This window comes from Zea mays, chromosome 1 (genome assembly GCF_902167145.1).
Source record: "Zea mays cultivar B73 chromosome 1, Zm-B73-REFERENCE-NAM-5.0, whole genome shotgun sequence".
Classification (NCBI taxonomy): Eukaryota; Viridiplantae; Streptophyta; class Magnoliopsida; order Poales; family Poaceae; genus Zea; species Zea mays.
This window is the reverse complement of record NC_050096.1, coordinates 59593585-59665673: the sequence shown is the minus strand read 5'-3', so window position 1 is coordinate 59665673 and position 72089 is coordinate 59593585. Positions and strand designations below refer to the sequence as shown.

Here is a 72089-nt window from a genome sequence, read left to right as displayed (position 1 = left end):
TCTTTTCTTTCTCATTCTTTCTTGTGATCAAACTCAATTGTAACCAAGGCAAGAGACACCAATTGTGTGGTGATCCTTGCGGGAACTTTGTGTTTCGTTTGATTGAGAAGAGAAGCTCACTCGGTCTAAGTGACCGTTTGAGAGAGGGAAAGGGTTGAAAGAGACCCGGTCTTTGTGACCACCTCAACGGGGAGTAGGTTTGCAAGAACCGAACCTCGGTAAAACAAATCATCCTGTCTCACTCTTTATTTGCCCGCGATTTGTTTTCACCCCCTTTCTCGGACTCGTTCATATTTCTAACGCTAACCCGGCTTGTAGTTGTGATTAAGTTTGTGAATTTCAGATTCGCCCTATTCACCCCCCCTCTAGGCGACTTTCACTCTTGGACTCGTTTATATTTCTAACGCTAACCCAGCTTGTAGTTGTGCTTAAGTTTATAAATTTTAGATTCGCCCTATTCACCCCCCTCTAGGCGACTTTCAATTGGTATCAGAACCCGGTGCTTCATTAGAGCTTAACCGCTCGAAGTGATGTCGGGAGATCACGCCAAGAAGATGGTGATCGACAGTGAGAAGACCGCTACAAGCCACGGGAAGGCTCCATCGAGGGAGTCCGCCAACAACAAGAAGGATGGATCCCCTTCACGCATTCGATCGCACAAGAGTGGCGAGAAGAAGAAGAAAGTGAAGAAAGTGGTCTACTACGAGACCGACTCTTCCTCGCCCTCTACACCTGGATCCGACGTCGCGTCCGTCACTTCTAAGCGCCAAGAGCGCAAGAAGTATAGTAAGATCCCCTTACGCTATCCTCGCATTCCTAAGCATACTCCATTACTTTCCGTCCCATTAGGCAAACCACCGACGTTTGACGGTGAAGATTATTCTAGGTGGAGTGATATGATGAGATATCACCTAACCTCACTCCACAAAAGCATATGGGATGTAGTTGAGTTTAGTGTACAGGTACCATCCGTAGGGGATGAAGATTATGATGAGGACGAGGTGGCCCAAATCGTGCACTTCAACTCCCAAGCCACCACTATACTCCTCACCTCTCTAAGTTGAGAGGAGTATAACAAGGTGCAAGGATTGAAGAACGCCAAGGAGATTTGGGACGTACTCAAGACCGCGCACGAAGGAGACAAGGTGACAAAAATCACCAAGCGGGAGACGATCGAGGGGGAGCTCGGTCGCTTCCGGCTTCGTCAAGGGGAGGAGCCTCAAGAGATGTACAACCGTCTCAAGACCTTGGTGAACCAAGTGCGCAACCTCGGGAGCACCAAATGGGATGACCATGAAATGGTCAAGGTTATTCTTAGATCACTCGTTTTTCTTAACCCTACGCAAGTTCAATTAATACGTGGTGATCCTAGATACACACTAATGTCTCCCGAGGAAGTACTAGGAAAATTTGTGAGCTTTGAATTGATGATCAAAGGCTCAAAGAAAATCATCGAGCAAGATGCCTCCTCCACGCCCGAAGCACAACCGGTCGCATTCAAGGCGACAGAGGAGAAGAAGGAAGAGTCTACATCAAGTAGACTCCCCATTGACGCCTCCAAGCTCGACAACGAGGAGATGGCGCTCATCATCAAAAGCTTCCGCCAAATCCTCAAGCAAAGGAGGGGGAAGGACTACAAATCCCGCTCCAAGAAAGTGTGCTACAAGTGTGGTAAGCCCGGTCATTTTATTGCAAAGTGTCCATTATCAAGTGATAGTGACAGGAGCGACGACAAGAAGGGAAATAGGAGGGAAAAGAAGAGGTACTACAAGAAGAAGGGCGGCGATGCCCATGTGTGCCGCGAGTGGAACTCCGATGAGAGCTCCTCCGACTCCTCCTCTGACGAGGACGCCGCCAACATCGCCGTCACCAAAGGGCTCCTCTTCCCCAATATCAGCCACAAGTGCCTCATGGCAAAGGACGGCAAAAGGAAGAAGGTAAAATCAAAATCCTTCACTAAATATGCATCCTCTAGTGATGAAGATCATTCTAGTGATGAGGAAGATAATTTGCATACTATTTTTGCCAATCTTAACATGGAACAAAAGGAAAAATTAAATGAACTAATTAGTGCTATTCATGATAAGGATGAACTCTTGGACTCTCAAGAGGATTTCCTAATTAAAGAAAACAAGAAGCATGTTAAGGTTAAGAATGCTTGTGCTCTAGAAGTAGAAAAATGTGAAAAATTATCTATTGAGCTAAGCACATGTCATGATATTATTGCCAACCTTAGAAATGGAAATGCTAAATTAATTGCTAAGGTTGATTCTAATGTTAGTGATGTTTCAATTCCCAATCTTAGAGATGATAATGTTAGTTTACTTGCTAAGATTAAAGAATTGAATATCTCTCTTGCTAGCCTTAGAAATGATAATGAAAAATTAATTGCTAAGGCTAAAGACTTAGATGTTTGCAATGTTACAATTTCCAATCTTAGAAGTGAAAATGACATTTTACATGCTAAGATTGTTGAACTAAAATCTTGCAAACCCTCTACATCTACTGTTGAGCATGTTTCCATTTGCACTAGATGTAGAGACAATAATGTTGATGCTATTCATGATCACCTAGCTTTAATTAAGAAACAAAATGATCACATAGCCCAACTTAATGCCAAAATTAATGAGCATGACATAGAAAATGAAAAATTTAAATTTGCTAGAAGCATGCTCTATAGTGGGAGACGCCCTGACATCAAGGATGGCATTGGATTCCAAAAGGGAGACAATGTCAAACTTAATGCCCCTCCTAAAAGATTGTCTAACTTTGTTAAGGGCAAGGCTCCCATGCCTCAGGATAACGAGGGTTACATTTTGTACCCTGCCTGTTATCCCGAGCATAAAATTAGGAGAATTCATTCTAGGAAGTCTCACTCTGGCCCTAATCATGCTTTTATGTATAAGGGTGAGACATCTAGCTCTAGGCAATCAACCCGTGCAAAATTGCCTAAGAAGTAAACTCCTATTGCATCAAATGATTCTAACATTTCATTTAAGACTTTTGATGCATCTTATGTTTTAACTAACAAATCCGGCAAAGTAGTTGCCAAATATGTTGGGGGCAAGCACAAGGGGTCAAAGACTTGTGTTTGGGTACCCAAAGTTCTTGTATCTAATATCAAAGGACCCAAAACCGTTTGGGTACCTAAAATCAAGAACTAAATTTGTTTTGTAGGTTTATGCATCTGGGGGCTCAAGTTGGATCATCGACAGCGGGTGCACAAACCATATGATAGGGGAGAAAAAGATGTTCTCCTCCTACGAGAAAAACCAAGATCCCCAACGAGCTATCACATTCGGGGATGGAAACCAAGGTTTGGTCAAAGGATTGGGTAAAATTGCTATATCTCCTGACCATTCCATTTCCAATGTTTTTCTTGTAGATTCTTTAGATTACAACTTGCTTTCAGTTTCGCAATTATGTAAAATGGGTTACAACTGTCTTTTTACGGATATAGGTGTTATTGTCTTTAGAAGAAGTGATGATTCAGTAGCATTTAAGGGAGTGTTAGAGGGTCAGCTATACTTAGTAGATTTTGATAGAGCTGAACTCAACACTTGCTTAATTGCTAAGACTAACATGGGCTGGCTCTGGCATCGCCGACTAGCACATGTTGGAATGAAGAATCTTCACAAGCTTCTAAAGGGAGAACACATTTTGGGACTAACAAATGTTCATTTTGAGAAAGACTGGATTTGTAGCGCATGTCAGGCAGGGAAGCAAGTTGGTGTTCATCATCCGCACAAAAACATTATGACGACTTATAGGCCACTCGAGCTCCTACACATGGACCTATTCGGCCCGATAGCTTACATAAGCATCGACGGGAGTAAGTACTGTCTAGTTATTATGGATGATTACTCTCGCTTCACTTAGGTGTTCTTTTTGCAGGAAAAATCTCATACCCAAGAAACCTTAAAGGGATTCTTGAGACGAGCTCAAAATGAGTTCGGCTTAGGGATCAAAAAGAATAGAAGCGATAACAGGACGGAGTTCAAGAACTCACAAATCAAAGGCTTTCTTGAGGAGGAGGGCATCAAGCATGAGTTCTCCTCTCCCTACACTCCACAACAAAATGGTGTAGTGGAGAGGAAGAATAGAACTCTATTGGACATGGCAAGGACCATGCTTGATGAGTACAAGACTTCGGATCAGTTTTGGGCGGAGGTGGTCAACACCGCGTGCTACGCCATCAACCGATTGTATCTACACCGAATCCTCAAGAAGACATCATATGGACTCCTAACCGGTAAAAAGCCCAATGTTTCATATTTTAGAGTCTTTGGTAGCAAGTGCTTTATTCTTGTTAAAAGAGGTAGAAAATCCAAATTTGCTCCTAAGGCTGTAGAAGGCTTTTTACTAGGATATGATTCAAACACAAGGGCATATAGAGTCTTTAACAAGTCCTCTGGGCTAGTTGAAGTTTCTTGTGACATTGTGTTTGATGAGACTAACGGCTCTAAAGTAGAGCAAGTTGATCTTGATGAGCTAGATAATGAGGAGGCCCCGTGCGTCGCGCTAAGGAACATGTCCATTGGGGATGTGTGTCTTAAGGAATCCGAAGAGCCTCCACAAGCACAAGATCAACCATCTTCCTCCATGCAAGCATCTCCACCAACTCAAGATGAGGATGAGGCTCAAAATGATGAAGGAGAAGATCAAGAAGATGAGCCACCTCAAGAGGAGAGCAGTGATCAAGGGGGAGATGCCCATGATCAAGATGAGGAAGATGATCAAGTTCCAAGACCGCCACACCCAAGAGTCCACCAAGCAATCCAACGAGATCACCCCGTGAACACCATCCTCGGCGATATTCAAAAGGGGGTAACTACTCGATCTTGTGTTGCTCATTTTTGTGAAAATTACTCTTTTGTTTCCTCTATTGAGCCACACAGGATAGAGGAAGCACTTCAAGATTCGGATTGGGTGGTGGCGATGCAAGAGGAGCTCAACAACTTCACTAGGAATGAGGTATGGCATTTAGTTCCACGTCCTAACCAAAATGTTGTAGGAACCAAGTGGGTCTTCTGCAACAAACAAGATGAGCATGGTGTGGTGACAAGGAACAAAGCCTGACTTGTGGCCAAGGGATATTCACAAGTCGAAGGTTTGGATTTCGATGAAACCTATGCACCCGTAGCTAGGCTAGAATCAATTCGCATTTTACTTGCCTATGCTACTTACCATGGCTTCAAGCTTTATCAAATGGACGTGAAAAGTGCCTTCCTCAACGGACCAATCAAGGAAGAGGTCTAAGTTGAGCAACCTCCCGGCTTTGAAGATAGTGAGTATCCTAATCACGTATATAAACTCTCTAAGGCGCTTTATGGGCTCAAGCAAGCCCCAAGAGCATGGTATGAATGCCTAAGAGATTTTCTTATCATTAATGGCTTCAAAGTCGGAAAGGTCGATCCTACTTTATTTACTAAAATACTTGCAAATGATTTGTTTGTATGCCAAATTTATGTTGATGATATTATATTTGGGTCTACTAACGAATCTACATGTGAGGAATTTAGTAGGATCATGACACAAAAATTCGAGATGTCTATGATGGGGGAGTTGAAGTACTTCTTGGGATTTCAAGTGAAGCAACTCCAAGAGGGCACCTTCATTAGCCAAACGAAGTATATTCAAGACATTCTAAACAAGTTTGGGATGAAGGATGCCAAGCCCATCAAGACACCCATGGGAACCAATGGGCATCTCGACCTCGACACGAGAGGTAAATCCGTAGATCAAAAGGTATACCGGTCGATGATAGGTTCTTTACTCTATTTATGTGCTTCACGACCGGATATAATGCTTTCCGTATGCATGTGTGCAAGATTCCAAGCCGACCCTAAGGAAGCTCACCTTACGGCCGTAAAACGAATCTTGAGATATTTAGTTTATACTCCTAAGTTTGGGCTTTGGTACCCTCGAGGATCCACATTTGATTTAATTGGTTATTCGGATGCCGATTGGGCGGGTTGTAAAATTAATAGAAAGAGCACATCGGGGACTTGCCAGTTCTTGGGAAGGTCTCTGGTGTCTTGGGCTTCAAAGAAGCAAAATTCTGTAGCTCTTTCTACCGCCGAAGCCGAGTATATTGCCGCAGGCCATTGTTGCGCGTAATTACTTTGGATGAGGCAAACCCTTAGGGACTATGGTTACAAATTAACCAAAGTTCCTCTTCTATGTGATAATGAGAGTGCAATCCGCATGGAAGATAATCCCGTTGAACATAGCCGCACTAAACACATAGCCATCCGGTATCATTTCTTAAGGGATCACCAACAAAAGGGGGATATCGAGATTGCATATATTAACACCAAAGAACAATTAGTCGATATCTTTACCAAGCCACTAGATGAACAAACATTTAACAAACTTAGGCATGAGCTAAATATTCTTGATTCTCGGAACTTCTTTTGATATTTTGCACACATAGCTCATAAATATACCTTTGATCATATCTCTTTTATATACTATGACTAATGTGTTTTCAAGTGTATTTCAAACCAAGTCATAGATTGAAAGGGAATTGGAGTCTTCGGCGAAGACAAATGCTTCCACTCCACTCCATTGAATCACTCATCCCTCGCTGTCGCTCCGCGTCACTCTCCATCTTTGGTATAATCTTCACTCATATTTTGTTCGCCAAAGGGGGAGAAATTAGTTCAAAGGGCTTATATTTCACTCAAGTATCCGTTTTTGGCGATTCATGCCAAAGGGGGAGAAAGTATTAGCCCAAAGCAAAAGGACTGCACCAGGACTGCACCACCACCAATTTCAAAATTTTGAGTTAAGAAGAGATTTTTTTCAAATGATGATTTTTCGATCGGTATCTTATCTAGAATTTCAAATTGGTACAACCTCTTCAAAACTAATATCTAAAAACCCTCTTGAACACTAAGAGGAGGATTTAATTGAGGGGGAGTTTTGTTTAGTCAAAGGAAAAGCATTTGAAACAGGGGAGAAAATTTCAAAACTTGAAAATGCTTCTCAAAATCTTATTCATTTACCTTTGACTATTTGCAAAAGGACTTTGAAAAGAATTTACAAAAGAATTTGCAAAAACAAAACATGTGGTGCAAGCGTGGTCCAAAATGTTAAAAATAAAGAAACAATCCATGCATATCTTAAGAGAATATTTATTGGTTCAATTCTAAGTAACCTTTGCACTTACATTTTGCAAACTAGTTCAATTATGCACTTCTATATTTGCTTTGGTTTGTGTTGGCATCAATCACCAAAAAGGGGGAGATTGAAAGGGAATTAGGCTTACACCTTTTTCCTAATTGATTTTGGTGGTTGAAATGCCCAACACAAATAATTGGACTAACTAGTTTGCTCTAGATTATGAGTTCTACAGGTGCCATAGTTCACAACAAACCAATAAAAAGACCGAGAAAGGATTCAAATATAGAGAGCAAAGTCAGCCAAAGTGTCCCCTGGTCTGGCGCACCGGACTGTCCGGTGCACCACCGGACAGTGTCCGGTGCACCAGGGACTCCAACTCTGAACTGGTCACCTTCGGAAATTCTGGAGGCCGCTCAGCTATAATTCACCGGACTGTCCGGTGTAGCACCGGACAGTGTCCGGTGGCGCACCGGACTGTCCGGTGTGCCAGTGGAGCAACGGCTACTTCGCGCCAACGGTCGTCTGCAGAAGGCATTAAATGCGCTACAGTGCGCGCCAGAGTCAGAGCAGAGACGGGTGGCGCATCAGACACTGAACAGTGCCTGTCCGGTGCACCACCGGACTGTCCGGTGCCCCAGAAGACAGAAGCTCCAACAGTCAGAATCCAACGGCCAGGTGACGTGGTAGGTACACCGGACAGTGTCCGGTGGCGCACCGGACTGTCCAGTGCGCCATGCGACAGACAGCCTCCCAACGACCACTTTTGGTGGTTGGGGCTATAAATACCTCAACCACCCCACCATTCATTGCATCCAAGTTTTTCCACTTTCAACACATTACAAGAGCTATAGCATTCAATTCTAGACACAACCAAAGAGACCAAATCCTCTCCTAAGTCCGGAATCACTACAAATCAAATAGTGACTAGAGAGAGCGACATTTGTGTTCATTTGAGCTCTTGCGCTTGGATTGCTTCTTTTCTTTCTCATACTTTCTTGTGATAAACTCAATTGTAACCGAGGCAAGAGACACCAATTGTGTGGTGGTCCTTGCGGGGACTTTGTGTCCCGTTTTGATTGAGAAGAGAAGCTCACTCGGTCTAAGTGACCGTTTGAGAGAGGGAAAGGGTTGAAAGAGGCCCGGTCTTTGTGACCACCTCAACGGGGAGTAGGTTTGCAAGAACCGAACCTCGGTAAAACAAATCATCGTGTCTCACTCTTTATTTGCTCACGATTTGTTTTCCACCCTCTCTCTTGGACTATTTCTAACGCTAACCCAGCTTGTAGTTGTGCTTAAGTTTATAAATTTCAGATTCGCCATATTCACCCCCCCTCTAGGCGACTTTCAAAAGGGGATGGTGGTCAACGACAAGGAAAAGGAGTCCGTCTTCAACGAGCCAAGAGATGACAAGCCTACCGACTCAGGCTCGAGTCACAAGAAAAGAGACGGGAAGAAGAAGAGGCGCATCAAGAAGATCATCTACTACGACAGCGATGCCTCGTCTTCTTCACCACACGACGACGACTCCTCGTCAAAGAAGAAAACGGTTAATCAAAACTATTCATTTGATTATTCCCGTATTCCGTACAATTCTAATGCTCATTTGTTATCAATTCCACTTGGGAAACCCCCCACTTTGATGGAGAAGACTATTATTTCTGGAGTCATAAAATGCGTAGTCATTTATTTTCTCTCCATCCTAGCATCTGGGAAATTGTTGAAAACGGAATGCACTTTGATAGTATTGACAATGCCGTTTTTATAAATGAGCAAATTCATAAGAATGCCCAAGCTACTACTATGTTGCTAGCATCTCTTTGCAGGGATGAGTACAATAAGGTGAGTGCCTTGGACAATGCCAAGCAAATCTAGGACACCCTCAAGATATCTCATGAGGGAAACGACGCCACCATGATCACTAAAATGGAGTTGGTGGAAGGCGAGCTGGGAAGATTCACGATGATCAGGGGAGAGGAGCCAACACAAACCTATAACATGCTCAAGACCCTGGTCAACAAGATTCGAAGCTATGGAAGCACAAGATGGACGGACCATGACGTCGTCCGACTCATGCTAAGGTCATTTACTGTAATTGACCCCCATCTTGTAAATCTTATTCGTGAAAATCCCAGGTACACCAAAATGACGCCCGAAGAGATCCTCGGAAAATTCGTGAGCGGGCGCATGATGGTAAAGGAGGCTCTATACGTGGATGATGCTCTCAATGGTCCACTACCCGTCTATGAGCCGCAGCCCGTTGCTCTCAAAGCAACCAACAGCAGGGAGGCACTACCAAGCAAGGTGGTACAAGTAGAAGCTGCCGGGCTAAATGAAGATGAAATGGCGCTTATCATCAAATGTTTCAAGACCGCACTTAAAGGACGCAAGGAGTACCCCAACAAGAACAAAACAAGGGGAAAGCGCTCCTGCTTCAAATGCGGTAATACTGGTCATTTTATAGATCAATGCCCTAATAATGATAATGACCAGGAACAAGAAAAGTATGGGAAGAAAGAGAAGAAGAAGAATTACAGGAAGGCGAAGGGCGAGGCGCATCTTGGAAAGGAATGGAATTCTGACTGCTCTTCATCCGACTCCGACGATGAAGGATTGGTTGCCTCGGCCTTCGACAAATCTTCGCTCTTCCCCAATGAACGCCATACTTTCCTTATGGCTAAGGAGAAGAAGGTATGTATCCGGGACACACCCAAGTACACGTCATCTAGTGATGAAGAATCCTCTGGTGATAAAATAGACTACTCTAGTTTATTTAAAGGTTTAGATAGAGCCAAAGTAGAGAAAATTAATGAATTAATTGATGCTTTAAATGAAAAGGATAGATTGCTAGAGAAGCAATAAGATATTTTGTTAGGGATGCCTATACTATTGGTAGACACCCCTCAATTAAGGATGGACTTGGTTTTCGAAAGAAAACCAAGAACTTAACAAGCCAAAAGGATCCCATTCTCAACAAGGAGAAGGGAAGGCTCCTATGGCTAGTAGCCCTCAAAGGAATCATGCTTTTATTTATGACAGGAAAATTGCTAGTCATAATAAGAATTATGTTCATACTACTTACAATGATTCACATGCTATGTTTGCCTCTAGCTCTACATTTGTGCATGGTAGCAGTAGGCCTAGGAAAAATCATGTTGTGGATCATGTGCCTAGGAAAATGTGTAATAAACCTACTACTTTTTTTCATGCTTGCAACAATTCATTTGTACTTTCATGTAAGAATGAAAAAGTAGTTGCTAGGAAGTTGGGATCCAAATGCAAGGGAGACAAGACTTGTATTTGGGTTCCAAAAATTATTGTGACTAACCTTGTAGGACCCAACAAGAGTTGGGTACCTAAAACCCAAGCTTAAATTCCTTGCAGGTTTATGCATCCGAGGGCTTAAGCTAGATTATCGACAGCGGATGCACAAACCACATGACAGGGGAGAAGAAGATGTTCACCTCCTACGTCAAGAGCAAGGATTCCCAGGATACGATTATCTTTGGAGATGGGAATCAAGGAAAGATCAAGGGTTTGGGAAAGATAGCCATCACCAACGAGCACTCCATATCAAATGTATTTCTAGTAGAGTCGCTTGGTTACAACCTTCTGTTTGTAAGTCAATTGTGTCACATGGGTTACAATTGTCTTTTTACAAATGTTGATGTATCTGTCTTTAGAAGGAGTGATGGTTCATTAGCTTTTAAGGGTGTATTAGATGGCAAACTCTACTTAGTTGATTTTCGAAAGAGGAGGCCGATCTAGATGCATGCTTAATAGCTAAGACTAGTATGGGCTGGCTGTGGCATCGCCGTCTAGCACATGTTGGGATGAAGAACCTTCATAAACTTCTAAAGGGAGAACATGTGTTAGGACTAACCAATGTTTGTTTCAAGAAAGATAGACCTTGTGCAGCTTGTCAGGCAGGGAAACAGGTGGGAAGCACTCATCACAGCAAGAATGTGATGACAACATCAAGACCACTGGAGCTTCTTCACATGGACCTCTTCAGACCCGTTGCCTACCTTAGCATCGGGGGAAGTAAGTATGGTCTTGTAATTGTTGATGATTTTTCCCGCTTCACTTGGGTGTTCTTTTTGCAGGATAAATCAGAAACCCAAGGGACCCTAAAGCGCTTTCTAAGGAGGGCTCAAAACGAATTTGAGCTCAAGGTGAAAAGGATAAGAAGCGAGAACGGGTCCGAGTTCAAGAATCTGCAAGTGGAGGAGTATCTTGAGGAAGAAGGCGTCAAGCACGAGTTCTCCGCTCCCTACACACCACAGCAAAATAGTGTGGTAGAGAGGAAGAACAGGACATCGACATGGTGAGAACGATGCTTGGAGAATTCAAGACGCCCGAGCGGTTTTGGTCGAAAACTATGAACACAGCTTGCCACACCATAAACCGGCTCTACCTACATCGCCTTCTCAAGAAGACCTCGTATGAACTCCTTATCGGTAACAAACCCAACGTCTCTTACTTTCGTGTATTTGGGAGTGAAAGGATCACGATGCCCAAGAGGGGGGGTGAATTGGGCTTTTCTAAAAATCAACACTAATTAAAACCTAAGCAAGAGCTAAACAAGAGCCCAACTTCACCCCAACAACTAGCACTAAGATAATAATACTAGAAATACAATAGTGCTAAGACAATACTTCAAATACTTGCTAAACAAATACACAATGTAAAGTACTTGAATTAAGTGCGGAATGTAAAGCAAGGTTTAGAAGACTCCTCCAATTTTTCCCGAGGTATCGAAGAGTCGGCACTCTCCACTAGTCCTCGTTGGAGCACCCACACAAGGGTATCGCAACCCCTTAGTCCTCACAAGAACCAAGTGCTCACTACGAGATGATCCTTTGCCACTCCAGCGCGGTGGATCCCTCGAGACCGCTTACAAACTTGAGTCGGGTCACCAACAAGATCTTCACGGTGATCACCGAGCTCCCAACGCCACCAAGCCTTCTAGGTGATGCCGATCACCAAGAGTAACAAGCCATAGACTTTCGCTTGACCAAGAGAAGCCTAATGCAAATGGTGTGTGCTCTAGGTGGCTCTCGCTAGCGCTAATGAGGAACAAATGCGGGATTAAGATTCTCTAATCTCCTCACTAGGCTTTTGGTGCTTGCAATGCTCTAGCAATGTGCTGGAATAAATGTGGGGTGCAAGACATTGAATATGGTGGGTGGAGGGGGTATAAATAGCCCTCACCCACCAACTAGCCGTTACAGGCATTTCACTGCGCACGGGCGCACTGGACAGTCCGGTGCGCCACCGGTGCGCCAACGGTCGTTTCCAACGGCTAGTTCTGACAGTTAGCCGTTGGACTCATGGCACACCGGACAGTGAACAGTCACTGTCCGGTGCACACCGGACAGTCCGGTGCACTGTCCGGTGCGCCACTATAATTCATTTATGAAACAGTCGCGCTCGGGTTTTGCTGCCCGGGGAGGCCTTCCCCTGGGCCAGCCTGGCCCACCTGGCAGATGGTGCACCGGACAGTCTGGTGCACACCGGACAGTCCGGTGCCCCAGGGCCAGAAACCCTACCTCTTGTTTTTTCAGCTGATTTTCAAATTGGTTTTCGTTCTAACTTGTGAGTGAGTTCTAGAGTGACACCTAGCACTGTATGTGAGTGTGATTGTGCACCAACACTACAATAGAACTCTCTTGGTCAAACTACTCATCGACAACCCCTCTTTATAGTACGGCTAAAAGAGAATAAAAGACCTAACTAAATCACGAGTGTCCACATCTCCTTGACACTCGGACTCCGTAGTCCTTCACCTTTTGTTTCGTCGTTTTAGCCGTCGCTTCGAGTTCTTATCTCCGGGATTGTTTTCACCGTTGTAGTACTTCTACCTGTAATGCGACCTAACTTACCATTTGTCTCTGCAAAACACACGTTAGTCACATATAACATTACGTTGTCATTAATCACTAAAACCAACTAGGGGCCTAGATGCTTTCAATCTCCCCCTTTTTGGTGATTGATGACAACCCTACAAGTTTTGTGAGAGTAGTTTGTTTTGAAGTTTCTGTCAATAGAAAGGATGGTTAGTTATACTCAGTAATCTTTGTCAGAAAGAATGTGTACCATAATAATAAGAATCAGCGCATACACATCGTAAGATTCTTGTTCATATAAAAGTGAAATTAAATCAATGAATCAAGAACTAGAAGACTGGTGATAAAATATAAGGTGAAAACATAATACACACAGTCAATCATAAGCATCGAGAGTATATATAGAGTTTGTGAGCCAAAAGCACCAAGCTAGTACAGAGAGTAACAAGCACATATATTACATCAAAATGACTCTCTACTAACTCTCTAACTCCCCCTAGCTCTCACAACTCATATCTCTCCCCCTTTGGCGTCAAACACCAAAAGGGTACTGAAAGGGAAATAGGCTCAAACCTTTTCCTAAATAATTTTGGTGGTTGAATTGCCCAACACAAATAATTGAACTAACTAGTTTGCTCTAGATTATATGCTCTACAGGTGCCAAAGGTTCATCTACAACTATACTAATTCGACTGTCCGGAATACCGTAGATTATTCCGGACAGGAGAAGTTTTTTGGAAAAACAGGCCAAGCGCGGACCGTCCGGGCCCTTGCGGCGGACCGTCCGCGACACGAGGATGTCACTCGGCCAGAACCAATGCAAAAATCCAAGTCTGTGCTGCGGACCGTCCGATGGAAGAGCAAGCACCGTCTGAGACCACACGCGGACCGTCCGGGCCCTTGCGGCGGACCGTCCGCGACACCGAGTTGACTTCGACCAGGAACTACAAATCAGGGACAGTCCGACTAAACCGCGGACCGTCCAGCTACAACGTGCGGACCGTCCGGCTATAATTCGCGGACAGTCCGCATGTGAAGACCTGGTTCAGCCCGAAGGTGACAAGTTGAGCAAAAGGAATTATAGAGCTGGCGCGGACCGTCCGGGACCAAGGGCGGACCGTCCGCGTGGTGTCACCGAGGCAGATAGCCGTTGATCTAGCCGTTGATCTGTCAGAAGTATCCGTTGAAGATGTCAGAATCGACCGTTGGAGGGTCGCAGACCGTCCGGGCCCTAGCCGCGGACCGTCCGCCAGTGCAATTCCTGGCAGATGCGTCCCAACGGCTATATGGATGGTTGAGGGCTATAAATTCCACCCCAACCGGCCACTTCAAGGTGAGGGAGCCCAAGCAACATTCCAAGTCATCTAGTTGACATACTCAAGCCCTCCCATCCACATATATTCATTGATCAATCCTATACACAAGATTTAGTCCGCTACAACCAACACAAGTGCCACAAAAGAGAGAGCAAGCAATTGAGAGCTACTCAATTGAGTTTAGCCCTAGCGCCTTGTGAGATTCATAGAGAGATAGTGTGTGCTACATCTTTGTGTTCATTTGCGCGTGGAGTTTTGACTCCCATTCGATCTTCCTCCAAAGTTTTGGAGGCTTGTAAAAGCTAGCAAGAGACACCAAAGATTGTGGTGGTCCTTGTGGGATCGAGAGTGATCCTTGAGAAGAAGAAGAGCTCGCCGATCCTTGTGTGATCGGGAGAGAGGGAAAGGGTTGAAAAAGACCCGTCCTTAAGTGGACTCCTCAACGGGGACTAGGCCTTCGAGGGCCGAACCTCGGTAAAACAAATCACCCGTGTTCATTGTGCTTTTGCTTGTGATTTGTTTGCTTTCCCTTACTCTAAGTTCTCTTGCACTATTCTTTGCTCATATCATTTGGTGTTGCTTCAAGTTAAACTCTCATTTAAGTGAAGCAACACTCCGCAAGAAAGAACTTGAGTTAGTGCTCTTTTCATCTAAGCTTTCTTGCTTTATTATCATAGACTTATTAGTTGTATTGGTTTATCACTTCCGCATTATTTGAAAGCTATACTCTTTACTAGCAAGAACTTAGTTTTTATACTCCGATAATTGTTCATCTTGTTCTAACCACTAATTGTCACACCCGGTTTTAGAAGGCAAACCGAATGCGAACCATGTACGTGCCAGGATCAGTTATTCACGTACACAGCAGCTACATAATATGGACATCATCACACAGTGCTCAAAATAGTATTAAAAAGGGATAATAGTCGATTACATCATACGTCTGAGACGTCCATATAGCTCTTACAATAAATCAAAGTGCGGAAAAGAAACGTAGATAACGCGGCCTTCACAGGCAGCCGACTGGGGGTTGCCGCTAACCCACACCTAGAACTCGTCGTAGTCTTGGAACTCCTGGAAGTCTCCTTCCACAGCTTCATCTTCGCCTGAGCAGTGGTTGCAATGCTGACAACCTGGGGGGGGGTTTGGTGTGTAGAGCAAGGGTGAGTACACATCAACATACTCAGCAAGCATCCCGTTTGGCTGTAGTGGACTAGCTTTATGTGGGGATAAGTCAAGCAGTTGCTTTTAGTTGGTCAGATTATTATTTACTAGTAGAAAGCCAAGTTTTAGCATTACCCAAGTTATTAACCCGATGTACCCTTTCCAAACGGAAAGAATACCACTTACCAGCACCATAGTCATAACCAAAACCATCAATCTCATAACCACCTGTACCACAATGTCTCTGATCAAGTACCACTAATCACTGGAGCTCCCTTGGCCGCTCATAACCGCGAGCACGGCTGATATATCAGTTTCATAACACTCTGCAGAGGTTGTGCACTTTACCCACAAGCCGTGATTCCCTCTTGCCTCGGGCCGATCAAACCCTTAAACACTACCAAGGTGAATAGGCAGGGTTTCACTACGTAGCCTTTACAAAGATTCCCCGGGGCTGTAGCCACCCGTTAGGTTTCCTAAATGCACCGCACTCCTCCCCAAGGGGCGAACCCAAACTTGGCAGAGCGAGCCGCATACACCGAGCCCCATTGACGGCACGACGGCTAAGTGAACTACACCCCGGATCCTCTAATTATTCAGCTAAGGGCACCCCATTCCACCCTCATGGTTGCACTGTTTTCCCGGGCGGTCATCCATAGAACAGGTCCTTACGGAGAGGCACTCGAGAAACCGCTCGAGCCCCCTTGAAAACCACAAGTATAATCATAAAGAAGAACGGGAAAACAGCGTATCATAGATAATCACATCATGTTCATTGATTAGAGTTGAGCAATAGCATCAGACTAAGTAGTAATAATCCGACCCAAATAGGTAAACAAGGACATGGATAACAAAAGCTAGTCAATCCTTAGGTATAAATGTGTAATGCGGGAGGTGAATTAAAGAATGAATAGGACATAGATAGGTCAAAGGACACTTGCCTCCACCAAACGACTGCTGCTCAGGGGCTTCTCCTGCGAGTTCCTCGGGCTCTTCGACCGGATCGTTCTCTATGCGATTGCAAGCATACATACATTCATCCATTCAAATTGGGAAACAAACAGTACATCATACAAGATAACAAATAAAGCGAATATGCATCAAGTATGACATTCGATAACGCATTTGTTATGGTTAGAAAGAAACGGGAAAGGTCTCGCAGGGGGGTTAAATCTTATGCACTAATGACACAATTGTTTTTTAACAAAATAATTCTGTTATATATATTTATATATACTGATGGAAACCTAATCACTTTTAGTTGATCAACATTGCACAGGGTAAACAATTAACTACGTGAATCAATAACATAACGGAATTTTAAATTAAACTTCCTATTTTCCCATAGCATGAACAGTGATTAGCCTACTTAAAATACAGTAATTATGATCACAGAAAGTAAATAAAATAAAATAAAAAAAAAATAAAAAAACAGAAAGGGGGGGGGGGGCGGTTGAACCGGCCCTAGGGCGGTTGAACCGGCCCTAGGCGGGGCGCGGGCGCGGGCGCGGCCGGGGCTGGCCGGGCGGCTGAGCCGCTGAGCCGGCCGGTTGAACCGGCGGCCAGGCGGGCGCGGGGGGGGGGGGGGGTCGGGCTGGGCGGCCGAGCGGGCGGCCACAGGCTGGCCGGGGGGCCAGGCGCGCGGGCTGGGGGGCGGCCGGGAGCCGGCTGGGCGCGGCCGAGGGCCGGCCAGCGGCCACGGCGGGGCGGGGGGACGGCCGGCGCGGACAGGGGGCGGCCGGGCCTTGGCCGGGCAGGGAGGGGGAGGGGAGGGGAGAGAGGGAGGAGGGAGAGAGGGAGGAGGGGGGGCTCACCGGTGTCGGGGATCGACGGCGAGGGGCGGCCGGCGGCAGGGGGCGGCGCGGCGACCTAGGGCAGGGGGCGGGTAGGGGGTAGGGGCGGCGGCTTAGGTGGGGAGGGAGAAAATGAGGGGGGGAGAGGGAGAGGGTTAGGGAATAAGGGAAAGAGGGGGGGGGCGGCTGGGCCAATTGGGCCCAAGGGGGGGCGCCAGGGGGCGGCTGGGCCTTCCAGGCCCAAGAGGGGGGGCGCGCAGGGGCCTGGACCGGCCGGGGTCGGCCCACGGCGCGGGAGAGAGAGAAAAAGAGGAGAGAAAAAGAGAGGGAGAAAAAAGAAAGAAAAGATCTTCTCCACATTTTCGAAATCCGATCTTTCTACATGAATGCAATTGCGCTTTCAAAGCAATCAAAAGAAATGCAAGGTTCGGCATGGTGCATCAAACAGCATAAAGTATTTAGGGTTTTTCCTACACGGGAGATCCAAACCGAATCCCGCTTAGAACTTTGGAAAAGGTCAAGGTTTAGCGAAGGGAAAAAGAAAAGGAAAAGGTAACGCCCGAATTTTGGCGAGTAAAGAAAAGAAAAAAATTCAACTGCAAAATTCGGGGCGTTACAAACCTATCCCCCTTAAAAGAATCTCGCCCTCGAGATTCAGGGCTGGCTAGCAAAGAGCTCCGGGTACTTGGCCATCAGATCATCTTCACGCTCCCAGGTTGCTTCTTCTTCAGAGTGGTGACTCCATCTGACTTTGCACATTCTGACGGTCTTCCTTCGGGTGACTCTATCTGCAACCTCAAGGATCTGAGCTGGCTTCTCAACATAGGTCAAGTCCTCCTGGACTTCCAGACCTTCCACTGGCAACTGCTCTTCCGGCACACGCAAGCACTTCTTCAACTGAGACACATGAAAGACATTATGCACAACAGACAAATTCTCTGGCAAACTGAGCTGATAAGCCACTTCTCCTCGTCTTGCAAGAACCTGATACGGACCAATGTAGCGGGGTGCTAGCTTGCCTTTCACTCCGAACCTTCTGACTCCTCTGATCGGTGACACTTTCAGATAAACAAAGTCTCCGACTTCGAAACTCAGCTCTCTTCTTCTTGTGTCTGCATAGCTTCGCTGCCTTGATTGCGCTATCTTCAGATTCTCTCGGACCATCTTGATGTTCTCTTCGGCTTCAAGCAAAATATCTGGCCCAAACACCTGCTTCTCTCCAGGCTGATCCCATTGCAACGGAGTTCTGCAACTCCTTCCATACAGCGCTTGAAACGGTGACATCTTCAAACTGGCCTGATAACTGTTGTTATAGGAAAACTCTGCATAAGGCAATCGCTTGTCCCATCCGGACTGATCTTGCAACGCACAGGCTCTCAACATATCTTCAAGAATTTGATTGGTTCTTTCAGTCTGACCATCTGTCTGCGGGTGATAAGCTGAACTGAAATTCAGATGCGTGCCCAAGGCTTCATGCAACTGCTGCCAGAAATGAGAGGTGAACTGCGTTCCTCTGTCTGACACTATCTTCTTTGGCACACCATGAAGACAGACGATCCGAGACATATACAATTCTGCCAATACTGCACTGTTGTAGTTGGTCTTGACAGGTATGAAGTGGGCTGACTTGGTCAAGCGGTCCACTACTACCCAAATGGAATCGTAGCCGGCTCGAGTGCGAGGCAATCCGACTATGAAATCCATACCAATTTCATCCCATTTCCACTGAGGGATCTGCAACGGTTGCAACAATCCAGCTGGTCTCTGGTGTTCTGCCTTAATTCTTCGACAACTATCGCACATAGCCACATGCTCTGCGATTTCTCTTTTCATTCCGTACCACCAGAATTTCTTCTTCAGATCCTGATACATCTTCTCACTGCCAGGGTGAATCGAATAAGCTGTCTCATGAGCTTCCTTAAGAATCAACTCCCGAATAGACTGGACATTGGGAACACACAAGCGGTCTTTGAACCATACCACACCTTCTGCATCTTCTCGAAAATCTTTGCCTCTGCCATCTAGAATCAATCGCCGAATCTCACTGATCTTTTCATCATTCTTCTGCGCTTCTTTGATTTCGCGCTCCAAGGTAGGTTCCAACTCAACTGTAATTCCTCGCGAATTGTTCAGAAATCCGAGACTCAACCTGTCAAACTCCTTGGCCAACTCATAAGGCATCGGGCGAGCAACCATCAGATTGACTTGACTCTTTCTGCTCAAAGCATCTGCCACTACGTTCGCTTTTCCTGGATGGTAATGAATCTCCAACTCATAGTCTTTGATCAACTCTAACCATCTTCGCTGCCTCATGTTCAACTCTGACTGAGTGAATATGTACTTCAGACTCTTGTGGTCTGTGTAAACATCGCATTTCTGTCCATACAGATAGTGCCTCCATGTCTTCAGTGCGTGAACCACTGCTGCCAACTCTAGATCATGGATTGGGTAGTTCTTCTCATGAACCTTCAACTGTCGGGACGAGTAAGCCACAACTCTTCCCTCTTGCATCAACACACATCCCAAACCTGTGTAACAAGCATCGCAATACACCGAGAAGGGCTTGTGCACATCAGGCAAGACTAGGACAGGCGCTGTTGTCAACTTCTCTTTCAGCGCTTCAAAGGCCTCTTGGCATTTCTGGGTCCACTTGAACTCAACCTTGTTGCCTAGCAACGCTGTCATTGGCTTCGCAATTTTCGAAAACCCTTCAATGAATCGCCGATAATATCCGGCCATTCCAATGAAGCTCTTGATTCCTCTAGCATCTGTTGGCGCTTTCCAGTTCAAAATGTCTGCCACTTTCTTCGGATCCACAGCCAATCCTTCCTTGTTGATTATATGACCCAAGAACAGGACTTCGCTGATCCAGAACTCACACTTGCTCAACTTTGCGTACAACTGGTGCTCTCGCAATCTCTGCAATACCATCCTCAAATGATCTGCATGCTCTTCTTCGCTTTGAGAATAAACCAGAATATCATCAATGAATACCACCACAAACTTATCAAGGTAATCCATGAATACACTGTTCATCAAGTTCATGAAGAATGCTGGCGCATTGGTCAAACCAAAAGACATCACTGTGAACTCGTACAACCCATACTTGGAAATGAATGCCGTCTTCGGAATGTCCGAAGGTCGGATCCTGAGCTGATGATAACCTGACCTCAGATCAATCTTGGAGAACACACTGGCTCCTCTCAACTGGTCGAACAGATCTTCTATTCTGGGCAAGGGATACTTGTTCTTGATCGTGACCTCATTCAAAGCTCGGTAATCGATACACATCCTCTTGGTGCCATCTTTCTTCTCCACAAACAAGGCAGGGGCGGCCCAAGGCGAGGTGCTTGGCCGGATGTAACCTTTCTCTGACAGCTCATCAATCTGCTTCTTAAGCTCAACCAACTCTGGTCCAGATATTCTGTAAGCTCTCTTAGAGATGGGGGCGGTTCCAGGAAGAAGCTCTATAGCAAATTCAACTTTCCGCTCTGGTGGCATACCCGGTAAATCCTTTGGAAACACATCTGGGAATTCAGACACAACCTTGATACTCTCAATTGGGTCTGCTTCACTGCTATCGACAGCCATCTGATAACAACTTCCTTTCTTTGGCTCAGGCGGGACTAACCCGGTCACCACTTCCTCTCCTAGTGGGGACACCAACTTGATTGTCCTTTTATCACAACTGATAACTGCCTGATACTTATCTAACCAATTCATCCCTAGGATGACATCTATTCCCTGAGTACCCATTACTATAAGGTTGGCGGGAAACGCTATCCCCCTTATTTCCACACTTACATTTAAACAAATGCTATCAGCTCGAATTCTACCACCGGCTGAGTCAATTTGAATGGGGGTTAACATGGTAGTAGTTGGAAGATTATGTGCTTCTACCCATGATGCAGTAATGAAAGAATGTGTTGCTCCAGTATCAAATAACACTTCTGCAATATGGGAATCGACTGGGAACATACCTACTGTCATGTCGGGGGTCTCCTGAACTGCTTCAGCCTCCAAGTGATTCAATCTTCCATGATTATAGCGCTGCTGAGAGCGATTGCCTGCTCCAGGCTGAGACACATTCTGCTTTGCTGGGGCATTGGGGCCTGACTGCTGCTGGGCTGCCTTCTTCGGACATTGCATCACCCAATGGCCTTGCTCTCCACAGTGGAAACATGCCCTGTTTCCAACCTGAGCTGGTGCTGCCTGACCGTTCTGCTGATTTGCTGGGGCAGGAAGACGAGGTGCTTGCTGATTCTGCTTCTGAAACTGACCTCCTGACTGATTGCTCTGACGGTTCTGGTACTGATGCTGAGGATACTGCCTTTGGAACTGCTGATACTGCTGACGCTGCTGATGCTGCTGAGGTGGACGCTGGTTCTGCCTGAACTGCTGAGGTTGATTGCCTGAGAAACGGGGACGGCTGCTGCTTCTAGGCTGGGGTCCACTGATCTTGCGCTTACGATCTTCCATCTCCTTACGCTTCCTTTCTGTCATGATTGCTCTGTCAATCAGGTGCTGGAATGTCGGGAAGGTGTGGTTCATCAGCTGATACTGCAGAGGGTCAACCAAGCCTCTCAGGAAACGGTACTGTCGCTTGGCGTCGGTGTTGACATCTTCAGGAGCATAGCGAGACAATTGCAGAAACCTGTCTCGATACTCACTGACAGACGATGACCCTTGCTTAAGGGCCAGGAACTCCTCCTTCTTCACTGTCATCAGACCTGCAGGGACATGGTACTGACGAAAGCTACCTCTGAATTCTTCCCAGGTGATGGTGTCGGGGTTGGCATGGGTGGCGAGGTAAGACTCCCACCATGACTGGGCTGCTCCTCTCAACAGACGGGGACCATACAGAACTTTCTCCCTGTCATCGCACTGAGCGGTATGCAACTCCCGCTCCACAGTGCGCAGCCAATCTTCAGCATCCATGGGGTCGGAAGAATGAGTGAACGTTGGTGGATGACCTCTCATGAATTCAGCACGCTTATCTCTAGGCATCTGAGGCATCTGAGGCTGGGGTGGTGCTTGCTGCTGTTGCTGCTGCTGCTGCTGCTGAATGGCGGCCAGAGTCTGACCGATGGCTTGAACTGCCTGAGTCTGCATCAGAAACATCTGCTCGATCGACATCGGGGGCGGGGGCGGCAGGTGCTGCTGCTGGGGCACCTCATCCTGCGGAGCGGCTCGCTCCTGCTGAGCACGCCTTCCTCCTCTACGCCTGTTCTCTGACATCTGCAGAACGCAACCACACATCAGAACTGATCTGGCAAAGCTTGCAGCATAAGAAAAGAGTAGAGGATTCTTCAACAGCACTGAACAGATGAGCATCTTCACTGATCTCCAACACAGACCACACAGCTTCTCAGATAAAGAGGAAAGGAGAATAATGGGTTTCCCAACTATATAACTAACTTTATTGACATAGTATGTAAACCAAAATGCAGGGGATACCCACACTCTGGTGACAATCATTACAAAGATCCAAACCAAACATAGTTCATCATGACAAACATAAATGCACAGGATATAGCAAACTGCCCTGTCTAACTAAAACTAACTAAGACCGAGACTAACGCTAAGACTGAAGCTTCCATGTATATATTTATTTCGTATTAATTACAAGATCCAACTCTAACGATCTATGGTTCTAGGTTTATCTTGGTCTTGCAGGCGGGATTGCCATAAGACTGGTGTCCACGCTGAGGTGAGCGGTACGGGTGCTGAGTCCCAACGGGAGCGGGGGAACCACCGTCCAGATAACGACGTTCCGCGCGCTCAGCCCGCAGCAGGGCGATCTCAGCACGAGCCCTACTCAGCTCGTCTAATGCATGGTCCAGCTCCGTGTTTAGCACGGCGGCTAGGTTGACTGTGCTGCTCAACCTAGGATTGCCCTCACCGACAGGTGAGACAATCACGCCTCCTGTGCTGCCAGATGAACGGCGGGGGTAATACTTCAGGTCAAGACCGTCAGCTGCCCCACCGAAAACCGAGCAGTAGTGCGAAAGCGCACGCCGTGCAGCATCTTGCATGGCTGCCTCAGCTGAGTCCCGCTCAGAGATAGAATAGTGCTCTGAACAGGCCTCTGCACCCTGGAGACTGTCCTCCGGGCAGCGCACCAAGCAAGTCGCCTCCCAGCGGTCCGGGTAGACCCCGCGACTATGCTGGTAGACCACACAGCGATACTCGACGGACCAAGTATGCCGGTCAAATGCCCGACGTAGCAGGGTGTCGAGCGCATCATGGAAGTGACACCCGCGAGCAGCGTCGCGAGTGATGGGTCGAGCAACCCATCCTTCCGGCTCAGGGTTAGCAGAGAAGTCGGTGTCGTGGCTCGAGCTGTCGTCGCCTCCTCCGTCGTCTGGGTCTCCTCCAGCAGCTACTCCAGAGGCTGGGGCGCCCAGTGGTGGTGCAGGGGGCGGCTCCAGAGGAAGCACAGGGGAGCAGCTCCTCACAGACTCTATCTCCTGGTGGAGCGAGAGGGAAGAGCTCTGCTGCTCCTGTCGTCGACGCTCCTGCTCCTCACGCAGGCGGTGGTGTAGTCTCTCCAAGTGGCTGGACTGTCCGGCCACGGGACGGCGAAGCGGACGCTCAGCAAGGCGGGAGGGTAAGAAGGGGATGACTGACTTTCGTGCAGTGTGTCTAAGTCGAGCCATCTACAAAAGACATCGCAAGCAAAAGGGTGAGAACAGAATTAATATGACCAGCAAGTAATGAATCATAAGTAAATGAAGGATCAGAATAAAACATAATTTTCAGCAAGGTATAATATGTAGTAGAACATAGGTTTGGTCAGTAGGACCAACTTTTGAAGGGATATCAAAGTCAAGGAAGAGACAGAGGTCTATAATCCTTAGAACGACCATTCTACTCTAGGTTAGCGGTCCTACAGTCAGCACGGCTTTGATACCACTTATGTCACACCCGGTTTTAGAAGGCAAACCGAATGCGAACCATGTACGTGCCAGGATCAGTTATTCACGTACACAGCAGCTACATAATATGGACATCATCACACAGTGCTCAAAATAGTATTAAAAAGGGATAATAGTCGATTACATCATACGTCTGAGACGTCCATATAGCTCTTACAATAAATCAAAGTGCGGAAAAGAAACGTAGATAACGCGGCCTTCACAGGCAGCCGACTGGGGGTTGCCGCTAACCCACACCTAGAACTCGTCGTAGTCTTGGAACTCCTGGAAGTCTCCTTCCACAGCTTCATCTTCGCCTGAGCAGTGGTTGCAATGCTGACAACCTGGGGGGGGTTTGGTGTGTAGAGCAAGGGTGAGTACACATCAACATACTCAGCAAGCATCCCGTTTGGCTGTAGTGGACTAGCTTTATGTGGGGATAAGTCAAGCAGTTGCTTTTAGTTGGTCAGATTATTATTTACTAGTAGAAAGCCAAGTTTTAGCATTACCCAAGTTATTAACCCGATGTACCCTTTCCAAACGGAAAGAATACCACTTACCAGCACCATAGTCATAACCAAAACCATCAATCTCATAACCACCTGTACCACAATGTCTCTGATCAAGTACCACTAATCACTGGAGCTCCCTTGGCCGCTCATAACCGCGAGCACGGCTGATATATCAGTTTCATAACACTCTGCAGAGGTTGTGCACTTTACCCACAAGCCGTGATTCCCTCTTGCCTCGGGCCGATCAAACCCTTAAACACTACCAAGGTGAATAGGCAGGGTTTCACTACGTAGCCTTTACAAAGATTCCCCGGGGCTGTAGCCACCCGTTAGGTTTCCTAAATGCACCGCACTCCTCCCCAAGGGGCGAACCCAAACTTGGCAGAGCGAGCCGCATACACCGAGCCCCATTGACGGCACGACGGCTAAGTGAACTACACCCCGGATCCTCTAATTATTCAGCTAAGGGCACCCCATTCCACCCTCATGGTTGCACTGTTTTCCCGGGCGGTCATCCATAGAACAGGTCCTTACGGAGAGGCACTCGAGAAACCGCTCGAGCCCCCTTGAAAACCACAAGTATAATCATAAAGAAGAACGGGAAAACAGCGTATCATAGATAATCACATCATGTTCATTGATTAGAGTTGAGCAATAGCATCAGACTAAGTAGTAATAATCCGACCCAAATAGGTAAACAAGGACATGGATAACAAAAGCTAGTCAATCCTTAGGTATAAATGTGTAATGCGGGAGGTGAATTAAAGAATGAATAGGACATAGATAGGTCAAAGGACACTTGCCTCCACCAAACGACTGCTGCTCAGGGGCTTCTCCTGCGAGTTCCTCGGGCTCTTCGACCGGATCGTTCTCTATGCGATTGCAAGCATACATACATTCATCCATTCAAATTGGGAAACAAACAGTACATCATACAAGATAACAAATAAAGCGAATATGCATCAAGTATGACATTCGATAACGCATTTGTTATGGTTAGAAAGAAACGGGAAAGGTCTCGCAGGGGGGTTAAATCTTATGCACTAATGACACAATTGTTTTTTAACAAAATAATTCTGTTATATATATTTATATATACTGATGGAAACCTAATCACTTTTAGTTGATCAACATTGCACAGGGTAAACAATTAACTACGTGAATCAATAACATAACGGAATTTTAAATTAAACTTCCTATTTTCCCATAGCATGAACAGTGATTAGCCTACTTAAAATACAGTAATTATGATCACAGAAAGTAAATAAAATAAAATAAAAAAAAATAAAAAAACAGAAAGGGGGGGGGGGGGCGGTTGAACCGGCCCTAGGGCGGTTGAACCGGCCCTAGGCGGGGCGCGGGCGCGGGCGCGGCCGGGGCTGGCCGGGCGGCTGAGCCGCTGAGCCGGCCGGTTGAACCGGCGGCCAGGCGGGCGCGGGGGGGGGGGTCGGGCTGGGCGGCCGAGCGGGCGGCCACAGGCTGGCCGGGGGGCCAGGCGCGCGGGCTGGGGGGCGGCCGGGAGCCGGCTGGGCGCGGCCGAGGGCCGGCCAGCGGCCACGGCGGGGCGGGGGGACGGCCGGCGCGGACAGGGGGCGGCCGGGCCTTGGCCGGGCAGGGAGGGGGAGGGGAGGGGAGAGAGGGAGGAGGGAGAGAGGGAGGAGGGGGGGCTCACCGGTGTCGGGGATCGACGGCGAGGGGCGGCCGGCGGCAGGGGGCGGCGCGGCGACCTAGGGCAGGGGGCGGGTAGGGGGTAGGGGCGGCGGCTTAGGTGGGGAGGGAGAAAATGAGGGGGGGAGAGGGAGAGGGTTAGGGAATAAGGGAAAGAGGGGGGGGGCGGCTGGGCCAATTGGGCCCAAGGGGGGGCGCCAGGGGGCGGCTGGGCCTTCCAGGCCCAAGAGGGGGGGGCGCGCAGGGGCCTGGACCGGCCGGGGTCGGCCCACGGCGCGGGAGAGAGAGAAAAAGAGGAGAGAAAAAGAGAGGGAGAAAAAAGAAAGAAAAGATCTTCTCCACATTTTCGAAATCCGATCTTTCTACATGAATGCAATTGCGCTTTCAAAGCAATCAAAAGAAATGCAAGGTTCGGCATGGTGCATCAAACAGCATAAAGTATTTAGGGTTTTTCCTACACGGGAGATCCAAACCGAATCCCGCTTAGAACTTTGGAAAAGGTCAAGGTTTAGCGAAGGGAAAAAGAAAAGGAAAAGGTAACGCCCGAATTTTGGCGAGTAAAGAAAAGAAAAAAAATTCAACTGCAAAATTCGGGGCGTTACACTAATCAAAGGATCTAGTTGGGGGATAAAGTTTTAATTTTCAGGTTTCGCCTATCCACCCCCCCTCTAGGCGACTTTCAATTGGTATCAGAGCTAGGCACTTCATCTTGAGTCTAACAACTCGAAGTGATGGCTCGTAGAAGATCCCAAAAGAACAAGAAGACTCCTCCAACGAACGCAACTCAAAAGGAGGTAACTCTTGAGATATTATGTGATGATTGTTCTAATTACGATTCATGGTCTACTAGTGTGATAAATGCCTTTAGAACCATACATCCTCAATTAGAACAAATTATTGACAAGAGTATTTTTCCCTCTAGTTTTAATGGAAAAATTAATTCCGAGGAGGATCAAAGATGTTATCGCTTAAACTACCTAGCTTTTGACATCTTAAACAATTCTCTTAGCAAAGAAGATTATCGTGCCTTCATATCAAACTATGACGAATCCATTCCCGATGCGCATGATATTTGGACTAGAATTAAAATCAAGTTTGATGAGTCCAAACATAATAGTTCATTTGATGCCTCTACTTCCTTTAGTTTTTGTGATACTAACCCTTGCAAGGAAGAAGGAGAAAATGAACGATGGAGACCAAACGATGAATCCACCTCTCCAAAAGGTTTGTCCTCCCATTTCGATTCCCACATGTGTTGTGTGGCTAATGAAAATGATAGCGGAAGCACAAATGAGGATGAGGAGGAAGAAAGAAGCTTTGTGCATCTCTACGCTCGCCTAAGCCAAGAAGATAAGGCGGTCATGCTCAAACTTCTAGAAAGAGCGAGAGAGCAAAGCGAAGCTCGTCAAAGGCTAGAAGATATTCTCTTCATAAAGATGCAACACTTTGACGAGATGACTAAAGAACATGAGGAGCTAAAGTGCTCTCATGTTGATTTGGTCCAAAGGTATGAAACTATTTCAATTGAGCAAGATAACGCTTCACATTGTATCGCTCAATTAGTAAATAGGAATACCTTGCTTAAGGACCAAGTAGAAAAGCTAAAAATAGAAAATCTAGTTTTTCAAGAAAAATATGATATGCTCCTATGCTCTCATGAAAATCTTAGAGATGATCATATCATATTAAACATTGCTCATGAGGTTGTGATAGAAAATTTAAAATCCCAACAACCTCACTCATGCACATGTATTCAAATTGATACTATATTACCATGTGCTAATGCTTGTTGTGTGTCAACAAGCAAATCTTCCTTTGAGCTAGAATTTGCAGGAACAAATGATGATTCATATCAAAAGCTCAAAGAAGAAAATGAGAGGCTAAAGAAGAGCTTGACACAACTTAAAGGGAAATGCATTGCCCAACCTTCTCAAGATAACCGTGATCACATGGTGAAGAAGCTTGAGACGGAAACAACCGTGGCATGCACTACATCCCTTGAAGAAAATGTCAAGGATTTGAGGATTGCCAAGAGGAATAAACAAAAGAAGAAATTCAACACCTCCTCCAAAAGCCTCAACCACGCCTCCACAAAAGGTAACATCCAAGGTAATGATCAAGCCACACTTCACATTAAGAGGTGTAGTGAATGCTTTGAAGAGGGGCACTTGATTAGGTCATGTCCCTATATTAATGGCTTGATTATTAACAAGGATGATAGACTTTGTTTTAAATGCTCCAAGAAGGGACACTTACTTAGATCTTGTCCCCATTTAAAACAAAGAGGCATAGGGTTAGAAAAGGAAATTTTTACTAACCATGTAGCAAGCAACAAACAAGGAAAGAAGAAATCTTCAAAACTTGGAAAACGCCTATGCTACACATGCCGAAAGAAGGGACATCAATGCAAAGATTGTCCCATTGGTAAAATTCCCACTCCTAACTTGTCATTGGATTCATATATAACTAGGCAACCCAAGATTGCAACTTGTGCTAGAAAGGTAACAAGTTTACCAAGCGCTAGCACAAAGGACACTTGGGTTCCTAGATCTTTGTTCACTAACCTTAACGGACCCATCAAGCGATGGGTACCAAAATGTGCTTGACAAGCTTTGTAGGAGAAGGAGATGGTATGAACCTTTGGGGTGCTTGAGGGAGTTAATTCAATTCTTATCAACTCAAGCTATCAATCTTCAAATGATCTACATATTCAAGATTGACCCAAGGTTACTTCAATTTATTGTATTCAAAACTCATATCATCTCGGGAAGATATTAATGTTGTAGGAAATAAAGAATCATCATGTGCGGAATATCAAAGCCTACAACATGAGGGAAAATCAAAGGATGGTAACATTTATATTCTTAAGTGCAATTATCTTAAATTGTCGTGTGTCTTGTGTAGTCACATAGAAATAGAAAGCACTTAAGCATGTTTTAAAATTATGTCATCATTCTTTGAAGAAATTCCTCTCATATGGTAGATTGTGTATTTATCAATTCTATATTATGACAATCTACATGCTTTAAATTGTTGCAAGTTCCCATGGCATATCTTACTTTAATTATTCTATTATTGCCATGTTCTAGATATAGAGAGTTATTTCATGTTCTTAAAAGAATAAGGTGTCATGTAAGAAATTCAAATACTTAGGACACTTATAAAAGGAAAAATCCTCTCTATAGCTAGAAAAGTGAGACCAATGTTTGTATCTAAGTAATTTAAGTAGTCTCACTTGTAGAGATAAATTTCTCTTTGAAAATGCGTAATCCATCATGACAAAGAAAATCAATCCAATAATTTATGTTGTATGTTTTATTGCTTAAATTGGATATGATTCTTCTACATTTATCGCTCTCCATGTTACAAATTAGATTTATTCCCTTAAGTCTCAAGAATTTAACCATGCTTGTTTTATGAGTTAAAACTAGGCATACTTCATGGAATAATCTAGTTCATATTAAAAAGTTTCCATGCTTTAGTAATTCACCTTTTTCATTCCCTATCAAAATGATTACTAAATGGAAACTAGTGCTTGTATTACTAACAAAGCATCTCTTGAGCTTACTTTTGAATATCTACAAAAGAAAGTGCACAAGCCTCATGGGTTGCTCTTCACCCAAAGGAAGAAAGGTAAAAAGCAAAGGTATGGGAACTCATCTCTTTAATATAGTTCCCATCAATACTTGTTTACTCTAAATTATGTCTTTGTGAAGAAATAGATTCTTTATTAAATTTAAATTGGCTAAGTTGTGCATTCAATCTCATTCTCATTAATGCACTTATCCATTAGAATCTATTCATACCTTTGCAATAAATGTTCTCATATTGAATTGTTTCATGTAATAATTATTAAAGTTCAATATGAAGAATTAAATTCCTATGATTGATCAAATTGTTAAATAGTGCATGTTCCTCTTTTCAAGTAAAAGTGCACTAATGTTAAGGATTTTACTTCATGTCTGTGTGACTTATGGATGATGAACTGTGTTATTTCCTATCTAAAAGAAATCATCCTTCATTATATACTCCCTTGTGTTACTAACATCCTTCTTGAGTATTTTCAATAAGTTTGAAAGAAAAAAAAAACACTGCAAAGGGAGGACTCTCAAATGAAAGAGGAGAACATCAAGAACAACACCACCTACTTCTACGAAACAATCAATGGTGTGGTTGTGAGTATTCTAAATCCTTTCATAATGAGAATACTAGGCTCAAGTTGTTTATTGCAAATTTAATGAGCCTTGATCGAGATAAATAGTGCTTCTCCCCATTTGCCTTTAAAAGTGAGTGCATCCACCCATTTCCTTCATTCTTGATGCATATTTCTAGGGGGAGCCTATTTCTATATCTTGATTATTTTGAGACTAGCACGTTATCTTAGTAATCTCATATAGTCTTTTGTATGAGAACAAGTTTCTCATAAGGCATGCTACTTTATTTCGATCCAACTTGGTAATATAATGTCACCTTTATCAATGATTGTAGCTTTCAATGTTAAAGTAGCATATTTATTGGATTCTCCTATTTTTGAGCTTAATTGAAAATCTAATGCCTATGTGGTTCTTTTGATCGCATCTATTGTTTGATCATTGAATAACTTCAATTATCACTTATGCTTCTTAGTGCATCATAAATTTCAATTTGATTTCAATCAATTTCAATTTGTTTTCAATTGATATGCACTAAGTTAAAAGGAGAATTCATGATACATTTATGCAATTTGTGATCCATCTTGATAAATGCTAAACAATGACTTAGAAAAGGATCACTAGTTGTAGAACTCTCTCTTGTGCAAAGTATTTCCACATATTGTCATTAAGTACAGGTCTTAAGCAACCAAGACTAAAGACGAAGCACAATGAAGAGAGCGTCTCTATGTGAAGGTACAAAAGGGTAAAACCACTTCCTTTCATTCAAACTTGTACCTAAATCTTCCTCTTATAAGCATTCTTTGCATATCTTATACATAAGGAAGAGAAAGCATGTCCTTTGCATTTAACCCTGCTTCATACCTAGTTTAACTTCTCAAACATTCATTTTTACATCTTTGTTTAAACTGGGTGAAGTATTTTTATTGTCAAGGAGCTTAAAGCTTAACCTTGTAACGAGGATAAGCTACCTGTTGTTTCAAAGGTGGATGGTCCTTAAGTCTCCTTGAAATCCTTAAGGGTAAATGCTTGGGATATTTATAACATGCTTTCATAAGTGCATATAATGTCATGAGCATCTCACTTATACTATGACACAATGCACTTTCCACTCTTTATGATATAGACATGGTCTCATTAACCTAATTATGTGCACTTGGCTTTTTAGAACAAAAATTTGTTTTCCTCTCTATGCACATAATTAGGGGGAGCAATCTATATTGTATAGAATTGATTAAGATTAATTGACATATCTTTTTAAATCATGTCTCTTTCCTTTGGTACATTTGCATATTTCTTATCTTTCATTGTGTGCCAAGGCTAAGACTAATATGTTTTCATGAGCATCTCATGTATTAAGTCTTAGATTGAAAGGGAAATGGAGTATTCGGCAAAGACATCGCTTCCACTCAACTCCATTGGTATTATCCACTCTTTGCCGGTATCCCGCCATCTCTCCGTCTTTGGTATAATCTTCACTCATGTTTTATTTGCCAAAGGGGAGAAAGTAGTTGGTCGAGGGCCTACATTTCACTCTGAGTATCCGTTTTTGGCGATTCATGCCAAAGGGGGAGAAAGTATTAGGCCCAAAGCAAAATGACCGCACCACCACCTCCTAATTTCAAATTGGTAAAACTAATGATTTTCAATTGGTAAATTTCAAATTGGTATCTTATTATGTTCAAAAGGGGGAGAAAGTAGTATTTTCAAAATTGATATCTTAAAACCCTCTTGAACACTAAGAGGAGGATTTCATTGAGGGGGAGTTTTGTTTAGTCAAAGGAAAAGCATTTGAAACAGGGGGAGAAAATTTCAAATCTTGAAAATGCTTCTCAAAATCTTATTTATTTATCCTTTGACTATTTTGCAAAACATTTTGAAAAGAATTTCCAAAAGAGTTTGCAAAAACAAAACAATTGGTGCAAGCATGGTCTAAAACATTAAATGTAAATTGGTCTAATTTCAAAGTAACCTTTGCACTTACCTTATGCAAACTAGTTCAATTCTGCACCTATATATTTGCTTTGGTTTGTGTTGGCATCAATCACCAAAAAGGGGGAGATTGAAAGGGAAATAGGCTCAAACCTTTTCCTAAATAATTTTGGTGGTTGAATTGCCCAACACAAATAATTGAACTAACTAGTTTGCTCTAGATTATATGCTCTACAGGTGCCAAAGGTTCATCTACAACTATACTAATTCGACTGTCCGGAATACCGTAGATTATTCCGGACAGGAGAAGTTTTTTGGAAAAACAGGCCAAGCGCGGACCGTCCGGGCCCTTGCGGCGGACCGTCCGCGACACGAGGATGTCACTCGGCCAGAACCAATGCAAAAATCCAAGTCTGTGCTGCGGACCGTCCGATGGAAGAGCAAGCACCGTCTGAGACCACACGCGGACCGTCCGGGCCCTTGCGGCGGACCGTCCGCGACACCGAGTTGACTTCGACCAGGAACTACAAATCAGGGACAGTCCGACTAAACCGCAGACCGTCCAGCTACAACGTGCGGACCGTCCGGCTATAATTCGCGGACAGTCCGCATGTGAAGACCTGGTTCAGCCCGAAGGTGACAAGTTGAGCAAAAGGAATTATAGAGCTGGCGCGGACCGTCCGGGACCAAGGGCGGACCGTCCGCGTGGTGTCACCGAGGCAGATAGCCGTTGATCTAGCCGTTGATCTGTCAGAAGTATCCGTTGAAGATGTCAGAATCGACCGTTGGAGGGTCGCGGACCGTCCGGGCCCTAGCCGCGGACCGTCCGCCAGTGCAATTCCTGGCAGATGCGTCCCAACGGCTATATGGATGGTTGAGGGCTATAAATTCCACCCCAACCGGCCACTTCAAGGTGAGGGAGCCCAAGCAACATTCCAAGTCATCTAGTTGACATACTCAAGCCCTCCCATCCACATATATTCATTGATCAATCCTATACACAAGATTTAGTCCGCTACAACCAACACAAGTGCCACAAAAGAGAGAGCAAGCAATTGAGAGCTACTCAATTGAGTTTAGCCCTAGCGCCTTGTGAGATTCATAGAGAGATAGTGTGTGCTACATCTTTGTGTTCATTTGCGCGTGGAGTTTTGACTCCCATTCGATCTTCCTCCAAAGTTTTGGAGGCTTGTAAAAGCTAGCAAGAGACACCAAAGATTGTGGTGGTCCTTGTGGGATCGAGAGTGATCCTTGAGAAGAAGAAGAGCTCGCCGATCCTTGTGTGATCGGGAGAGAGGGAAAGGGTTGAAAAAGACCCGTCCTTAAGTGGACTCCTCAACGGGGACTAGGCCTTCGAGGGCCGAACCTCGGTAAAACAAATCACCCGTGTTCATTGTGCTTTTGCTTGTGATTTGTTTGCTTTCCCTTACTCTAAGTTCTCTTGCACTATTCTTTGCTCATATCATTTGGTGTTGCTTCAAGTTAAACTCTCATTTAAGTGAAGCAACACTCCGCAAGAAAGAACTTGAGTTAGTGCTCTTTTCATCTAAGCTTTCTTGCTTTATTATCATAGACTTATTAGTTGTATTGGTTTATCACTTCCGCATTATTTGAAAGCTATACTCTTTACTAGCAAGAACTTAGTTTTTATACTCCGATAATTGTTCATCTTGTTCTAACCACTAATCAAAGGATCTAGTTGGGGGATAAAGTTTTAATTTTCAGGTTTCGCCTATCCACCCCCCCCCCTCTAGGCGACTTTCAGGTACCCGAACCTACACATCTGAAGCAGGAGGAGGCGGCGGAGGCGCATCCGGTCACGGTTGAGGCAGCAGAGCAAACGCCGGCTGGGGGTCAGAGTCAGTCTCGGATCCAGGATCTGCTGTAGAAGCTGGAGCTGGTACTGACTCGGACTGAGGCCGCGCTACAGAAGCTGCCGGAACTGAAGTGGTCACAGATACTGCCACAGCAGTAGTGGAAACAGCAGAAGCTGGTGGCACTGGCGGCTGAGGGCAGACAGAGCTGAGAACCGGTGACGTGAAAGCCAGGGTGACCGGCCAGAGCGGAGAAGGACCAACAGAAGGAAAAGGGGGTCCTGACTGAATCGCTGGCACAACAGGAGCCTGAAGCGGAGGAGGTGGTGCAGACTGAACCGGGGGAACCGAGACACCAGAATGTTGTAGCATAAGAGCCATGAATGCCCTGCTCTCAGCCCGATCCTGGAGAAGCTGCTGTTGAAGAGAATCCTGCCTGTCCTGTATGGTCTGAAACATCTAGAGCATCCTCTCGGATAACTGCTGATGGGCTGCTGCCTGGCGGGTCTGCTCGGCTGCCAAGTGAGCCTGCTGCTGAGTGAGTGTCTGTAGAATCGAAGCAAGCACACGGTCAATAGCAGGAGTGGTAGTAGTGGTAGCACGAGAACTCCCAGCCTCATGATCATGTGAGCGTGGAGGCATAGGAGGCGGAGGCGGAGGTGGAATCCCAAAATCATCATCATCATCATCAACTGCTGCATCCTGAGCTTCGAACTGATGAAGAGCAGCATCCTCGGCCTGAGTGTCAAAAATTGGAGCAGAAGCTGGTACCGGATCCTCAGGCGCTGGACGGTAGGATCCAAAAACAAGGCGTGAGGCCTCAAGTGTGCCCTGGAACTGTGGAGGCCGAATCAGCTGAGCAAAAATGTGGCACAAGTGGTGAGCATATGGCAGCTGACGACGAGCACGCATACCATCCAATACAGTGTCCTCGATCTCACAAATAAGGAAATCAACAACGTCAAACTTAGAGTGAGAGACCAGGGCACCAAGGAGCCAGAGCTGGATATGTGTGGTAGCCTCCCTGTATCCCATCCACGACAGAAGTGTTCGTCTCATAAGCTAAAATAGGAACTTGGCTGCTGTAGTAAAATCTGTCAGTGAGCGTCGCGACCCATCTGAGAAGGGCGGGCGGAACAGAGCCGCGACGTGAGCTGTACCCGGAGCCACACCGCCGTGAGGGCGACGAGGAGGGTCAGAGGTGCCATAGCATAAGCTGTGAAGTCGAATCGTCGACTCATGAAAACCAAAGAGCTGGCAAATCTGGCTGGCAGTAATAGTGACATCCTCTCGCTCAAAACGAAACCTCATCTAGTGATGATCTGGGTCTATCCATACAGATGCGTAGAAAACTCGAACCCACTCCTCAACATACCTGCCGCTGGTAGTCAAAAGAGTCAGAAGGCCCACAGATATGTGAGGTGCACCTCAGAGTCAGCACCGGCGGTGAGCAGAAAAGCTGGAAGGTCCAAGAGCCGGTGCACTCGCAGAGAAATCTGTGCAGACATCTGTGCCCTGAAGAAGGATTCCTGAATCCTGGTGCTGAAAAGGTCAACTGCAGCGGGGTCCCTCTGAGCCGGTAACCAAGACTCCACGGGTACATATCTGAACCTACGTACCCGTGCCGCTGTAGCACGCTGAAGGTCAAACAACCTAGGATCTGTAGCTAGAGGTCGCACCTCAGTCTCGTCGCGCTCCCAGAAGCGAGCATGTGGGATAGGTGGAGCGGAAACAGGAGCGGGAGGAGGAGCAGTGGAAGCTGGTGTAGTGGAGGTGGTGGATGGTGCAACAGGGGTGACAGGAGCAGGCAAAGTGGGAGGTGGAGTGGAAGCTGAAGCAGTGGTGGTAGTGGAGGAGCGAGGCCGGGAGGCGAGACGACGAACACGGTACGCAATCTGATCTGAAGGAGTCTGAGGCTGATCTCCTAGCTCGGCCTGCTCAACGGCTGCTGCTGCTGCTGCCACTACTCGGGCTGCTCTGTCCATACGCCGCTTCTTGCGGCCTTCCTGCTGCTCCAAGTATATTGTCTTGCCCTTAACCTGCCTGAAGGGGCGACGAGGATCCTCATCATCGCCTCCCCCTGGCGCCGACACATTCTTCGTGCGCGGCATCCTGACCTGACGACTGCAAATGAGAGAGAGAGAGGCTAAGCATAGGTCGATAATATCCGATAGAATATCAAAGGAGAAGATGTCTACCTGGAAAACTCACACGACAGGTGGAAATCCAGGCAGGACAGGAGACGACTCACGGACAGGCAGGGTCACTGAAATGACAGAAGAGGTGAGCACGTATTAGTCACATAGTCATAAGTATATGAAATGTGAATAAATACATACACAGAGAAATATGGCACAGAAAATGAGAGATAAGGCGATCGAGAGGTCAAACGACGTGAAAACGGCGTTTGAACGATAAAAAGTGCCATAGGAGGTTTGGAATTTGAATTGAGGCACTAAATGACGTGGAATTGAGCCGATACTTCACGAATAGGTTTATATGGGTGAATATGAGTGAAGTGTGGGCTTGGTTTGAATTTAGGCGAAGAAAATGAGATTTGGGCACTCGGCTCGGAAACAATCGCTCGAAACGGGGAATTTGGTGAAATTAAAGCCTGGAATATCGGATGGGCGTGAAATTTTGCGAATATGTTACTCGAGGTATTGTGAAGATGCCTGAAAATTTTGGGTTCAATTGGAGCATTTTTGGCTAGTTTGGGCATTTCACCGAACACGTGGTGTGCAGAGTTTTAGGGTTTCGGTGAAATGGCTATTAGAGGCTGTGAAACCCTCCCTAAGGAGCTAAGAACCTACAAGGATGTTCAAGGCACACAGAGGAACACATTTCACCACTTGGTTTCACTGGAATTCACAGGAATTAGAAATGAGCACAAAGGGGTGGAAGAGGGGGGCTTCACTGGTGGCAGGAGCACAGAGAGAAAAAGGGGAAAGAGAGAGAGAAGAGGATACTCACCAGAGAGGGAAGGGGATAAGCACTTGGACGCTGCCGGTGAAGAGATCGCTGGAGAGGGGTGATCGCCGGCGAGGGAGTGATCGCTAGAGACCGAGAGAGGGGCAGAGAATAGAGCAGAGAGATTGCCTGGCCTCGAGCGCGAGAGGGGAAAAGTTTTTTTAAAAACCGGATATGGGCGCACCGGACAGCTACTGTGCGCTGTCCGGTGAGCCACCGGATAGCGCACGGGAAAATAGATTTGAAGCGCGTGGCTGCCGGTGCACCGGACATTGCACAGTGCAGTGCCCGGTGCACACCGGACTGTCCGGTAAGCCCAGACAAAGGGAAAATTTGGATTTTTTGAATTTTTCTATCTAGTTCCCAACCAAACCAAATCCCAACTTATAAACACACAAAATAACACTTGTTGGGACAGGTATTAACACCCTCATATACTTTTCTCATAATTTTCAAAATATTTTGCCATAGGCTAGATAATTTTTAGAGAAAATAGGCAAATGGTGAAATTTGCATTTTGGCCTTGCACTAGGGGTTTTCATGAATGATTTGAGTTTTGAATACTCCCCCTAAGTGCAGTACCTCATGCATATTTCAAGAACCCAACAATTGCATAAAAAGTAAGAATTCAAGTGCTAAAAGCTTAAAACTAAGACTTGTCAAGTTTGATCCGAGTTAAGCTTTTTCACTCGCTTTGTTGGCGGTTATCTCAACTAGGTTAGACAAGCCCTAGATGCAATACAAGAAATTTAAACATGCAATGCAAGCTTGACAACACCATTTGACATCTTACATAAAATTTCTGAGATCAAGAATATTTAGTTCATTTCTCAACATGCAAAAGCGGGTCTTATCAAGTGGCTTAGTGAAAATATCCGCTAATTGATCTTCCGACCTCACTCCTTCTAAAACGATATCTCCTTTAGCAACATGATCTCTAAGGAAGTGATGACGGATATCAATGTGCTTGGTGCGAGAGTGTTGTACAGGATTATTAGCAATTTTAACAACACTCTCATTATCACACAACAAAGGTACCTTTTCTAGAACTACGCCATAGTCTAGAAGAGTTTGTTTCATATACAAAATTTGTGTGCAACAAGCACCTGCGGCAATGTATTCCGCTTCGGCAGTTGACAAGGCAACACTATTTTGCTTTTTGGATGTCCATGAAACTAGTGATCTACCAAGCAGATGGCATCCCCCAGAAGTACTTTTTCTATCAATTTTGCAACCGACATAATCCGAATCGGAATAGCCAATTAAATCAAAAGTAGCTCCTTTGGGATACCACAGACCAACGCTTGTGGTGTGCCTGAGATACCTAAGAATTCTCTTAACAGCGCGAAGATGAGCTTTCTTAGGATTAGATTGAAATCTAGCACACATGCAGACACTAAACATGATATCGGGCCTAGATGCGGTAAGGTACAATAAACTACCAATCATAGAATGGTAGAGAGTTTGATTAACCGGGTTACCTCCCTCATCTAAGTCGAGATGTCCATTTGTTGGCATGGGGGTCTTGATTGGTTTGCACTTCTCCATGTTGAACCTTTTCAACAAGTCTTTGGTATACTTCTCTTGTGAGAGAAAGTTACCATCTTTCATTTTCTTGACTTGAAAGCCGAGGAAGTACGTTAGCTCACCAATCATTGACATCTCGAATTCCTTTGACATCAACTCACCAAATTCCTTGCAATGATAGTCATTTGTCGAGCCAAAGATTATATCATCAACATATACTTGACAAATGAAAATATCACCGTTATGTTTCTTTGTGAATAGAGTTGTGTCGACGGTCCCGATCTTGAAGCCCTTTTCGATGAGGAAGTCGTGAAGGCGCTCATAACAAGCCCTTGGAGCTTGCTTAAGCCCATATAGCGCCTTGGACAACCTGTAAGCATGGTTAGGATATCTAGGGTCTTCAAATCTAGGTGGTTGCTCAACATATACAAGTTCATTTATGAAACCATTTAAAAATGCACTTTTTACATCCATTTGATAAAGTTTTATATCGTAGCATGATGCATATGTGAAAGGGAAATGTGCCCTTGGGCCATTTCTAAGTGTTTTGGTGATTTAGTGTCCAACACAAGTACCTAAGTGTCAAATGGTGGACAAAGTACAAATCAAGTATAAAGGTATGTTTCTCAGACTTAGTACATTGTTTTAGGGACTGGTGTATTGTGTCTAAGTGCTGGAAACAGGAGAAATCAAATTGAAAAAGAGATGACTTTGTTCAGCCAAAGTCTGCTCAGTCTGGGTGCACCGGACTGTCCGGTGGTGCACCGGACAGTGTCCGGTGCGCCAGGCAGACTCAGGCGAACTTGCTGCTCTCGGGAAGAAATAAACGGCGTACGATTATAATTCACCGGACTGTCCGGTGTGCACCGGACAGTGTCCGGTGAGCCAACGGTCGCCGGGCCAACGGTCGGCCGCTTAATCCGGGTGCGACGCGTGGCCGAGCCAACGGCTAGAAGGGGGCACCGGACTGTCCGGTGTGCACCGGAAAGTGCCCGGTGCGCCAACGGCTCTCAGGCGCCAACGGTCGGCTTCGCCAAAGAAGGAAAGAAATCCGCACCGGACAGTGTCTGGTGGTGCACCAGACTGTCCGGTGCGCCAGGCGACAGAAGGCAAGGATTGCCTTCCTGGATTGCTCTCAACGGCTCCTAGCTGCCTTGGGGCTATAAAATGGACCCCTAGGCGCATGGAGGAGAATACCAAGCATCCTTTGAGCATTTTCAATCACTCACACTCCATTCTTACGCACTTGTTCGACATTCTGAGTGATTTGAGCTCCGTTCTAGTGTGAAACTCGTGATAGTCTCTTGAGCTCAAGTCTGGGTCTTGTGTGTGCGTATTTGCTGTGATCTTTGTGTCTTGTGTGAGTTGCTCATCCCTCCCTTACTCCGTGCTTCCTTGTGATCATCAAAGTGTAAGGGCGAGAGGCTCCAAGTTGTGGAGATTCCTCGCGAACGGGATAAGAAAAGAAAAGCAAAACACTGTGGTATTCAAGTTGATCATTGGATCACTTGAGAGGAGTTGAGTGGAACTCTCATCCATCGGGACGCCACAACGTGGAGTAGGCAAGTTTTGTACTTGGCCGAACCACGGGATAAACCACTGTGTCATCTCTGTGTTGATCTCTTTGTGGTTATCGTGTTGTGCAAGTTCTCCTCTCTAGCCACTTGGCTTAACTGTGCTAACTCTAATCAAGTTTTGTGGATTAAGTTTTAAGTTTTCACAGGATCACCTATTCACCCTCCCCCCTCTAGGTACTCTCAATATGCCAGTAGGATACGGATGGCTTCCAGTCGAGCAACCGGTGCAAAGGTCTCTCCAAAATCTAAGCCTTCAACTTGAGAGAATCCCTTTGCAACAAGTCTTGCCTTGTTCCTTACAATCACACCTTGATCATCTTGTTTGTTTCTGAACACCCACTTTGTTCCAATGATTCTTGCATCTTGTGGGGGCTTCTCCAGGGTCCAAACTTCGTTACGGGTGAAGTTGTTAAGTTCTTCATGCATGGCATTCACCCAGTCCGGATCCTGTAGCGCCTCATCTATACAAGTAGGCTCAACACAAGAAACAAAGGAGTGATGTTCAATAAAAGAAGCATGTCTATGTGATCGAGTAATAACCCCTTGTGAAGGACTCCCGACGATTTGGTTTTGAGGATGAGCTTGAAGTAGTCATGAGTTTCTCCTGTCAACCACTTGGGAAGAAGATCCTGGAGCATCAACATCTTCGGCTTGTACCCTTGCTTGTTCATGAGAGACAAATGTATCTTCATTTACATGCCTCTCATCTTTTTCATCATCTTGTGGTACATTTGATGAAGAAGGCCTGTCAATGTTTTGCACCTCTTCTTCATCTTCTTTTGGTTTGATAGCTCCAATTGGCATGTTCTTCATTGCTTCCCTAAGTGGCTTATCACCTACATCATCAAGATTTTCAAGTGCTCCTTGGGAGCCATTAGTCTCATCAAATTCCACATCATATGTTTCTTCTACCACGCTAGTGGCATGGTTGAATACTCGATATGCTTTGAACTTTAATGAATAACCCAAAAGAAAACCAATATCACAACGTCTTTGAAACTTCCCTAGGTGATGGCGTTTCTTGTAGATGTAGCATTTGCACCCAAACACCTGGAAGAAGGAAACGTCTGGCTTTTTCCCATTTAGCAGTTCATAGGGAGTCTTCGCAAGTAGCCGGTGAGGAAATAGTCTGTTTGATGCATAACATGTAGTGTTGACAACTTCGACCCAAAACCTCTCCGGTGTGTTATACTCATCAATCATTGTTCTTGCAAGTGTGATCAAGGTCCTATTTTTTCTTTCAACAACTCCATTTTGTTGAGGTGTGTATGTGGCAGATACTTCATGCTTGATCCCAATTTCATCACAGTACTCATGAATGTTGGTGTTGTCAAATTCTTTGCCATTGTCACTTCTAATCTTCTTGATCTTGCAATCAAATTCATTTTGTGCTTTCTTGGCAAACTTCTTGAATATAGATGCAACTTCAGATTTGTCATGGAGAAAGAACACCCAAGTGTATCTTGAGAAGTCATCAACAATCACTAGACAGTAGAGGTTGCCACCGACACTTACATAATTTGTAGGTCCAAATAAATCCATATGAAGTAGCTCCAGTGGCCTTGATGTTGACATGAAAGCTTTAGTAGGATGTGTATTAGCAACTTGCTTCCCAGCTTGACATGCACTACATGGCTTGTCTTTTTCAAACACCACATCCTTTAATCCTCTAACCATGTCTTTCTTTAATACATTCTTGAGTGTGCTCATCCCAACATGAGCAAGCCTCCTATGCCAAAGCCATCCAAGTGAAGCTTTGGTGAAGAGGCAAGTTCTTAAGTCTGCATCTTCTGAAGTGAAATCCACTAAGTAGAGGTTGTTGTATCTAAATCCCTTGAACACCATTGATTCATCATCCATCTTTGATACAATAACTTCTGTTGGAGTGAATAAGCATTGAAGTCCAAGATCACAGAGTTGACCCACTGATAATAAATTGAAGCTCAAAGGTGCAACCAAGAGAACATTTGATATTGATAAATCATTTGAAATTGCCACCTTGCCAAGTCCTTGCACTTTTCCTTTTGAATTGTCTTCAAATGTGATTTTATCTTGTCCATCAACATTCTCATCAAGTGAGGTGAACATCCGTGGGTTGCCTGTCATATGTTGTGTGCATCCACTGTCAATAACCCAATGGCTCCCACCGGTCTTGTAGTTCACCTACATCCACAGACAATTCAAGCTTGAGTTTTGAGGGCCCTATATTGCATAGGACCAGTGACTTTCTCAATCAAGGACTTTGCAACCCAAATTTTTCTAGGTCTACTCTTGTTTGGTGGACCTAGGAATGTAACTTTGACCTTCCCATTTGCAACCTTTCTTAGAACATAATGAGCATTGAAAGCAAATGGTCTTGAGTGCTTAGGCAAGGGAGTTGGTGGTTTGGCTTTGCAGTTGTGGGCAAAATGACCTTCATTTCCACACTCAAAGCATTTGATAGGCTTGTGAGTCTGCTTAGGCTTGTATTGAGTAGTAGCTTTCTATTGCACAAAAGCATTGTATCCAATACCACTCTTGTTGTTTTTCATGACAGTGTTCATAAGCAGCTCATTTTGGAGGTATTGACCCTTGTTGAACTTTTGCACACTTGTTGCAAGATGTTCATTTTCACTCTTTAGTTTCTTGACCTCATTTTTAAGCCTTTCATTATCCACTGCCAACTCATTGTTGAAATCATTGTTCTCAATAGCAACCTTTCCTCTAGTAGTTGCATCAGTCAAGTATTTCTTCAATTTTTGGTTGTCTAAAGTCAAGACTTCAACTTTTTCAGTCAATTCATCATGTAGACTAGTTTGCTCTCCTTGACTCAAATCATCACATGAGGTTGCTACATCAATCTTAACAACAGGGTTAATAGCCTCATGTGTTTTGCAAGATAAAAGTTCATTTTCAACAAGAAGATTGTCACGATCAAATTTAATCTGAGTATAGTCTTCCTTGATTTTTACTAGTCTATCTTGCAACTCCCTATTATCTTCATTTAATTTGTCACATTTATCCTTAGCATCTTTTAGGGAGGTTGTGAGCTCATTTACAGTTGATGACATAGTTTTATTTTCTTCTTTTATTTCATCACTAGCTTTCATAACTATGTCATATTTGGCATTTAAAGATTCATTTTCATTTTTCAACCTATCACATTTAGCTTTTGACTTTCTAATAATTTGAGTATATTCTTTAAGCAAGTCAGCTAGCTCATCATATGAAGGTGAAGCAAATTCCTCATCACTATCACTATCACTATCATTAGTAATATCAATATCATTTTGTACCTTCCGTTCACCTCTAGCCATGAGGCATAGGTGAGAAGTCGATGATGGCGATGGTGGTGGTGAAGAGAAGTCCCGGCGATGGCGGCAACTTTTTCATCATTCTCTTCTTCACTTGAAGAAGATCCACTTGATGACTCAATGTCAGTGAGCCAGTCACCAACAATATATGCCTTTCCATTCTTCTTCTTGTGGAACCTCTTTTGCTTCCCATCCTTCCTCTTGAAGAATTTCTTTTCCTTCTTTTCATCATCGCTGTCATCTTCTTTCTTGCCCTTGAACTTGTTCTTCTTGGGCTTGTTACATTGATGAGCAAGATGACCGAGCTCTCCACAGTTGTAGCAATCCATCTCAGAAATGGGCTTTCTTTTGTTGGAAAAGAATTTCTTCTTTCTTGAATCAAATTTGATGCCTTCTCTGTTGAGCTTCTTCAACATCTTGGTGGTCTTCCTTACCATCAAGGCAATGTTAGCATCAAGGTCATCATCACTTGAGGATTCTTCCTCAACTTGTATTTTTGCTTTTCCTTTTCTTTCTTGATTTGCTTTGAGAGCCAAATCCTTTCTTTTGGAAGATGACTCATCTTTGTCGTTGATGTGCATGTACATCTCATGAGCATTGATCTTTCCCAAAATCTGTGTAGGTGTGGTAACTGAAAGATTCATTTGATGTAGCACAGTGACAATGTGTCCATATTTGTCTATTGGGAGGACACTGAGAATCTTCCTCACAACATCCGGTTGTGAGATTTGAGTAAGCCCCAATCCATTAACTTCCTCTACAAGAATATTGAGACGTGAGTACATAGCATTGGCATTTTCATTAGCAAGCATTTCAAAAGAATTTAACTTTCTCATGGCTATGTGATATCTCTCCTCACGTTCACTTCTAGTTCCTTCATGTAGAGCACAAATGTCCATCCACAAATCATGAGCATTTTTATGATTTCTTACTCTATTGAACACATCTTTGCAAAGGCCTCTAAAAAGGGTGTTTTTGGCCTTGGCATTCCATTTTTCATAATTAAACTCGTCACCTACAAGATTTGTGCGATCTCTAGGTTCGAGGAATCCTTGTGTGGCGGCTTTATAGACACCAATGTCTATAGCCTCTAAATACGCTTCCATACGAATTTTCCAATAAGGAAAATCGTCACCATCAAAAACGGGAGGAGGACCATCCCCACCGGACATCGTAACTCTTAGCGGTTAAGCTAATCTAAGAGCAACAAGGCTGTGATACCAATTGAAAGGATCACGATGCCCAAGAGGGGGGGGTGAATTGGGCTTTTCTAAAAATCAACACTAATTAAAACCTAAGCAAGAGCTAAACAAGAGCCCAACTTCACCCCAACAACTAGCACTAAGATAATAATACTAGAAATACAATAGTGCTAAGACATTACTTCAAATACTTGCTAAACAAATACACAATGTAAAGTACTTGAATTAAGTGCGGAATGTAAAGCAAGGTTTAGAAGACTCCTCCAATTTTTCCTGAGGTATCGAAGAGTCGACACTCTCCACTAGTCCTCGTTGGAGCACCCGTGCAAGGGTATCGCTCCCCCTTGGTCCTCGCAAGAACCAAGTGCTCACTACGAGATGATCCTTTGCCACTCCGGCGCGGTGGATCCCTCGAGACCGCTTACAAACTTGAGTCGGGTCACCAACAAGATCTTCACGGTGATCACCGAGCTCCCAACGCCACCAAGCCGTCTAGGTGATGCCGATCACGAAGAGTAACAAGCTGTAGACTTTCGCTTGACCAAGAGAAGCCTAATGCAAATGGTGTGTGCTCTAGGTGGCTCTCGCTGGCGCTAATGAGGAACAAATGCGGGATTAAGATTCTCTAATCTCCTCACTAGGCTTTTGGTGCTTGCAATGCTCTAGCAATGTGCTGGAATAAATGTGGGGTGCAAGACATTGAATATGGTGGGGTGGAGGGGGTATAAATAGCCCTCACCCACCAACTAGCCGTTACAGGCATTTCACTGCGCACGGGCGCACCAGACAGTCCGGTGCGCCACCGGTGCGCCAACTGTCGTTTCCAACGGATAGTTCTGACAGTTAGCCGTTGGACTCATGGCACACCGGACAGTGAACAGTCACTGTCCGGTGCGCCACTATAATTCATTTCTGAAACAGTCACGCTCGGGTTTTGCTGCCCGGGGAGGCCTTCCCCTGGGCCAGCCTGGCCCACCTGGCAGATGGTGCACCAGACAGTCCGGTGCACACCGGACAATCTGGTGCCTCAGGGCCAGAAACCCTACCTCTTGTTTTTCAGCTGGTTTTCAAATCGGTTTTTGTTCTAACTTGTGAGTGAGTTCTAGAGTGACACCTAGCACTGTATGTGAGTGTGATTGTGCACCAACACTACACTAGAACTCTCTAGGTCAAACTACTCATCGACAACCCCTCTTTATAGTACGGTTAAAAGAGAATAAAAGACCTAACTAAATCACGAGTGTCCACATCTCCTTGACACTCGGACTCCGTAGTCCTTCACCTTTTGTTTCGTCGTTTTAGCCGTCGCTTCGAATTCTTATCTCCGGGATTGTTTTCACCGTTGTAGTACTTCTACCTGTAATGCGACCTAACTTACCATTTGTCTCTGCAAAACACACGTTAGTCACATATAACATTACGTTGTCATTAATCACTAAAACCAACCAGGGGCCTAGATGCTTTCAGGGAGCAAATGTTACATTTTGGTGAAGAAATGTAGACATTCTAAATTTGCTCCCAAGGCAGTAGAAGGGATTTTACTAGGGTATGACTCAAATACAAAGGCGTATAGAGTCTTCAACAAATCATCGGGTTTGGTTGAAGTCTCTAGCGACGTTGTATTTGATGAGACTAATGGCTCTCCAAGAGAGCAAGTTGATCTTGATGACATAGATGAAGATGATGTTCCGACGGTCGCAATGCGCACGATGGCGATAGGTGATGTGCGACCATAGGAACAACAAGAGCAAGATCAGCCATCTTCCTCCACAATGGTGCATCCTCCAACTCAAGACGGTGAACAGGTACCTCAAGAAGAGGGACAAGATCAAGGGGGAGCACAGGAAGAACAAGTGAGGGAGGAAGAAGCACCACGGGTCCCTCCAACTCAAGTCCGAGCGACGATCCAAAGAAATCACCCTGTCGATCAGATTCTGGGTGACATAAGCAAGGGAGTAACAACTCGCTCACGTTTAGCTAATTTTTGTGAGCATTACTCGTCTGTCTCTTCTATTGAGCCTTTCAGGGTAGAAGAGGCCTTGCATGATGCGGACTGGGTGTTGGCCATGCAGGAAGAGCTCAACAACTTCAAGAGGAATGAAGTTTGGAGCCTGGTGCCACGTCTAAAGCAAAATGTTGTGGGAACCAAGTGGGTGTTCCGCAACAAGCAAGACGAGCACAGGGTGGTGACAAGAAACAAGGCTCGACTTGTGGCAAAAGGTTATGCCCTAGTCGCAGGTTTGGATTTCGTGGAGACTTTTGCTCCTGTGGCTAGGCTAGAGTCTATTCGAATTTTATTAGCCTATGCCGCTCACCACTCTTTCAGGTTGTTTCAAATGGACGTAAAGAGTGCTTTCCTCAACGAGCCAATCAAGGAGGAGGTATACGTGGAACAACCCCCTGGCTTTGAGGATGACAGGTACCCCGACCATGTGTTCAAGCTCTCTAAGGCGCTCTATGGACTTAAGCAAGCCCCAAGAGCATGGTATGAATGCCTTAGAGATTTCTTAATTGCTAAAGCTTTCAACGTTGGGGAAGTCGATCCCACTCTTTTTACTAAGACTTGTGATGGTGATCATTTTGTGTGCCAAATTTATGTCGATGACATAATATTTGGTTCTACTAATCAAAAGTCTTGTGAGGAGTTTAGCAGGGTGATGACACAATAGTTCGAGATGTCAATGATGGGCGAGTTGACCTACTTCCTTGGGTTCCAAGTGAAGCAACTCAAGGACGACACCTTCCTCTCCCAAACAAAGTACACTCAAGATCTTCTCAAGAGGTTTGGGATGAAGGACGCCAAGCCCGCGAAGACACCGATGGGAACCGACGGGCATGTCGACCTCAACAAAGGACGTAAGTCCGTTGATCAAAAGGCATATCGGTCTATGATAGGGTCATTACTTTATTTATGTGCTAGTAGACCGGACATTATGCTAAGCGTATGCATGTGTGCTAGATATCAATCCGACCACAGGGAATGTCACCTTGTGGCCATTAAGCGAATTCTTAGATATTTAGTTGCCACGCCTTGCTTCAGGATCTGGTATCCTAAGGGGTCTACCTTTGAGTTAATTCGATACACAGACTCCGAATATGCCGGGTGCAAGGTAGATAGGAAGAGTACATCAGGGACGTGCCAATTTCTAGGAAGGTCCCTAGTGTCCTGGAGTTCCAAGAAACAGACATCCGTTGCCCTATCCACCGCTGAGGCCGAGTATGTTGTCGCAGGACAGTGTTGCGCGCAACTACTTTGGATGAGGCAAAGCAAAGTCCCACTCCTATGTGACAATGAGAGTGCAATCCGCTTGGCAGATAATCCTGTTGAACACAGCCGCACTAAGCACATAGACATCCGACATCACTTCCTGAGGGATCACCAGCAAAAGGGAGATATCGATATTTTTCATATTAGCACCGAGAACCAGCTAGCCGATATCTTCACCAAGTCGTTGGATGAGAAAACTTTTTGCAGGTTGCGTAGTGACCTAATGTCTTAGATTCGCGTAACTTGGATTGATCTATAGCATACATGTGTTTTATGCCTTTGATCATTTTACTTTGAAGCATTTACATTACTCGTCGTATATTTGTGGTGCTCAAGTTGTACATGACCTCCCCGGACCTCACAAGTCCATATGCAAATGGTGCACATATTTAGAGGGAGATGTGCTACAACTTGACCCTTTGAGACTAACCTTTGTGTTTGAGTATACTTGATGTAGTCTCAAAAATGCATTGAAAGGGAAAGGTGAACTTGGACAATGCAAAGACTTCCACTGCACTCTGGTATTAGTGTACTCACCTCCAAGTTCATACTTATGCTCTCATTGCCTTTTTGCTCTTAATTGATATTTTTGGTGAGGCAATGGGGTTAAAGGGCCAAGAATGATCCCGTTTTGGTGCTTAATGCCAAAGGGGGAGAAATTAAGGCCAAAGCAAATGGATCAGCTACCACTTGTGAATTTTGAAAACCACCTATGAATTTTGAAAACAATAGAGTTAGAACTTTTGATTTGTCCAAAATACTCTTATTGCAAAATTTGGTCTCTTGTGGGGGAGAATTTTTTATTATGGGAAAAATGGGAGTTTTTGGTACTTGATCAATTTTTTCATTGGAATATCTCTTGATTTGCCCAAACAAGTGTGTTTGACTTAGAGATAGGAAAACGGATTTGATTTACAAAAACAAACCAAGTGGTGGCAAAGAATGATCCAAATATGTCAAATCTTGTGCAAAAACAATTTGGTCCTCAATTGCATTGATGTTGCACTTCTTTTGGTTGCTTTTGGATGTGTTGGCATAAATCACCAAAAAAGGGGAGATTGAAAGGGAAATGTGCCCTTGGGCAATTTCAATAATGTTTTGGTGATTAAGTGCCCAACACGGTTAATTAAGTTCTTATGTGCCAAGTAAAGTGAGAAGTGCAAATCAAAGAAAAAGGTACGTTTCTAGACTTAGTACATTGTTTTGAGTACTAATATGTTTTGTCTAAGTGCTAGAAACAGTGAGAAAAGAATTGGAAAAGGAGTTGGCTATGTGCAGCAAACTCCAGCTCGGTTTGGCACACCAGACTATCCGGTGGTGCACCGGACAGTGTCTGGTGCGCCAGGCTAGTCCGCGTGAACTCGCCGCTCTCGGGACTCGACGGTGGCGTACGGCTAAAAATCACTGGACCATCCGGTGGTGCACCGGACTGTCTGGTGAGTCATCCGCGGCGAACTCGTCGCCCTCGGGAAAAGCAAAGGGGCGACGTGGCTATAATTCATCGGACTGTTCGGTGGTGCACCGGACTGTCCGATGAGCCAACGGTCGCCTGCGCCAACGGTCGGTCGCGCAATCTTCGCGTGACACGTGATCGCGCCAACGGTCGGTTGGACACATCGGACTGTCCGGTGTGCACCGGACAGTGTCCGGTGCGCCAATTGACCCCATGGACCAACAGTCGGGTGCGCCTAATTTGGAAGGCGATCGTGCACCGGACAGACTACAGTGACTGTCCGGTGGTGCACCGGTTTGTCCGGTGCACCACCCGACACAAGGCAAGTTTGGCCTTCCAAGTTGGCATCCAACGACTCCTAGCTGCCTTGGGGCTATAAAAGGGACCCCTAGGCGCATGGACGAGCAACCTAAGCATTCACTAAGCATTCTAAGACTCTCGTACTCCGCCTCCGCGCAATTGATCGACTGTGTTAGTGATTTGAGCTCCGTTTGAATCGTGAACTCATTGTGCTACGTTTCGAGCTCAAGTCTTGGCTTGTGTGCGTGTGTGTGCTGTGGATTTGTGTCTTGTGTGTGTTGCTCTTCCCAACCTTACTCCGTGCTTTCTTTGTGATCTCTATTGTAAGGGCGAGAGACTCCAAATTGTGGAGATTCCTCGCAAACGGGAACAATACTCTAAAGGAAAAACCGTGGTATTCAAGTTGATCATCGGATCACTTGAAAAGGGTTGAGTGCAACCCTCGTCCATTGGAACGCCACAACGTGGAAGTAGGCAAGTGTTACTTGGCCGAACCACGGGATAAAAATCGCGTGTCTCTTGTGTTGGATTCTCTGTGATTGTTGTGTTCACAAGAACTCGCTTCAAAGCTACTTAGTCGCTAACACTTAAGTTTTTGTGGCTATTTAGAGTTTGATTTTACAGGATCACCTATTCACCCGCCCTCTAGGTGCTCTCAGTCCTCCCTTGCCGACCATGCCCGCCCGTGTACCACCAAGGATCTTTGAAGGCGACACAAGTTTGATCACTGGGCAAACGTCAACGCCACAGAAGAAAAAAATACATCCATGAAACATATCAACGTGGGCCCAAGCCTGACCATGTATAGTTTAGAATATTTTTGATCCACTTTTAAGGAAATAGTTGGATAAACAATTAAAATATACCCCTAATAGCTTATGGGATCCCTTAAAACTGATTTTTATGAGTCATTTTCTAGATAGCTCTTGGAAATGCTCTTACGACAGTGGTTTATAGGGGATGAAATATGTGAACTGGTGGTCTGTAAAAAGACAAACTTTTCTAGTATTTTGCGAGCACGTTACATCTTCTTCTAGTTTAGTCCTTTAAAAGCACGAGTTTCGTGCATCGTGCGTCACGCGCGAAGCGTGTAGAGTATATCTATTTTTCTCTCCCACGTCTTGCCTAACAACCATACCGTTACCTCTCAGATGTGTCATGAGAAAGCACTCAAGCCCAACATGACACGAAGCCACACGAAGGGCATCGCTCACTCCTGGATAGTACCACCTCGCTAAGTGAAGGAGGACGAGCAATCGAGCGAGTTATGGAAAAAGGAACACGTCTATTTTTTAACTTATGCATTTCTCAGCCTTTGGCTAAGATAAAGTACAATATCTGTAGTTTAATATCTAGTACGTGGACCATATATGCACTTTAATTTAAAATTTATTTTTAGAGGGATCCACTTTAATTTTATTTTTGTGGAGACGATCCACTTTAATTTTAAATTTATTTTTTGTGGAAAGTGCCACTGCCTTACTGTCAGATATCATATAACTGTTGCACTATATAATAAAATATAATTGATGTACCGTCTCAACGCATGAGTATTGAAGTAGTTTTATAACGATGTGATAGAAGGGTGACATTCTAAGACACACCTTGGGTAGGGGCGTATCGAGGGGTGGGGCAATGGGGGCCATGGCCCCACCTCAATTTTTGTAGTCTTTTATACCTAAGTTTAGATATACAATAAAATTATCAAATTTTTATATAGTAAGTTGGGCCAAATTTAATGAAATTTAGGTTTTAATCTAATTTTTTCTCGACGCTCCACTGCTCAACCCACTACCCATCCGAGCCGTTCGATTCCTTCCTCTAGTGCTAGCTCACTCACGGTTCGCTCGCTCCTTCGGCCATCGAATGATTAATTGGGTGACCTAACTCACCCGCTACCAGCGTCACCTTACCTCCTCGTCACTTGTCAGCTTGTCGCCTCATGCTTTGTCTGGATACTTTACACCCCAATACACCTCAATACATGTGGATCGGGATGGATACTAGAGTACTCAAATAAAGCCTCATCAGGATCTTGCACACAGTGCCGCTACCTTGCCTCGTAGTCCACACCAGTAGATGGGTAGGCTATCGGTAGGATCATACCTTGGCACCATGACGTCACCTGCTCTCACTATCTAACTGGGTCTCATTATGCCGTTGCAACGCGGCAATGGCTGCCGCTTGCTGCCACCGCCATGTACCACCACATGATCGCCTGCCCTCGCTAACCCTCGCCTGTTGTCGCCTCACCCGTCATCGTTTCGCGTTGGACTCACTGACACGTGACACGCCACACTGACGCACCGAAGCGGCCGCTCTGCCCCATCACACCGCCATAGCCGACCTGTCTCTTTGCCCTCTCCAACTCTCATTTAGGATGACCAAAAAGTTTTTTGATATTCATATCATTTTAGAACACTTCTCGTATTATCACTTAACCACCATAAATATTATTATTATAAAATTATTTTTATTTAATAGTTTAATCTAGTGATTTGCATCTTACTGTATGGCTCCATCTATAATTTTGTCCTGCGTCCGCCACGGTCTTAGGAGGAACTTTTTTAGATGGTATGGTACAGGCTATGCCTATGCCGTACCACTGGAACGCGATGTGATAAAGCTTGGCAACTTATTAGCAAAATTTCCTTTTCGTTTCTCGGCCCATTGTAGACGGCCTAGCCCGTTTAGTTCCTTGGGCAGTTGGGCCGCCCGAGACCCAGAGGCGAGAAGGGCGCTACGGGAAGGCGCCGCTGCAGTTTCCCAGATCACTCAATTCCTCGTTGCGGTTCGCGGGTCCTGGAAGCAGGAATCATCAAGACGCTCCGCGCGCCATTACAGTCTGACAGCGACCCCACAGGCTCGTCCTCCGTAAGTCCGTCCTCCTGTCGCTGTCCCGCTCATGAACCGGGCAACAACTACGGAGCGAGCGGACGAGGAGATGCTGTTTCGATTTTCCACTTCCTCTTCCTCTACCTCTACCTCGGGGTAACTTGTAGAACTCAATTTCACCCTTGCGTTCCGTCCCTTTCCTATGTTCCTCCAGCGGTCCAGCCTAGTAGTTTCTTGCTCTGCAATTCGCCAGTTTTGGGCTCCTGATCGATCGAATCGTCGTCCTGGTGGCTCCCATACAGCCGGACCGCATGGCTGGGCAGCGCTGGGTCGGTAAAGTGGCGGCTGCTGCTGTTGTGGCGCTCTTGCTCCTGTCGACCGCTCTTCCCGGAGGAGCACGGAGAGGTACTTCGATCTCACTCGTGCCAGATTCCTATGGATGCGCAGCGGAATCCATGCGCTCCGGACGGGCTCTGACTAGTTATTTTGCTCCCAGATTGGGGGTTTCCATCCCCGGATTCCCCCATTTGCCTCTCTGCTTTCCCAGTCGTATCTTGCTACCGTGTGTTTTTAATGTTAACTAAAGATAAGTAAGAACTGCCTTGTGTAAACCAACTGCTCTAATTATCACAGAACCCGATGTCAACAACAATGGACGGAGTTTTGTTTTTAACTATACTCTGACCAAAGCTGTTGTGGAATATGCTGCAGCTGTAAGTTATTTCAAAGCCCTTCATTTATTTTAGCTTAATGTGCCATAGTACTAGTTTTTTTGTATTTTATTTTCCCCACATTTTTCTTAAGTGCTTGTTTGGAAGCAAGGGGATCGGAGGGAATTGAGGGGCTAGAATCCCTTACTATTCAATTTGAATAGTAAGGGATTCTAGTCCCCCTCAATCCCTTTGCTTCCAAATAAACCCTAAGAGTCAGCCAGTTTATGCATCTTGTTACTTTATTTTAATATCATTCATTTAGTTTCGATTTTTCACTCTATATTTTAATGTTGTCAAAATAGAGATTCCCATTTTTTCCCTGGTACATAGGTATATATGACAGATCTGACGGCTCTATACACATGGACATGCTCAAGATGCAATGACTTGACTCGAGTAAGATTATCTAGGAGTATGGCGTGTAGTGAATAGTTCAATGTGACCTGTTTCAGTTGAAGTACAACAAAGATACGTTTTTCACTGACTTTGCCATTGTTACCTATTTCACAAAACAGGGCTTTGAGATGACTTGTATAATTGTTGATGTCCAGAATTGCTTGCAGGTCTCTATGCTACTTCCTTTCCCTCATAAGTGCCTTATTATCAATTTCCTTTAAATAAAGAAACAATGCTACCCGTGATTGAACAATCAATGTCGCAGGCATTCGTCGGTGTTGATCACAATCTCAATGCTATCATTGTTTCCATCAGGGGGACTCAAGAGAACAGGTTCTGAAATAATTTGCAAACATGTACTTATATTTTTAAATTCCTTGGAGTTGCCATCTCATGATATCCCACTTCTCAAATTTTCTGATCAGCATACAGAATTGGATTAAGGACCTGATATGGAAGCAGGTTAAACTTAATTATCCAAACATGCCCAATGCTAAGGTTTGTGGTATTAACCATCTGATGCAATTTTACTTCTCTTTTCAACAGTAAGGCATGACTTATCTTTCCTCCACCTTTTTTTTCTTCTGATGAGATTTCTCCTATGGTTAAAGGTCCACATTGGGTTTTACTCTTCTTACAATAATACAGTTTTACGTCCAGCCATCACGAATGCTGTTCGCAAGGCAAGGAAGCTACATGGACACAGTGACGTAATTGTAACAGGGCATTCGATGGGTGGAGCACTAGCTTCTTTTTGTGCCCTTGATCTTGCAGTAAGTGACTCCCAGATACCGAATATATATTTCTTTGCACAAGGTTCCATGTTTACTGCTCAAGAGGTTGCTATGGGTGGCCATAGAATGTATTTTCCCCCTCCCTGATCTCTGAAACGTCTCCCTCATTTGCAGATGAGCTTTGGAAGTAACAATGTTCATCTGATGACTTTTGGGCAACCACGCGTTGGCAATGCTGCATTTGCCTCCTACTTTGCCCAGTATGTGCCATACACAGTCCGAATGACACATGAACGTGATATTGTACCTCATCTGCCGCCTTATTTCTTCTTCCTCCCAAAACTGACATACAAGCACTTCCCCAGAGAGGTATGCTCCTGAACAAACATAGGAAACATTGTCCAAATTTTCTCTTTGATGTGCTTATCTTCTCTGTGGATTGAAATAAAAAGTTGAACCCGATGGCTATTTGCTTGGCGGCATGTGGATTTGAGTGCACCGATTGCTTCCGAAATGATACGAGCATCCTCATAGTATGTAAACGCAATGAAAACGTAACTAATCTTTCAGTTCTTGAACAAATTGTTGCAAACTGTCATTCTCTGTTTCTGAGTTGATTAATTTGTCACGCTGTTGAGCCCCACTTGAAGAACCTGCAGCATGTGCTATGTTGTCTTGAATCTTACATGAGCTAAATTCTGAAGTGTTTTCTTACTGACGAAACCATACACACCTTTGCAACGCCATCCTAAACTCTTCACATGTGTTATTAGGTGTGGGAACATGAAGTCGATGGCAACACAACCTATCAAGTCTGTGATGGCAGCGGTGAAGACCCAAACTGTTGCAGGTGGGGGGCGGGCGCCTGTTTCGATTCGGCACTGGTAGCTTCAGCCTGTCGCTGCCTAGCTCAACACTTGTTCTTATATATGATTAGGGCTCTCTGTTTTTCCTTTCCTTCTCCAGGAGTGTGTTTGCGCTGTTCTGGAGCGCTTCTGACCATTTGACCTACATGGGAGTTGAGATAGCGGCCGACGACTGGAGCACCTGCAGGATCGTCCTTGGGCGAGGCGTCGAGCAGCTCAAAGGGAGTCTTCCCAACAACATTGTTACGTCCGGACGCTCCGTCGACGTTGTCATCGCAGACGATGATACACTTCAGATTGATTGACGCAGTTCAGGGTAGTCGTTGGTAGTCATGCATATAGCTAGAAGATAAGCTGTTGGCTGTTGGTGCATGCTTCAGAGCAAATCAAAGGGCTTTCTTCCTTTAATCCTTTTTTTTTGCTTCGTGTGGTTCTTTCAGCCATATGTACTATGCAGCTTGTGAATGTAAAGCTGTACGGAAGGTGACATGTTTCTAGCTTCGTATATAGTTGGAGCTCAATACAGCCAACCTGGTACTCACTCCGTTATTTTTTATTTATCACGTTTTATTTCAAAAATAAACTAGCCGGCAGTAAACATTTGAGAACGAAGGTAGGTAGTACAACGTTGTGGAACCCACAACGTTTGAGGCACATATACACATACAGTTGGAAGCAACTGAATTGTTGGATCGGTTCACGTTCAAATAGGATATGCCAATTGTAATGTAAGCATGCAATTTCTTTCCCAAGTTAATTGAGAGCATCTAGAGGAGGGTGAATAGGTGATCCTATAAAATTCAACACTAAATAGCCACAAAACTTAGTTATAAAAGTGTTAGTGCGACTAAGTAGTTGAGAAGCGAGTTCTTGTGGACAAAACAATCACAGAGAAAGCAATCACAAGAGACACACGATTTTATCCCGTGGTTCGGCCAAGTAACACTTGACTACTTCCACGTTGTGGCGTCCCAATGGACGAGGGTTGCACTCAACCCCTTTCAAGTGATCCAATGATTCACTTGAATACCACGGTTTTCTTCCTTATAGTTTTCTTCCCGTTTGCGAGGAATCTCCACAAGTTGGAGCCTCTCGCCCTTACAATATTGATCTCAAAGAATGCACAAGAGTAAGGTTGAGAAGAGCAACACACACAAGACTCAAATACACAGCACAATCACGCACACAAGTCATGACTTGAGCTCGAAACACAACGCACGGAGTTCACAACTCGAATGGAGCTCAAATCACTATCACAAAGAATCGAATGCGTGAAGTTGGAGTCTTGGAGTCTTAGGATGCTTAGTGAATGCTTGGGGTCCTACTCAATGCGCCTAGGGGTCCCTTTTATAGCCCCAAGGCAGCTAGGAGCCGTTGGAGATCAACATGGAAGGCTATCCTTGCCTTCTGTTGAGTGGCGCACCAGACAGTCCGGTGCGCCACCGGACAGGTCCTGTAGACGGTCCGGTGCGCGATTGCCTTCCAAATCGGGGACAGATGATCGTTGCAGCTCCGGGCCCGTTGGCGCACCGGACACTGTCCGGTGCCCCCTGCCGACTGTTGGAGCTGCCACGCGTCGCGCGAAGATTGTGCGGCCGACCGTTGGCGCTGGCGACCGTTGGCTCACTGGACAGTCCGGTGCACCACCGGACAGTCCGGTGAATTATAGCCTTGTCGCCCCTTTGCTTGTCCTGAGGGCGACGAGTTCGCCGCGGATGACTCATCGGACAGTCCGGTGCACCACCGGACGGTCCGGTGATTTTTAGCCGTACGCCGCGTCGAATCCCGAGAGCGGCAAGTTCACCGCGGACCAGCCTAGCGCACCGGACACTATCCGGTGCACCACCGGACAGTCCGGTGTGCCAGGCCGAGCTGGACTTTGGCTGCACACAGCCAAGCCTTTTGCAATTCGTTTCTTTTCTTCTCTGCTCTGTTTCTAACACTTAGACAAATACATTAGTATACAAAAACAAATTACTAAGTCTAGAAACATACCTTGTATATGATTTGCACTTCTTGCTTGTTTGGCACATAGCAACTCACTTACTATGTGTTATACACTTAATCACCAAAACATTATAGAAATGGCCCAAGGGCACATTTCCCTTTCAATCTCCCCCTTTTTGGTGATTTATGCCAACACATCAAAAAACAACCAAAATAAGTGCAACATCAATGCAAATGAGGATCGAATTGTTTTTGACTATAATTTGGCATATTTGGATCATTCTTTGCCACCACTTGGTTTGTTTTTGCAAATCAAATTCATTTTCCTATCTCTAAGTCAAACTCACTTGTTTGGACATAAAGAGAGATAATCCAAGAGTGAAATTGATCAAGTGCCAAAACTCCCCCTTTTTCCCATAATAAAAAATTCTCCCCCACAAGAGATCAAATTTTGCAATAAGAGTATTTTGGACAAATCAAAAGTTCTAACTCTATTGTTTTCAAAATTCAAAAGTGGTAGCTGATCCATTTGCTTTGGCCTTAATTTCTCCCCCTTTGGCATTAAGCACCAAAATGGGATCATTCTTGGCCCTTTTTAACCCCAGTGCCTCACCAAAAATGTCAATTAATAGCGAAAAGGCAATGAGAGCATAAATATGAACTTGGAAGTGAGTACACTAATACCGGAGTGCAGTGGAAGTCTTTGCATCGTCCAAGTCCATTTTCCTTTTCAATGCACCTTTTGAGACTACATCAAGTGTACTCAAACAAATAGGTTAGTCTCAAAGGGTCAAGTTGTAGCACATCTCCCCCTAAATATGTGCACCATTTGCATAAGGACTTGTGAGGTCCGGGGAGATCTTGTACAACTTGAGCACCACAAATAGATAATACATATAGTAAATGCATAAAGTAATATGATCAAAGGCATAGAACACATGTATGCTATAGATCAATCCAAGTTACGCGAATCTAAGACATTTAGCTCACTACACAACCTGCAAAAGGTTTTCTCATCAAACGGCTTGGTAAAGATATCGACTAGCTAGTTCTCGGAGCTAATATGGTACACTTCGATATCTCCCTTTTGCTGGTGGTCCCTCAGAAAGTGATGCCGGATGTCTATGTGCTTAGTGCGGCTGTGTTCAACGGGATTATCCGCCATGCGGATTGCACTCTCATTGTCACATAGGAGTGAGACTTTGCTCAGATTGTAGCCAAAGTCCCGGAGGGTTTGCCTCATCCAAAGTAGTTGCGCACAACACTGTCCTGCGGCAACATACTCGGCCTCAGCGGTGGATAGGGCAATTGATGTCTGTTTCTTGGAACTCCAAGACACCAGGGACCTTCCTAGGAATTGGCACGCCCTCGATGTGCTCTTCCTATCAACCTTGCACCCGACATAATCGGAGTCTGAATATCCAATCAAGTCAAAGGTAGACCCCTTTGGATACCAGATCTCGAAGCAAGGCGTAGCAACTAAGTATCTAAGAATTCGCTTAACGGCCACAAGATGACATTCCTTGGGGTCGGATTGATATCTAGCACACATGCACACACTTAGCATAATGTCCGGTCTACTAGCACATAAATAAAGTAATGACCCTATCATAGACCGGTATGCCTTTTGATCAACGGACTTACCTCCTTTATTGAGGTCGACATGCCCGTCGGTTCCCATCGGTGTCTTCGCGGGCTTGGCGTCCTTCATCCCAAACCTCTTGAGAAGATCTTGAGTGTACTTCGTTTGAGAGAGGAAGGTGCCGTCCTTGAGTTGCTTCACTTGGAACCCAAGGAAGTAGGTCAACTCGCCCATCATCGACATCTCGAACTTTTGTGTCATCACCCTGTTAAACTCCTCACAAGACTTTTGATTAGTAGAACCAAATATTATGTCATCGACATAAATTTAGCACACAAAAAGATCACTATCACAAGTCTTAGTGAAAAGAGTGGGATCGGCTTTCCCAACCTTGAAAACATTAGCAATTAAGAAATCTCTAATGCATTCATACCATGCTCTTGGGGCTTGCTTAAGTCCATAGAGTGCCTTAGAGAGCTTGAACACATGGTCGGGGTACCTGTCATCCTCAAAGCCAGGGGGTTGTTCCACGTATACCTCCTCCTTGATTGGCCCATTGAGGAAAGCGCTCTTCACATCCATTTGAAACAACCTGAAAGAGTGGTGAGCGGCATAGGCTAATAATATTCGAATAGACTCTAGCCTAGCCACAGGAGCAAAAGTCTCCTCGAAATCCAAACCTGCAACTTGGGCATAACCTTTTGCCACAAGTCGTGCCTTATTTCTTATCACCACCCCGTGCTCGTCTTGCTTGTTGCGGAACACCCACTTGGTTCCCACAACATTTTGCTTCGGACGTGGCACCAGGCTCCAAACTTCATTCCTCTTGAAGTTGTTGAGCTCTTCCTGCATGGCTAACACCTAGTCCGGATCCTGCAAGGCCTCTTCTACCCTGAAAGACTCAATAGAAGAGACAAACGAGTAATGCTCACAAAAATTAGCTAAACGTGAGCGAGTTGTTACTCCCTTGCTTATGTCACCCAGAATCTGATCGACGGGGTGATTTCTTTGGATCGTCGCTCGGACTTGAGTTGAAGAGACTCGTGGTGCTTCTTCCTCCATCACTTGTTCTTCCTGTGCTCCCCCTTGATCTTGTCCCTCTTCTTGAGGTACCTGTTCACCGTCTTGAGTTGGAGGATACACCATTGTGGAGGAAGATGGCTGATCTTGCTCTTGTTGTTCCTGTGGTCGCACATCACCTATCGCCATCGTGCGCATTGCGGCCTTCGGAACATCGTCTTCATCTATGTCATCAAGATCAACTTGCTCTCTTGGAGAGCCATTAGTCTCATCAAATTCAACGTCGCTAGAGACTTCAACCAAACCCGATGATTTGTTGAAGACTCTATACGCCTTTGTATTTGAGTCATACCCTAGTAAAAACCCTTCTACTGCCTTGGGAGCAAATTTAGAATGTCTACCTTTCTTCACTAGAATGTAACATTTGCTCCCAAATACACGAAAGTAAGAAACGTTGGGTTTGTTACCGGTAAGAAGTTCATACGAGGTCTTCTTGAGAAGGCGATGTAGGTAGAGCCGGTTTATGGCGTGGCAAGCTGTGTTCACAGCTTCCGACCAAAACCGCTTGGGCGTCTTGAATTCTCCAAGCATCGTTCTCGCCATGTCGATAAGCGTCCTGTTCTTCCTCTCTACCACACCGTTTTGATGTGGTGTGTAGGGAGCGGAGAACTCGTGCTTGACACCTTCTTCCTCAAGATACTCCTCCACTTGCAAATTCTTGAACTCGGACCCGTTGTCGCTTCTTATCTTTTTCACCTTGAGCTCAAATTCATTTTGAGCCCTCCTTAGAAAGCGCTTTAGGGTCCCTTGGGTTTCTGATTTATCCTTCAAAAAGAACACCCAAGTGAAGCGGGAAAAATCATCAACAATTACAAGACCATACTTACTTCCCCCGATGCTAAGGTAGGCAATGGGTCCGAAGAGGTCCATGTGAAGAAGCTTCAGTGGTCTTGATGTTGTCATCACATTCTTGCTGTGATGAGTGCTTCCCACCTGTTTCCCTACCTGACAAGCTGCACAAGGTCTATCTTTTTCGAAACATACATTGGCTAGTCCTAACACATGTTCTCCCTTTAGAAGTTTATGAAGGTTCTTCATCCCAACATGTGCTAGACGGCGATGCCACAGCCAGCCCATACTAGTCTTATCTATTAAGCATGCATCTAGATCGGCCTCCTCTTTCGAAAAATCAACTAAGTAGAGTTTGTCGTCTAATACACCCTTAAACGCTAATGAACCACCATTCCTTCTAAAGACAGATACACCAACATTTGTAAACAAACAATTATAGCCCATGTGGCACAATTGACTTACAGACAGGAGGTTGTATCCTAATGACTCTACTAAAAATACATTTGAAATAGAGTGCTCGCTTGTGATGGCTATCTTTCCCAAACCTTTGACCATGCCTTGATTCCCATCTCCAAATATGATTGTATCCTGGGAGTCCTTGTTCTTGACGTAGGAGGTGAACATCTTCTTCTCCCCCGTCATGTGGTTTGTGCATCCGCTGTCGATTATCCAGCTAGAGCCCCCGGATGCATAAACCTGCAAGGAATTTAAGCTTGGGTTTTAGGTACCCAACTCTTGTTGGGTCCTACAAGGTTAGTCACAATAGTTTTTGGAACCCATATGCAAGTTTTGTCTCTCTTGCATTTGGATCCCAATTTCCTAGCCACTACTTTTGCATTCTTACATGAAAGAACAAAAGAAGTGTTGCAAGCATGGAAAACAGTAGTAGATTTATTACACACTTTCCTAGGCACATGATGCACAACATGATTTCTCCTAGGCCTACTTCTACCGTGAACAAAAGTAGAACTAGAGGCAAACATAGCATGTGAATCAAAAGCATCATGATCATAACTCCTATTATAATTGGAATGACTAGCAATTTTCCTATCATAAATGAAGGCATGGTTCCTTTGAGGATTACTAACCATAGGTGCCTTCCCTTTCTCCTTGTTGGGAATGGGAGCCCTTTGGCTTGTTAAGTTCTTGGCTTCCTTTCGAAAACCAAGCCCATCCTTAATTAAGGGGTGTCTACCAACGGTGTAGGCATCCCTAGCAAATTTTAATTTATCAAAATTAATTTTGTAAGTCTTAAGTTGAGCATTAAGACTTGCCACCTCATCATTTAATTTGGTAATAGAAATAAGGTGTTCATCACAAGCATCAACATCAAAATCCTTGCATCTATTACAAATAACAACATGTTCTACACATGAACTAGATTTATTAACTCCCTCTAGCTTAGTAGTTAATTCATCATTTAAACTCTTTAAGCTAGAGACCGATTCATGGCAAACAGACAATTCAGAGGATAACATTTAATTTCTCTTAATTTCTAAGGCAAGGGATTTTTGCACACTAACAAATTTGTCATGTTCCTCATATAAAATATCCTCTTGTTTTTCTAATAATCTATCCTTTTCATTTAGAGCATCGATTAATTCATTAATTTTCTCTACTTTGGCTCTATCTAAACCTTTAAATAGACTAGAGTAATCTACTTCATCATTGGAGGAATCCTCATCACTAGAAGTAGAGTACTTAGGGAATCTCGAACACTTACCTTCTTCTCCTTGGCCATGAGGCAAGTGTGGCGTTCGTTGGGGAAGAGCGACGACTTGTCGAAGGCCGAGGCTGCCAGTCCCTCATCGTCGGAGTCGGATGAGGAGCAGTCGAAATCCCATTCTTTTCCAAGATGAGCCTCACCTTTCGCCTTCCTATAGCTTTTCTTCTCCTTCTTCCCATGTCTTTCTTGTCCCTGGTCATTTTCATTATCGGGACATTGAGCAATAAAATGACCAGTCTTACCGCATTTGAAGCAGGAGCGCTTTCCCCTTGTTTTATTCTTGTTGGGGTACTCCTTGCGTCCTTTAAGTGCGGTCTTGAAGCACTTTATGATAAGCGCCATCTCATCTTCGTTGAGGCCGGCAGCCTCCACTTGAGCTACCTTGCTTGGTAGTGCCTCCTTGCTGCTAGTTGCCTTGAGCGCAACGGGTTGCGGCTCGTAGACAGGCAGAGGGCCGTTTAAGGCGTCATCTACATACCTTGCCTTCTTAACCATCATGCGCCTGCTTACAAATTTTCCGAGTATCTCCTCGGGCGTCATCTTTGTGTACCTGGGATTTTCACGGATAAGGTTCACAAGATGGGGGTCAATAACTGTAAAGGACCTGAGCATGAGTCGGACGACATCGTGATCCGTCCATCTTGTGCTTCCATAGCTTCTAATCTTGTTGACCAGGGTCTTGAGCCTGTTGTAGGTTTGTGTTGGCTCTTCACCCCTGATCATGGCGAATCTCCCTAGCTCGCCTTCCACCAACTCCATTTTGGTGATCATGGTGGCGTCGTTTCCCTCATGAGATATCTTGAGGGTGTCCCAGATCTGCTTTGCATTGTCCAAGCTGCTAACCTTGTTGTATTCATCCCTGCACAGAGATGCTAGCAAAACGGTAGTGGCTTGGGCATTTTTATGAATTTGCTCATTAATAAACATGGCATTGTCAGTACTATCAAAGTGCATTCTGTTTTCAACAATCTCCCAGATACTATGATGGAGAGAAAATAAATGACTACGCATTTTATGACTCCAGAAGGAATAGTCTTCTCCATCAAAGTGGGGAGGTTTTCCAAGAGGAATTGATAGCAAATGAGCATTAGAATTGTACGGAATACGAGAATAATCAAATGAATAGTTTTGATTAACCGGTTTCTTCTTTGATGAGGAGTCATCGTCATCGTCGTGTGGTGAAGAAGACGAGGCATCACTATCGTAGTAGATGATCTTCTTGATGCGCCTCTTCTTCTTCCCATCTCTTTTCTTGTGACTCGAGCCTGAGTCGGTTGGCTTGTCGTCTCTAGGCTCGTTGAGGAAGGACTCCTTTTCCTTGTCGTTGACCACCATCCCCTTTCCCTTAGGATCCATCTCTTCGGGCGGTTAGTCCCTTAGATGAAGAGTACGGCTTTGATACCAATTGAGAGCACCTAGAGGGGGTGAATAGGTGATCCTGTAAAATTCAACACTAAATAGCCACAAAACTTAGTTATAGAAGTGTTAGTGCGACTAAGTAGTTGAGAAGCGAGTTCTTGTGGACAAAACAATCATAGAGAAAGCAATCACAAAAGACACGCGATTTTATCCCGTGGTTCGGCCAAGTAACACTTGCCTACTTCCACGTTGTGGCATCCCAATGGACGAGGGTTGCACTCAACCCCTTTCAAGTGATCTAATGATTCACTTGAATACCACGGTTTTCTTCCTTATAGTTTTCTTCCCGTTTGCGAGGAATCTCCACAAGTTGGAGCCTCTCGCCCTTACAATATTGATCTCAAAGAATGCACAAGAGTAAGGTTGGGAAGAGCAACACACACAAGACTCAAATACGCAGCACAATCACGCACACAAGTCATGACTTGAGCTCGAAACACAACGCACGGAGTTCACAACTCAAATGGAGCTCAAATCACTATCACAAAGAATCGAATGCGTGAAGTTGGAGCCTTGGAGTCTTAGGATGCTTAGTGAATGCTTAGGGGTCCTCCTCAATGCGTCTAGGGGTACCTTTTATAGCCCCAAGGCAGCTAGGAGCCGTTGGAGATCAACATGGAAGGCTATCCTTGCCTTCTGTCGAGTGGCGCACCGGACAGTCCGGTGCGCCATCGGACAGGTCCTGTAGACGGTCCGGTGCGCGATTGCCTTCCAAATCGGGCACAGATGACCGTTGCAGCTCTGGGCCCGTTGGCGCACCGGACACTGTCCGGTGCCCCCTTGCCGACCGTTGGAGCTGCCATGCGTCGCGCGAAGATTGCGCGGCCGACCGTTGGCGCTGGCGACCGTTGGCTCACCGGACAGTCTGGTGCACCATCGGACAGTCCGGTGAACTATAGCCTCGTCGCCCCTTTGCTTTTCCCGAGGGCGACGAGTTCGCTGCGGATGACTTACCGGACGGTCCGGTGCACCACCGGACGGTCCAGTGATTTTTAGTCGTACGCCGTCGTCGAATCCCGAGAGCGGCAAGTTCACTGCGGACCAGCCTGGCGCACCGGATACTGTCCGGTGCACCACCAGACAGTCCGGTGTGCCAGGCCGAGTTGGACTTTGGCTGTACACAGCCAAGTCTTTTGCAATCCGTTTCTTTTCTTATCTGCTATTTCTAACACTTAGACAAATACATTAGTTACAAAAAACAAATTACTAAGTCTAGAAACATACCTTGCTATATGATTTGCACTTCTTGCTTGTTTGACATATAGCAACTCACTTACTATGTGTTGGACACTTAATCACCAAAACATTATAGAAATGGCCCAAGGGTACATTTCCCTTTCATTAATTTTGAGTTAACGTTTATAGATAAGCTGATATTATAAATAATTTATTTTTTCTCCAACTATATTGTTTTTTCCTGAAATTAACTATATTGTGTTATTGCTTTGTGCAAACAATATATAACGTGTTTCATCCATTCCACCCAAATTTCTTCCTTAAAAAATTTGTGCTTCATACCTACATTTTTTAGATAATGGGAATTCAAAGTTCCCGGCCTTTGTCTCAAAGAGACTATAGCCGAATTATTACAGACTCAGATAGAAACATCACTATCTAAAAACTCAGAGAAAGGCAAAACATAGTGCGCCAAACGATATTAAAGACAAAGACTAAATGTAGATCTACATCCATGATGTCTAAAAATCTGTATCACCAACTCCTCCAATCTACGGCATGCCTTGATTATTAGTTCTTGATCATCCTGTCTAAGTTGTAGTTGAGCCTAGAAGCAAAGCCAATGCGTAGCCCGAAAAACCATATGCAAAGAAGATTTTATTGGAGCATTATCAAACATTGCATCATTCCTGCTCAACCAGATTGCCCAACATATAGCCGAAGCTGCTAGAATAAAGTGACTTCTCTTTCTATGTCCAGACCAGTTAACCAAGAACCAAAGATATGTCTAATATTGTTTGGTGGACGAACACCACATCTGATTCGAACTAAACGCCAAATAAATTTAGCAAGTTGGCAGTGGAAAAAAAGATAATCAATTGTCTCATTCTGTGTACAAAAAGAACATTTTGCATTTTCCTTCCAATTATGCTTGAGTAAATTATCTTTGGTAAGTACAACACCACTATGTAAATACCACATGAAGATTTTAATCTTCAAAGGCATCTTAGCCTTCCAAATGTCTTTGTGCCACGCCACATTGACATTAGTTATTAGCCCCTTGTACATCGAATGAACACTAAAGGATCCGTCCGCCGATAAGTCCCAACGGAACGTGTCACTCGCTGTGTTTAATCGAACATGAAAAAGGTGAGCCACTAAATCCAACCATTGTTCACGTAGCTGCCCCACTAGACCCCGACGAAAAGAAATATTCAGCGGAATGGTTTGGAAGATATTAGCAACCACCACATTTTTTCGTCGAACAATGCATATACAGTGCCGGCCCTGGAGGGGGGCGAGCAGGGCGACCGCCCTGGGCCCCCGGTTCCAAGGGGCCCCACTCCGGTATACCATATGTGACCTTAGAGTATGTGTTTGGTGTCTTGTGGTGCGATTCCGACAACGAAAACAAGACCCAACGGCGAATCAGCATATTGCAGCATGATTTGCTAATTCGTGAAGGTTTGATTTTATTAACTATTTGTGAGTGCCACATAATGGGTATAATTTTTAATTTATTTAACTTTGGTGTACCTAAAGAGCATCACCAAGAAGGGTCTTAAATATGGTTATATTTTACAATATAGGACTGTGACACCAAAATATTGCTCCAACATAGGTTCTATTTTACAAAAAAATCATCAAATAATTATAGGACTCGTCTCTCGGGTCCCAAATATAAGACCTCATTGCGGAGCTCTATCCTTATTTTGTATACTATTTTTAATTTTTTATTTCCTAAATAATTGATCTTTTCTAATAACATGATATGGGACTCAACTGTTGGAGCCGTAAATGTTTGTGTGACTTTAACAATTTAAATCATGTTATATTTTAATTGTTAGGACTCGAATATAGGATTTATTGTTGGGGTGCTCTTTTCGATGGTTTCAATTCACAATTATTTTTTAAAATTTGCAGTATATATATAATCATGAAATCTAGAAGGGCCCTCAATTTGTATCTTGCTCCGGGCCCCTGATTTCTCAGGACCGCCGCTGTGCATATAGTTGAGGGTATATTTCTTTTAGGGTGCCTATCCTCAACCATTTGTCCTCCCAAAACCTAATATGTGTGCCATTGTTAAGTTGAAAGGATCCAAAGTTTAGGAAGTTGTCTCTAACTTTCATAAGCCCCTTCCAGAAATGCGAATCAGAGGGTCGACGTTGAGCTTGTGATAATGTATGTTGTTGCAAGTATTTCCTCCGCAACATGGTTTGCCATAAACCCTCCTCACTCAGGAGTTTAAACAACCATTTGCTTGAGAGGCATTTGTTTTGTGCATCAATGTTTTTCACCCCTAAACCCCCACCTCCCTTGGTTGACAGATGATACTCCACTTGGTGAGTCTATACTTTTTCTTATTATCCTCCCCTTGCCAAAAGAACTGTGATCTGTAATAGTCTATTTTTTCCAAAACACCTCTTGGGATCTAAAAAAAAGACATCATAAACATCGCAAGGCTTGTAAGGGTAGAGTTAATAAGAACTAGCCTTCCACCCAAGGACATGTATTTCTCTTTCCAGCTGGATAATTTCTTTTCGAATTTGTTCTCGATTATCTTCCAATCTGCCATACTTAGTTTTCTATAACGCATTGGTAAACCTAAATATCTAAACGGGTAGTCCCCTTTTCTGCAACCAAAGAACTGTGCATATTGATGTTCTTGAGTTTTTGCTTCTCCAAAGCAATAAACCTCACTTTTGTGGAAATTGATTTTGAGCCCCGATAACTGCTCAAAAGCACATAAAAGCATTTTCACATTCACTGCTTTCTCGAAATCGTGAACCATAAACAGAATGGTGTCATCCGCATATTGGAGAATCGACAAGCCACCATCCACCAAATGTGGCACCAAGCCAGATAATTGACCCACTTGTTTCGCTCTATTGGTTAATATAGCCAACATGTCAACTACAATATTAAACAAGAGAGGAGATAAGGGATCACCGTGTCGCAGCCCCTTTTTCGTTTGAAAAAACTATCCCACTTGATCATTTGTTTTGATTGCCACATGACCACCCCTAATGAAAGCATTAATCCAAGAGCACCATTTATCTGAGAAACCTTTCATCCGCAAAGTTTGCTGAATAAAACTCCACCTCACTTTATCATAAGCCTTCTCAAAGTCTATCTTTAGAATTACCCCATTTTGTTTCTTTCGATGCAGTTCATGAATAGTATCATGTAAGACTACCACTTCCTCCATGATGTTCCTACCCGGAATAAAAGTGGTATGTGTAGGTCCAATTATCTTTTGTGCAATTGTGTAAATTCTATTTGTTGCCACTTTTGTGAATATTTTGAAACTTACATTCAACAAGCAAATGAGTCTATATTGTTGGATCGCAAAAGACTCTTTACTTTTCGGGAGAAGAATTTTAGTTCCAAAATTAAGGCTATGTAAAGGCAGCATATTATCATGGAAGTCCCTAAACAAAGCCATTAAATCATATTTTAACGTATCCCAAAAGGCTTGATAGAATTCTGCTGGGAATCCATCAGGGCTCGGGGCCTTACTATTTTCCATCTCAAAAATAGCTGTTCTAACCTCCTCTTCCGAAAAGTGACTTACTAAGACTTCATTTTCTAGTGAATTAACTTGAGGAATATCATCTCTTCAAAGCTCATCCAGACTAAAATCATTATTCTCTGGTGGCCCAAAAAGTAGTACGTGGTAATGTGTTGTTTTAGTTCAGACTCACCCGTAATAACTTGATTCCCGTCTTTCAATTGGAAAATCCTAGTCTTTCTAAACTTTCCATTAGCAACCATCTGAAAATATTTTGTATTAGAGTCACCTTGTAACAAATCCTGCACCTTTGCCCTTTGGTACCATTTTATTTCTTCCTCCCTTAGCAAATTGGCAAGCCTATTATAAAGGCAACATTTCAAATCAAGTTCTTGTTGCGTCAAAATTGTTGACTCATTTGTTATTTACAAGAAACCACTTTCTAAATTAATCTTCCGCAGCAATGCGCAGGATATTAACTTGGTCAAGACCTTGAATCCGGATAAACAAGCTCCACCACAACAGCATTTTATAGAAGTTTTGTGAATTGCACCCATTAGTGGACATATAATGCTAAGATCCTATTAAAATGCACAAGTGTTAGACAAAAGACTATTGCTTTTTTTATTGAATTAACCAATATACATAAAATGAGAAGCATAGGTACCAGTGCATTGCCTACATCACATAGAACCTACATTCGTTGCCATACTTCGTCTATTCTAGGGTTTACATATCCATATAATCAACAATTGAATTGTCTCGATTTGTCTCCATCTAAATTTCATTGATACTATTTGATATTGTAAAATGTGAAAAGCGGCGATATTATATTAGAACCAATGTTTGGTTAAAAAAATTATATGTTATTAGCTTCACTTACTCATTTAGCACTGTGAGTAGATGAGTTATCTGAGAAGTGAGAATCACTAGTACACAGAGGCTCTATAGTGGCGGTTCTAGAGCTGTTTGCACTGGCGTTTTTCAGTGCCACCAGTGCTAGGGGCCAGTGGAAATCGCCATTTCCACTGGCGGTTATTCTAGAACTGCCAGTGAAAGTATAATTTCCACTGGCGGTTTTCTTAATAAAACCGCCAGTGGAAATATCATTTGCACTGGCGGTTTTTTTATTTAGCCGCCACTGGAAGTTTTCCCGCCTTTTTTTAAATTTTCAATCAGTACTGAAATTTATATATATTTACACACACAAACATATATATATATTTATATTGATAAACATGTAGTATTGATATTAAAAGCAACATGGAATTAAATTCTATCATACATTTATATACATCAAAGTCTTGTTTACAACCATGTATGCATCACACATTATATACATCAAAGTTTTCACTTAAGCTCTAATAACTATCTCGGCTAAGAGATAGTCTACTAATTTCTGTTAGTATTCTAAACTCTAGCAAAGCTAATGCTCCGGAAGCATCGTGATATTTCCCTTCTGCGGGAATGACCTCTTTCAATATGAATGTGCACAGGTCCTCAACTATGCCATACAATGCACCTTCAGTCAAGTTCTTTGGGCTTCCTTGTTGAAATTGCTGTAAAGGAAGTTTATAAACATCATCTATTTATACTCAATAATAACACATTTGCATCTTTAATGACATAAATACATACGTGACTATTACTAATAATACCTTGCCAGGGTTCGTGATGTATCGTCCATTCATTCTCATGAACTCGCACACGTAGAACCCACATAGGACCGATCCGGGTGGTTGCTTGTGGCACTACATAACGGGAGATTGGTTATGTAGTTGCAACATTGTCCTATGTACGTACATGTATGGTATGTATTCATAAATTCACATACTTACCGGCCAGTTATAATGGATGTCTAGTGGCACGCCTTTTTTGGACGTGTCGTACTTTCCACCTTGTAGCTTATAAAACCTAAATGCCCTGTGATCTCAAATAGAATCACCATGTTATTCTAAAATTCTCATCGATATAAGTATGCATGCATAGAAAAGGCTTACAGCTCTAAGATGCTGAGGAATTTTGAATAGGCCAAAGGCTCGGTGTGCAAGGAGTCGAGCACCAACACCTTTCCAACCTTAGGATAAATGATGAAGCATATCCAGTGGTCCCTATACGAATCAAACTTGTGATACATGTGTATTGAAATTATTAATTTTATTTATGCAAAATCACACTTACTTAAAGTTGTACGGGACCACTATGGATTCCCTATCTTGAAATTGAAGCATTGCATGTCCTATGTAGGTGGCGTATCTTGTTTCAAAATCCTTCTTCAGATCCTGGATACGCACCTCAATTTCTTCGTCCGTTAGTCCCTGTAATGCTTCGTTGTCTTTTCCAATTCTAAAAGTGTGGCTATCCTCGCATATCTTTATTGGGTTGAGATACCTAACCCTTTTACTGGCACTAGCATTGGGATTGGTACCATAAAGGATCTCCTACTGATCATGTTGCATTCTGCAATGCACACGTGCATGTCAGATATTGAAAATTTATACAACTCACTAATAATAACACATATATGTGGAGTATGAGTGACACTTACAATGCAAATATGGTTACAAGTTGCACGTCGAGTCTCTGAAGGTTCATCATTAACCACATGTCCTCGAATGCAACAAAGGCATTTTGATTTGAACCAATAAAAGCATGGGCTGGTATATTGACACTGATGGTGTCGATGCCAACTGAAGATGCCCGCATGTACCAATCATGCAACCTTTTAATATTAGCCGGGACCTTCCTTAGTTTCTCAAAAGTGAGTAGTGGTCTGCCCGGCACATATTTTTTAGGCACGTTTTTATAATCTGCCTTAGTTGGCTTCTTTATCTTTGCGGCCATTGCCTCAGCCTTTTTTGCGGACTCCTCGAGATCGGCCAAATCAACAGTGTCTGACGTGAGGCTCCGTCCAATCCCTTTCAAAAGACGAGTTGTGCCAGCAGAGGATTTACTCTTCTTTTTCTTCTTGAACGGGGACACTAATTTTGGTGTAGAAACTTTAGATTTCTTTGATGGTCGTGGATCCCTTGATGGCTGTGGAGAAGGTGGATCCCTGAAGGGCGATGTATGTGGCGGAGACGGTGGGCCACCATGAGGATGAGGAGAAGGAGGGTCAGAAAGAGGATGAGGAGCAGCATGTGAAGTTTGAGGAGGTGATGATGGATGTACAATAGGAACAGCAATTTGAGAAGGCGGAGACGGTTGGGCCTGCGACGACGGCTGTCGTGGTGGATCAACCAATTCGAGATCCCTTCGAGGCCAAAGGATAAAATTCTTGATAGCTTGTCCAAGTGTCTCGATACCTTCGGGCCTAGGGATGTCTAGCATGTTGTCCTCGGATCCTTGGACGACTGTCGTCACTTCTACCCTACAATATTCTTCTGGAATGTCGTTTCCATGGAACTTGCGTCCTGGGATCGCAAGGCCTGTGGCTACTTTCTTTGTACGCTGATTGTTAATACCATATCTTATAACT

At 44.5% G+C, this 72089-nt stretch overlaps 1 protein-coding gene and 1 pseudogene across 5 annotated transcripts; both read left to right on the top strand.

Annotated features, from left to right (window-relative positions):
- Window positions 1-51134: 51134 nt before the first annotated feature.
- LOC111590665 (uncharacterized) lies at window positions 51135-51241 on the top strand (annotated as a pseudogene).
- A 1365-nt stretch (window positions 51242-52606) lies between these two features.
- Window positions 52607-55916, top strand: LOC100193819 (uncharacterized). 5 transcript variants are annotated; one of them, XM_020544734.1, is made up of 11 exons: window positions 52607-53071; window positions 53300-53379; window positions 53710-53775; window positions 53895-53942; window positions 54041-54108; window positions 54201-54273; window positions 54387-54548; window positions 54684-54878; window positions 54962-55042; window positions 55283-55359; window positions 55476-55916. In XM_020544734.1, the coding sequence occupies exons 1-11, from the start codon at window positions 52978-52980 to the stop codon at window positions 55678-55680; spliced, it is 1149 nt and encodes a 382-aa protein (XP_020400323.1). In that variant the 5' UTR covers window positions 52607-52977; the 3' UTR covers window positions 55681-55916. The 5 variants fall into 5 exon arrangements, with proteins under 5 accessions (XP_020400323.1, XP_020400294.1, XP_035818960.1 ...); XM_020544705.2 differs by lacking the exon at window positions 53300-53379 and having other exon boundaries at window positions 52657-52822; window positions 52969-53071; XM_035963067.1 differs by lacking the exon at window positions 54962-55042 and having other exon boundaries at window positions 52662-52822; window positions 52969-53071.
- Window positions 55917-72089: the final 16173 nt, after the last annotated feature.

Coding starts and splice junctions, on each gene's coding strand:
- LOC100193819 (XM_020544705.2), top strand. CDS start 52,737: ATGAACCGGGCAACAACTACGGAGCGAGCGGACGAGGAGATGCTGTTT. Junction 53,072..53,709: donor TCCCGGAGGAGCACGGAGAG/GTACTTCGATCT, acceptor CCTGGTACATAG/GTATATATGACAGATCTGAC. Junction 53,776..53,894: donor GATGCAATGACTTGACTCGA/GTAAGATTATCT, acceptor TTCACAAAACAG/GGCTTTGAGATGACTTGTAT.